The sequence below is a fragment of the Phaseolus vulgaris genome, chromosome 6 (assembly GCF_051622355.1).
Source record: "Phaseolus vulgaris cultivar YP4 chromosome 6, ASM5162235v1, whole genome shotgun sequence".
Lineage (NCBI taxonomy): Eukaryota > Viridiplantae > Streptophyta > Magnoliopsida > Fabales > Fabaceae > Phaseolus > Phaseolus vulgaris.
This window is the reverse complement of record NC_143503.1, coordinates 20,100,971-20,173,059: the sequence shown is the minus strand read 5'-3', so window position 1 is coordinate 20,173,059 and position 72,089 is coordinate 20,100,971. Positions and strand designations below refer to the sequence as shown.

Sequence of the window (72,089 nt, the reverse complement as noted above, 5' to 3'; positions counted from 1 at the left end):
ATTAAAAAATAAGATAAAAAACCTAACAATAAACCCTAGACTTACATAACCCATCAACAGAACTACATGAAAAATTTGTAAACTTACAATTGTCCCTAGCTATAAAAAACAAGAACCTGCAAAATCCATGAACACCCCAAAACAAAGTATAAAAGGATATCCTGTCACTGATAGTGCCAGCTGCTTTGTAACACTACATTAATTTCTTCCCAAAAGCAAGTTAACAACTCAAATAATCAAACAAGAAGATACAATAAGTGATCTTAATCCAACTAGTTTATTCAAAATTCAATTATTAATAGTTTTCCTTCTATGACTAATTTATGTGGGTATGTTAAAGTTAGCATATCTCTAATGATACACTAATGTTATACAGATTACATACCTTATCAAACCTGTTACTATGTGGTCGCTTTCTACAATCAACATCCCAATTTCCAATCCATTCAGGTATTGCCTTGGGGCGTCTTCCTTTTTTTGAACTTGAATTTTGAGTTGCAGATGGAGTTTCAGAGGGAGTTTCAGATGGAGTTTCAGAGGGAGTTTCAGTCTAATAATACACAAAATATGTTAGGTACAATTACTGATGAAAAAAGAAAAAAAACGATGCACTGTCCTTTTATAACTCTGCAAGTAACATACCATTGTTTCATCAGTGGAGACTTTTAGATTTTCTGTTCCATGATACAAAAAGTTTCTATATTTATGAATAGATGATAACAATACATAATTTAAGTTGTCTTAGGTATATATTCTTGCAAAGATATATATTCATGAAAATCAACAGGATTTGGTGTATGGTATGTATGTGTCACTTGTAGCACAGTACTTATAGAACACTCATATATGTTAATAAGTAACTAACAGTTTTTTTAATGAACCATATATATATAAAAGGAAAAAGAACAAAAGTGCAGCACTACACTGATATTCATAATTTTGACCTAAAATATGTCCATAAACTAGGCAAAAAATAAATTAAAGGTGACATCATTTGACATGTGAAATACACTGTTTCTTCTTGATAAAGTGTGGGAATATAGTGATTAAAAGATATATACAAGAATTTTATAACTGAAAATTTTGATTCTTTTTAAAATTTTGATTCTTTTTTCAAAAACAAAGAAAATTTAACTCAGATTAAATATACCATATTTGTTGGCCTGTCAACCGTATGATGGTATTCGATAAGATAGTGATCAGGAGGGCAAAAGGATATTGGAGTTGCAGCAATAGGTTCATCATTTATTGCTGAATCAGTAATCTCTAATGAAGGTGTTTCGAGTTCCTCCTATAATATCAAACGCAAGGAGACAGTTAAACTACTTTCTCAGTCAAAATTTAATATGGGTCAAACAGAACATTAAACAACAAAACACAAGAAAACTAGAACTTGAAAAGCAAAATTTGGATTGTAAACTTTTTTTTATCAACAGTAAAGAATTAAAAGATAGAGTATTTCAGAGATACTCATACCCTTTTACAAATCACCTGTCATCCATACACTTGCTATATCTAGTGTTACCCCAGCACACAAATATTAGTGGGTGTGTAATATAGTGAACATTAAATCCAGATAAGATAGTGGTTTCAAATTAAGCAAACAATGAACTGTATCACAGAAACTTTAATCATAGTATTTATAAATTTGATTTTTTTTTATCAGAAAAAAATTGAATGAATTAAAAAGGAGATACTTCACAGTGTTCCAGTGCATATACAAGAATCAAAAAGCAAATACCATCAATAGGCTATTGCTACTTAGGCTTACCTTTCCGTTCTTAAAAAAAAGCACACAAAATCAAACAAACCAGCACCATCCTATAACCTCAACCCATGATAGACCAGGCACACAAAATTGGCTAGACTAAAGCCACACAGATGGTCTAACCTTGGCCTGTGCTGCACAGAAACTGTCTCAGCAAGCCTAAACACCGATTCCATAAAAGGAATTTGCTGTTCTGCACAAAACAGGACTCATCTGTATAAAGAAAAAACCCATGCTGCTCCCTCTATCTAACACCAGAACAGCAGCACTTTTAACACATAAGAACCTGGGCAACTGTTTGTTAGAGTCTAGCATATATACCACCCCTTGCAAGACTACATATCAAATCCTACACCTATAGCCCCCACAACCAATTCTGGTTTTCTGCCAAATATAAGAATTGTGTGCTGACAAGCATATAGCAGTAAACTTAGGCACGTCTTCAACGATGAATCATTGGCATACTGCATCCTTACCACAACCAAGAAGAAGTTCTTGGCCTTTGGTCATATAGGTAGATGTTTGGATCATCTGATGAACCACTGCAGTTCCACCCCAAGATTACCACAGGAACTACACATGCAGCTGTGATGATTCTTATGTAAGTTCAAAGGTTATGCTGCATCTATATTTCTTTTATATTTGTCAGTAAATATATGTAACTCATAAAAGTTTAATAAAAGTTGAAAGTTTTATATTTGTCAGTGAAGGTGACAAAGTGTGGAAGTGAGAACCATGAGAAAGAACTGCAGGAAGGTTAGCTCTAGGTTGGGTTCAAAACACAGAAGATGCGGCTGAATGTGTGCAGTCCTCCGGGGTACAAAATGCTATGAACAAAACCTACTTTTGAAGAATCCCTCCAGTGCTCTGAATCTGAGATATATAGCATGTCACATGTTGGTCGAAGTTGTGCTCACACAATCTTTAGATGTTTTTGTTAGTAGGTTCTATGTTTTATAGTGGGTTTTTTGGATTACTGTGATGTTCTGGCTGTACTAGTCTGGGTGTGAGACATAGGAACAAACAACTCTTATACAATGTTGAGAAAAAAAAAGTTGTTTTTTTAAGTGATATTATATTCTTTTTGATGATAAATTTGGAATAAAATTGGGAGGCTTCAATAATGTTATGTTTGTTTTTAATCGAAGAATGATATAGAATATAAGTATTTGAGATGTTCAAACCCGAACGAATGTTATAAATAATGTTATGTGTTGGAGTAAGAATACTATTGAGTTAAAAGTTGTGAAATTATGAGGTTTGCATTATAATTTGAACTTATTAGTGTTGGAATGTTGATAGAATGAAAAACTATGCTTGTTAATATTGAATTGATGACTTCTTTATATAAAATTTTTAACATGGGTTACAAAGTAAAACATTGAATATTGTATTGAATTTCAACTATCCAAATTGAGTTGGAATTAGTTAAGTATAATGATTGAGTTGTATTTCACTATTTTAAGTTTATCTAAACTAGTGTATATGTCATAATGAAAATGGTAAACATCTGATACTTTATTTTTTATTTTACTATATAAATATTTTAATTGATATTTTTTGTTCAAGCGAGATTTTCCTCACTCAAAAGAAATTTAGGCTGAAATTTTAGGTTAGTTTTGAGTTGATTTTTGTTCGTCCAACCGAGATATGTTTTTATCTGGAATGACAAATTTTTTACTCAAACAAAAATAGAAAAAAAAATCATGTTAAAAACAGAAAAAAAAAACACTTTTTTCTCTCAAGTTTTTATTCAAGTAAAAAAAAAATGTTCTAGAAAAAATACTAAATAAAACTTCTTAACTTCACTCTATGTGTTAACTCAGATAAATTAAAATCTTAGGTATGAAAAAACTTATAAAACTTGCTTTATACAGTATTAATTTATTTAAAGGGAATTTACTAAAACAAACTAGAACAAAATCTTTTGGAACCCTAACCTAATAGAAGAAAAACAAAATCTTGATGTTCATAAATGAACAACAATTCACATAATTATTGTTATCTGTGGTAAAAATTAAACCAAACAGTATCATCGCAGATAACATTCTTTGTATCTAGAAATGAAAACTTAGGGAAATTGGAATAATGAAATTTGGCTTCACATTCATATAATCCCTGTAATAATTTTATCCCAAGAAGTCAAATCCACCAAAATTTAACTAAATAATAAATTAATTTTGGTTTCATGGAAATTACCGCAATTTTTGTTGTTGTTAATTTCAAAGTATACTAACCTACACTCATCAGGATTCAACAAAGATTTATGTTTATATTTAGATGTACAATTTTAAAATATTCCCAAATTTGAAATTCTTTAAATTTGAATTTTTAAAAATCTCATATGAACAAATCAATTCAAATTTCTATTTTGAATTGAACTATTTAATTTATTCTATAATAAAAAATCAATTTTAAATATTTGTTTCAAAAACTGAAATTTAATATTTAACCTTTTGAAGATAAATATTAGTCCTTTTGATGGAATGGAATAGGTGAAAGAGAGGAGAGAAACACAGAGAAAAGAGAGATAATTTTTTTTTTAAAAAAAAAACAGTGAAATATTTAAATTCTACTAAAAAATCATCCTTTATTCATCAATCAAACACAATTATAGGGTTTTTTTATCATACAAATATATTTGAATGATACATAAATCACATCTAAAAAATGTTATACCAAGACAAATTCACACAGCACACAGTATTGGCAGAAGAAATAGGTAGACAGAAGAAAACAAAAATGGAAGAACATGAAATCAAAGCATCTTCAAGTGTGACAAAAAGAAATGAAATGAATATTTGAAGTTGTTACCTCCTTAGGGCAAATGGGAACATTTGTTGAATTGGAGTTGGTGATGGCAGCCATTGATTCTTCTGCTACAGAAATTTGAGAATATGATGGAGAGAGGTTTTGAGTAATAGAAATGTACTTCACATGGTGGGTCTCTTTGCCTTTTAACAAGGGTTGATGTAACTCTCTTAATTAAACATATTAATTACATAAACATATTCATTACATAAACATAATTTATTGTTTATGCATTTAATGTGTTTTTCTCTTTCTAAATGGTTTGTAAAATAAAATATTATCTACAATCAATGTGTTGACTTTTAAATACATAAAATAATAAATGTGAAAATGTACTTTTGCAAAAAAAAGTTTTCTTCATATGGAGAGGATTAAATATTTAAACGCCTAAACGTTTTTATGAATATATGAAATGGTTTAAACTAGCGAGAATATTTATTTAGGATAGTATATGGAATAAAATTGTAAGTGTGACATTGAAAAAATTCAATTTAAGAAAACATAATTTTTTTAGTAAGTAATCGATTTAGCACAATACATATTGATATATTTTATATTTTATACAATAAAAAAAATTACAATTTTATTGCATAAATTTTAATTTCATTAGTTTTGTTTGAATGAAATTTATTGTTGACTAAGGTAATTGATACATATTTTATCTTTAATAATTATCACTTATATTTATTAAAGAAAAAAAATAAATATTAATATATAATTGTGAGTTTTGTGTTGCATTTACGGTAGGACTAATGTTCTGTGAAAGTTTCGTAATCGTTGGAATACTTGTCTTAATTATTGTAGAAAAATCAAGTTTAGGGTTACTCATATTTTTCGTGAAGGGAATGCATGTGTTTATAAGTTGGCTAATTTATGATTTATACATAGAGAATCATTTCATTGGTACAATAGGCTTCTATCTAGTCTGTTTTTATAATTCTTTATGAATAGGTATAATCTACCCATGTATCGTTTTTGTTAACCTATGAGTTTTGGCTTAGTCCCCATATTTTTGTATTTTTTAATAATATTTTTTCCATGTGATGACAGATAATTGTTATTACTTGATGTGTCAGCCTAGCTCAAATGTCAAGTTGCATAGTAATACCTAACATGAAAGTTTATATATATATATATATATATATATATATATATATATATATATAAAAAGTAAAGGTTCCTTCAAAGTTATTTATATTAATTTATGGATAATCAACCAAACATGTATTGAATTATCTTAATCATTAATTTAATCATTAATAGAGTGCAAACAAATTATCTAACTAAAACTTTTATACTAAAATTATAATTTTTTTATTGATTATATTAAAAATGAAATACATTAATATTTATTAAAATCGAGAGACTAAGAATAAATTGGTCACGTCATTCGACCAAAGTGATTTGGATTTGATTTATGCTTCTTGAAAATTTAGAAAATTCAAGGGGGTGAAAATATTTAATTTTCAGTGTCTGACAATTTTTTTAAAAACATTATTCAACAAGATGATACTTCATGGTAAAAAAAATATATGTTTCTAAGTCTTACTTAAATAAACGAGTTTTGATTCTACTTTAGTAATTTTTTAATTAATTTTGGTATCTCTAAATTTCGTAATTACCACCTTTGTATTATATGAAAATAAATTACCGATTTGTAAATTTAAAATAAGCTTAAATAACCATTTTAAATGACTATATTGTAATATATTGTAAAAATATGTCACTTTCAAGATCTTAAAATAAATGTTATTTATTTATCTGAAAATAAATATGGAATAAAAACATTGATTCAAATTTTGAAGAAATGAAAATATTTTTTTTATAGTTTACACATTAAAATAAATAAAAAAAGTAATTTTAAATTTTAAAAAGATGCAAAACAAATATTTGCTTTATATGACTAGCGGGAAATACGTGTATGTGTATCCACATTTTTCTCTTTTACTCAACTTTCATGATGAAAAAAATTTAATACATACATAAATAATTTTGAATTAGTCGAAAATGAAAAAAAAAAATAACATGTAAAACAAAAATATGAATTGATTAAAAAAATGTATTTTTCATGACTAGTTCAAAAGGATTTATTCTTTATTTTTATAATCATAATAAAATTTTATACAATAAAATTGAGTTTTTAAAAAATTAATGTATTTTTTTTAAAAAAAATTATGTTATAACCTTCCTAGAATTATCAGAAATCCAATCAATAATTGTTGAATTGGAAAATTCTCCAATATATATCTTACAAATATTATAGAATTCGTGTTCGTTAAGTGTCTCTTACACAACATACCTTTTAAAAGAGGTGTTTGAACCCAAATTTAAGAAAAAAAAAATACACACCTTCGTCTGTTTTTTCAATAAAGTAATTAATATCTCTATACTATATTTATAAAAAAATAAATATTTAGACATTAACATTGAATAAAATTTCCATAACTGAAATTAGTGACAGAAAATATATTGTCTGTTGTCATGACGTTCTCTGTTTTTTTCTTCAAAGCATTAAATATTTTTTAATATGCGTTTAAGTTGTATTCCGTTACTTTTAAGTGTTATTTAATATTTTTTTAAATTCAATGTAGCAACTTTCAATAAAATATTTATAATTTTTCTTTTTTTTTTCATTACAAAAAATTATTAAATAAAAATTAACTTTAAAGATAAAAATAATTAGTTATTATATTAATTAAATTATATAGTATTTTATAGACTCAAAAAATTATTGATATCTAATTAATTATCAAAATTTTAACTATCAATTATTTAGATTATAAAATTAATAGCTAAAACTTTCATAGTTAATTAGTTATCAATTTAAAAACTATTTATCAATACGACTTTAGCTACTAATTATTTAGATTTTAAAATTGATAATTAAAATCTGATAGTTAATTAGATACTAATTTAGAAATTATTTATTAATAACAGAAACTAATTTAGATACGAATAATTTTTTTATTCTATAAAATAATATCCAATTCAATTAATATAGCAACTAATTATTATTTTTTCTAAAATTGATTTTTATTTAATGATTTTTTAGTAATGTTTTTATTTCTAGATCATAATATATATATATATATATATATATATATTAATTTAAGATTATGTGAAAAATAAAATTATAAAATGATAATTACTACTGTCTTAAATTTTAAAAATAATAATTAAATATAATTTTATTTTAAAAAATGCGACATAAAACCAAAAGAGAGAAGTATTTATCTTGCTAACTGGTTTGTATAATATAATAACAATTATAATAAATACCATTACAAGAAAAATTAATTTTAACATAAATTTTATTTGGTATTACTGACGGTTTTAACTTCCGTGTGTGATTTGTAGTTTTTTTTTTTTTCTTAGAAGATTCACTTTCATTAACGAATTATCGATCGTTTTGGAGTAACTTCTGAAAAGATCAATTATTTTTTGTCAATTCTGTAAACCCCCCATTATTTTCAGGGTTTTCCAAACTCCCACTACTTCTAGGTATTTTGGTCAGTCTTAGCTAGTAGCAGAAACTCACCAGGTTGGACTTGAGGATTCCTTTATTTAGATTGTCATTCTACAGAATTTTTTTTTTTGGCGTTGTAATATTCTATGCTAAATTAGAAGTTTAATAATTTTTTAACCTCCTTTACTTAGAAAATAAATAACTTTTTTTTATTTTTTTATAAAAAAATAAATAAATTAAAATGGAACATTTGAGTGGTGTTGTAGTTTCTGGTGAAATCAAATTTAATTGAAAATTAGGAATCGATGTTGGAGTTATAAGGTTGGCTTGGTGGTAAGAAGTGAGTGAAGGGAAGGTGGGATGGGTAATGGATTTGAATTTCCCTGCTAACAAAAAAAACTTACATATTAACAACTAACATTTCCTGGTAAAAAGAAAGAAAAGAAAAAGGAATTGACGTTGAATGATTTGATTTTGGAAGACTTTAGGTTAAAAAAATTGATTTCCAATTTTGTATTTGGGAATGATATTTTAAGAGTGAGTTCAGAAGAATAGATGTTGTTAGATGAAAAAAGTATAATTGCTTTTAAAGTGTAAATATAAATATTTTTTTTTTGGCCTCACATCCAGATTCAATTACTGACAATAAAATAAGCTAAAAAAGTTCATTTATCTTTGAAAACGCTCACAATAATTTTTTTTTTTTGCCTCACAATTTTTGTAGTGTACGTTTCTTTTAGTTACTTTTAGCATAATAATTTATAAATGTGGAAACTTTTATTTATAAAGAGGGTCTCATAAAAAATATGGTCAAATATTTAAAACATTTAATTTTCAACATAAACTAATCTAAAAATTCTACCAAGATTTAAATGTATTTAATAACTATACATTAGGTATATACGTTTTTTTAGAACTATTAAAACTTATATGCTAATATTTTTATGTTTTTTTTTTTTCTGAAACAACACAATGGTTCAAAACAAGTTGTAAAGTTCATTTAGGAAAGACGTGGGGGCAAAATCCTAGTGGTATATCTAATAAGTTTTTATTTCTTAGACTTCTTTGGTAAAATTGTTATAATTGTTTATGAATTTTTTTTATATGAATAATTTAATTATTTAAATTTAATTAATAAATGTATGTTTTTTTACGAAATAGTAATAAAATGTTTTTAAAAAATTATCGAAATAAATAAATTTTTAAAATGTTACTGAGATATATGAGTCATAATTGGAGGACAACTTCACAACAAAGAAGTCATCCTTTAATGTACTAGTTTAGTTTGCAATAATTTTTTTAATTAAATGAAAAAGTATAGTTCATGAAATAAAAAATTCACTTATTTTCTTTTAAAATGTAAATAAAATCTTTCTTTTTTTATTTTATTTATTTGTAAATAGTAGTTGTACATGCAAGCAAGAGGAAGGTACTAGACAAGAACTTGATTTTGTGGTGGAGAAGAAGGATGCATTAGATTTGATGGTCTAGCTAGTGTCTCCTCCTTTGTATATGTATTCTATTTTTGTATATGTAAGTTCTATTCTATAGGTAAGAATTTGCAAGCTCTCTTCTATATGTATTCTACCTTTGCAAAGTAGGAAAGTTATAAGGGATAGTTGTTATCTTCTTCAACTCATTTTTGTTGTCACTTAAATATTTTTTATTTATTTTAGACATTGAATGTTAAAAGTGGTGCTCCATCATCTAATCAAATAATAAAATCAAGTAATGAAAGCAAGACTGATTAAGCATGTGTTTGAAATAATGTATGAATATGTTTTGTTTATTTTAAAATGTTAATTTATCATTTGGTGTAATTGAGATTGATGTAATGTTACACATGTAAACTTTGTTATACTTTTAAATACAATAAATGAATGTTTAATTATTATAAGTTTGTGAATATTTAGTTACATTACAAGTTTGTGTTGTGCTTAATTTTTTTATTATGAAAAGAAGTTTGATTAAAAGTTTGTTTAATTATTTAATTATGAAAATATGTTTAAGTAATATTACCAGATTATAAACTGGCGGGTAAATTCCATTTGTATAATATTCAAAAGTATTATATTTCATAATTTATTATAATAATGAAAATTAAAAACGTTATATTATAATGTCAATAATGATATTTATATGTGTTGAAATCGTTTCTTAATCAAATAAATTACGATAATTTTAATTAACATTAATTATATATATAATGTCATTTTATACAATGCATTAAATAGTAGGTGTTGTGACGGTTTGTATAAGACCGTCATTATTACACTTTGTGGTTCTTAGATTTATGGCGGTATGCAGAACCACCATATATATATAATGACGTTTATAAACGACAATATATACAAAAATAGTCGTCACTCCATATAGGATTTCTTGTAGTGAAAGTTTTCTACCCTATCCACATTAACATTTATAAAAATGATACAATTTCGCTGGTTCCAAATGCTCCACACTATTTCTACCCACATTGTACACCATATGAGATTATCTATCTTGCTGAGACCAAACATTATGAACTATAAGAAATGGTCCCTTGATTAAGTATGAGGTACCATGAGTACACCCATCAATAGGAAGAGATTCCAATCCAAACCATACTTGCAACCTTACATGTAAAAGATGATTTATTGTCTCTTCTACTACATTTAACAAAACACATAGATAACCCAAATTCCCCTAAGAGCTAGATTATCTTGTTGTTATTCTATTTTGCATCATTCTCAAGGAAAAGTTTGTCGCTGAGGGTAGCGCTTTGATTTTTCAAATCATGATGAACACTTCAAAACCATATCCTCTTCTAATACCTTGATTGACATCATATACATGTTTAACTATGTATCCTTTGAAGTTACTCTTCTACTGTCTCTTCTTCTAATGCCTTGCTTAACATCATATGTGGATTTAACTGTGTATCCCTTACTCCCCTTCCATATCGGTCTATCATCCCCTATCTCGTTATGCTTGATGTGAGTTATTTCCTGCATTAGCTGGTTTAAATATTATATTTCTCATTGAAACCATTCCCTTTTGCAATACAAATTCTCACTTTCAACTAATATCCTTCCATGCATCTAATATGCCAATGTTGCATATGAGTTATTATACACCTTAAGCAATATTGATCCTAGTCAACTATCTTTCCAAAATTTGATTGTGCTTTCTGTCATGGTAGTTAGAATTGCATGAATCGTAAGATTCGATACAAATTGGAAGTAGTATCTTTTTATGACTTGAATCGTTAGATGAATCAAATGAATCGTGTGATTCACGATTCAGTTTCGTTAACCACGATTCATTTAATTTCTCGAAAAATCACAAAAAGTAGAAAAAATATCACGATTCATTTAATTTCTCACAAAAACTTCCAAAAAATTGAAAAAAAAGGAAATGGAAGTGAAGCTAGTTGGAGAAGAAGAAGAAGAATAGTGGAGAACGCATAGAAAAAGAAAAGTGAGGAACACGAAAAAAAAAGTTCAGTGGAGGAGAAAAGTTCGCTAGAGAAGAAGGGTTCACTAGAGAAGAAGATCATCAGTGGAGAATTTAAACCAACGAGAGGGCTAAGGCAAGGAGATCCTCTAGCACCCTTTCTTTTCATTATTGTAGCTGAGGGCCTTGCAGGGTTAGTTAGACAAGAAGTAAAGTGTAATTTTCTTAAAGGTGTGAAAGTTGGTAGGCTCAAGGTAGAGTCTTATTTGTTGCAATTTGTAGATGATACCCTTTTTATGTGCGGGGATAGTTATCATCGTGTGGTTACAATTAAAGCAATTATGAGGTGTTATGAGCTTGCATCTGGGTTAAAAATCAACTTTCGTAAATCAAAGCTTACGGCCTTTAATGTAGAGAGAAACACATGTGAATGTTATGCAAAGACTTTACATTATGCACAAATGAAGGCATCTTTTAAATACTTGGGGTTGTTTGTGGGGGGGATACAAGGAAGAGACAATTCTAGGAGCCTGTTATGGATAAAATTAAAGGTAGATTAAATATATGGAAGGGGAGCTTTTTGTCTTTGGCAAGAAGAATATGTTTAATCAAACCAGTGTTCACAACCTTACCACTCTTCTACCTGTCTTTCTATAAAGCTCCTGAATCGGTCTATAAAAGAATAACTAACATTCAAAGAAGGTTTCTTTGTGGTTGGGGAAAGGAAAATACAACAATATTGTGGGTTAGTTGGGAGAACTTGTGCAAACCAAAGGCGGAGGGTGGTTTAGGGTTTAAAAAGGTTCGCAGGTTCAATATTGCACTCCTGACTAAATGGAAGTGGCGTCTCGAAAGTGTAAAAAATGGGAAATGGAAGGATATTCTACTGTCAAAGTATGAAACTGATTTAGGATAAACACAACCCAAAGAAAATATCAATCTTAGTGGTGGAGAGACCTTTTTAAAGTTTGTGGAGAGGGCCAAGAAGGAGCTTGGTTCCAAAAAGCACTTTTATGGAATTGGACCAGAAGACAAAGTTAGATTTTGGGAAGATGTTTGGGTTGACTGAAGTATTCTCAAATATACTTTTCCTAAGTTATACTCAATATCCTTGGATCAGGGGCGTAAGGTGGGAGAGGTTGGGATATGGAAAGATTCAGAATTGCAATGGAGGTTAAGCTGGAGACGTAATCAGTTTGTATGGAAGCATTCACAAGAAGAAGAATTGATAAGTGACCTTTTAAATGTAAAGTTGAACATGGAGGTACAAGATAGAAAGGTTTGGAAGGGAGATGAATCAAGTTGTTTTTCAGTCAAAACAACTTACAAATGCTTATCTAATTATGTCACAGGTACTTATAATGCAACATTTAAACATCTTTGGATGTCAAAGGCACTCCCAAAGGTATTAACTATGGCTTGGAGGGTTCTACTGGAAAGACTACCAACTAGAGTGAATTTGTCTAGGAGAGGGGTCACAGTTAGTACTTCCAATTGTGCTCTTTGCCATGGCTGGGAAGAATCAAACCAACACTTGTTTTTGGAGTGTAAAATATCGTATCAGGTTTGGAATTGTCACTTCAGGTGAATTGGCTTATTGTTCGTTCAACACAATGATTTGAAATACCATTTTGAGAATTTCCATTTGGCTCATATGAATTCTAAACAAAATTTGGTATGGAAAGGTGTTTAGGTTGTTTTTGTTTGGAATATTTGGGACCATAGGAATAGAGTTATTTTTAGTCAAGGGAAAGTTGACGCGGAAGAAATTTTTTAAATGGCAAAACTTAAAACCTGGTTATGCTTGAAATATAGAATTAAATATTTTAACTATTCTTTTTCGGATTGACTACCGAATCCTATTCTATGTTTCAAATGTTGTAATTAAGGGAAGGAAAAGAATAGGTGAGGGTTTAGTAGGTGAAGTAAAGGGGAAGAAGATGTAGAATGGGTAGAGAAGTGATGGGTATAGGAGTAACGCTGATTATGTGAAAGGTTGAAAATACAAATTATTTGATGGCCGCAAAAGGCTTCTCTTGTGTATGTGCATGTTTAGGTTGTAGGGTACGGTAGGACGACAGAGTTTGGTTGGCAGACAACATGCTTGAATATGTGGAACAAGTCACAAGTCTGTGGGCGGTGTTGGTTGCGTATAGAAGGTATGTGTGGGAGGAAAATAAAAGAAGTTTGTGGGCTATGTAAGAAGGTATAGGAGGATGTTGGAAGAATGAGTGATGATAGGAATCGTGATCTGATGTAGATGAGGGTTGTGGAAACTGAATGTAATTGAAACTTGTAAAAAAGGCATGGTCTGCTGCTTAGTTTTTTGCAGGATGCATTGGCCTTCAAACTTTGCTGCATAATTTTGCAGTAAGCTTAGGCATCCAAAATCTTTGGTCTTGTTAGCTTTTGTTCAAGATTTTTATGTTTTTGGTTCTTTATGTAAGATGGTTAAGATTTTGTATAAGGATTGGGATACCCCTGAAATATCTCATTGAATTAATTAATTATTTGATGATAAAAAAAATTCTAATATGAACCAATTTTAAATTTTAATATCTTTTGTTATAAAAAATAATTTTATAATCTGAATCACTCTTAAAAAGTTGAATCACTTATGAAAAAGCTAAACCATTTTGAAAAAATTGAACCAGTTTTAGAAAAGAAATTTTTCGATAAGGTGTTTCGAACTTGCATATGAGCTTAAAGTGAACTTTCACAAGACAAGGTTAGGACATGTAGGAATTGAGAGTCAACAACAGTCGGTCTTTGCCAATATGCTTAATTGTTCACATATGAGTATCCCTTTTAAGTATTTAGGTGTATAGGTTAGAGGGAATCCGAGAAAGAGGGAGTTCTGGAAAGAGGTGTTAGATTAAGTTAGAAAGAAACTTTCTAAATGGAAATGAAAGAAATTATCCTTTGTCGGAAGAGTCTGTATAATAAAATCACTCTTTACAGCTATACCGTTGTATTACATGTCCATACTCAAGGCCCCGACATCAGTGTGCAAAGAGATCACGTGAATACAGAGGAAGTTTTTGTGGGGTTGGGGCTCTAAAAAGAGGAAAATTACATAAATAAAGTGAGAATTTGTGTGTAAAGCTAAGAGAGAGGGATGCCTGAGGATAAAACGTGTTAGTTGTTTTAATAGAGCGTTACTCACCAAATGGATGCGGAAATTGAAAGTAGGTAAATCTAGATTTTGGAGAGAAGTGATCTTATATAAATATGAGGAAAAAGAAAATCATAGAAGAAAGCTAACAAACAAAGCAAAATCCTGGTGGTGGAAAGATTTGTGTTATCAACGTGAAGAAGGATGCCCAGACATTTGGTATTATAAACAATTGGGGGTAAGTAACAATATCTTGTTATGGGAGATAAATGGTTGGGAAATCAACAATTGGAGTTATATTTGAAGTTGTACCTAATTTCCAATGATAAGGGGAAATTGATACAACAAGTTGGCTTTTAGTCCAAAATGGGATGGTCCTAGAACTTGGAATGGAGAAGGAATATCTTTGAATGGGAAAAAGAATAAGTTCAACAACTACTTATAGGCCTAAACATCAAAACACAACAACATTCTCAGGATAAGGTTGTATGGCTAGCATACGAAGGTGAAACTGTTGATCAAAAATGATCAAGTGCTTTGAAGATTTCAAATTATGCTTTGAAGAATCCAAATCCTTTGTGCTTGATGCAAGGCTGTGTAGCTGTTGTGTTTTGGGAGGGATCTAGGTAGTTTTATATGTAATCTACTCCTTTGTTGAATTTAAAGCTAATGTGTTTTAAATCCTTTTTGAAATAAAGTGTTTTTCAAACTAAGTGAAAAACAACTTGTTGTTTTGTCTAATCAACCGGTTGTTTTACTCTTAGGAGTTTTTGAAAATGTTGAAAACTGTTTAAGTTTGGTTGACTTAACTGCCAAACCAAACAATCGGTTGTTTCGTGGTTTCAACCGATTGTTTCTTTGAAAATCCTAACCGAATTTTGTTTTGGTAGTTGAATGTGCTTTAAATGATTTCCAACTGAATACACTCCTTCATTAAATGCTTTGACCAATCTTTGAAAAATATAAATAGTTTGTTTATGTTTTCAAACAAGTAAGAGAAACATATTTGACCAATCTTTCATTAAGTGTTTTTAGTTTTTACTGGTATAAAGAACCGATTGTTTCGCAGAAACAACCGATTGTTTTTTTGCTGCTTTGTTGTTTTATTGATTTTGTTCTTGGCTAACCTGATTTTTGTTCTGGATTCATACAAAGATTTTTGTTTATTCTTGAAAAGTTTTCAAAAACTCCTCTTAAACAATTCACCCCCCTCTCATTTAAGGCCATATATTCTAACAGAAACGTTCTCGGTCAAGTCTACATATGAAGTGCTCCAAAATACTATCCAATCAGAATGTTGTCTGGCTTTGGAAACTTTATGGTTAAAAAATGTTACCTAATGCGTTTATGTTAGCTTAGAGAATCCTTAAGATTAAGCTCCCTACAAGAGTGAATCTATTAAGAAGAGGATCCTTTATGTAATCAAGCCCAGAAAACCACTCTTCACCTTTTTGTAGAAATGTAAAACAATGTATCAAGTATGGATAAAGGTGTCAAGGTGGGTGGGGAAAGAGGTAGTCAATCATAATAACCTCAAGTACCATTTACTCCAGTTTAACTATCACGGTTCAACTCCAAAACGAATAGATTTTGGATTTAGGGTTTCGGGTATTTGGAGTGAAAAGAAAAAGGAATAGTGTAGTGTTTAAAGAAGGGAAAGTGAATGTTGATGAGATCTTCCATTTAGCATAAATGTCCCCTGGTTCTTCATCTGTAGTTGAAATCATATTATAACTAGCTAAAGTCAAATCTGTTAAGGCATGGAGATGGTGTCATAATGCTGATTCCTAGTAATAGCCCACTGAAATATTTAAACATAACAGGTGTTGCATTTTTAAATTAATGTCAAATAAATAGCCTTTTTTTTATCAAGCATATGCATTTTTCTCTTTAATGTCAAATAAAAAAAAAATCATAATTACATGAATTTTAAATTAGAGTATGGAAAGTTAGTGATGCCTCATGAAAGTTTTTATAAAAAAAAATAGAGTATCGAAAGTAAAAATATTTTAATAATTTAAAATGAAGATAAGCAAGAGAAAAATGTGAATTTGTGTTTCTACTGATATTACTTATACCATATTTAATATTGATAATTTAGTATTTTAAATCCGTCTTCAAATTGGATTTAAAAAATCGGATAATACTTATACTGATATCCATGTTGGTCAATTCAAGTATTCTCTGCAAAAAAAATTAAAAAAAATAAACACAAATACAAGTTTATTTCTCATTATAAAAAATAATCCAAAAAAGTTAGAAGCAGACAGATATCAAATTTAATGTCTTTAAAATACATAAAAGTTTCAGATAGATAACATTTAATTTGTCTTTGAGTTGGTAGTTATAGAAATTATATAGTTATACCATTTTAAGATAATTATGAACCAGAATTTATATTCTTCCACAAAAGCTAAGTTTAGTCCTCATCTTGGTCTTAAACACTTTGGGGGATTATTTCTTTACACTCAAACTTCAAACCAAATCAAATGTATCAAATGATTGTTTGTTCTTGTACCTTCATATATTCTTTTGTGACTTCAAATATTTTTTTAACCTTTGTGTGTTATTTCTATAGAGTAGTTTCCGAATTATGTAATCTTGATACGTATATGAAAAAAAACTTTTGAATTATATGATTCGAAAGCTAAAAATGACTTCCAGATTATGTAATCCGAAAACTAATCATGCATATGAAAAAAAGACTTTTGGATTCTGAAAGTTAATTACGAATTTTTACGAATTTGAATTTTTTTTTTCAGATTACGTAATCCAAAATATTACAAAGAAATATTTTTGAAAATACAAAAATTTATAGAGGTGAAAAAAAACAATAGTAAAATTTTCTATCACCTCTTTCAGGATTATGCTCCATTAATAACAACTCATATGTCTATCTTAAATATAGAATTATATCATTTCATCATATATCGAACATTGTAATTGTGAATGTTTGAACCGCCAAACACTTACATAATTTCATATATATTCCAAAATATTATTGACAAAATAATTAATTATTATATTAATTAAATTAGATACTATTTTATAGGTTAAAAAATTATTAATATTTAAATTAATTTTTACTATTAATAAAAAATATAAATTAATTTTTAAATTAGTATCTAATTATATCAAAGTTATATCAGATTGGGTAATTCATAAGATAATTTTTTATATAACAAAAGTTTTTCAAAATTAGGTAATTTATAATGTAGTTTTTCATAGAAAAAAAAACCTTTTGAATTGGATAATCCATGAGATATTTTTCTATTAAACAAAAATCTATCTGATTGAATAATTTATAAAGTAATTTTTGATAAAACAAAAACTTTAAAGATTACATAATTTATAAGCATATTATACAAAGTCTCCGTAATCTGAAAATACACTTGTAATCCAGTCCAGAATACTCAATGCCACCGCACCTCACTATTAATGTGAATGTTTATAACTTTTTACTTGAAAGGTAATTATAAAATTTTGAAATTTATGGGAGTGTATAAAGAAGATATGGGGGTGTAGGAAGAATCAGCCCATATTCTATCACAGGAGAAGCCGAAGAGTGAACTATAATACCTAAATAATACCCAAAAACTCAAAACCAGCCCAATGATCCCCCTATACATAAACCATCTTTCCCTGATAATTTCATGAAGGGCAATTTCTTCCCCACCTCCCTATTTTTTCCTGCACCTCCTTAAATCTTTCAATTCTAAAATTATCCTTGAACTAAAGGTGTAAACTTTGATTTTTTATTTTATTTTTAAATTATATAATTCGTATTCTAAAATTTAGAATACAAAATTATATTCTTAATTCTAGAGTTTGAAAGGTTTTTATAAAAAAAATACATTTTGAACTCTAGAATTTCGAAATACAATTTTGTTTTCTAAATTCTAAAAATCAAATTTTGATTTAAAAAACATTTTAAACTCTAAAATTCAAAATATAATTTTATGAACTTTAAAGTTCAAAATAAATTCTTAGAATGCATTTTCGAATCTAGAAAATATCTTTCAAACTCTAAAATTTGAAATATAAAATTGTATTTTTGTTTTAGAATTCAAAAAAAATATTAGAATCCAAAAAATAAGAAAATATGTGTCAATGAAAAAAAAAGATAAAATTGTCATTTCACATCTTTTAGATAAGAGTAAGCATCTTCTAGATAAGAGTAAGCATGAAGATTTCACATGTTCTAGGTAATTGCATGAACATTTAACATTTTCTATGTAAGTGCATGAACATTTCACATCTTCTATATAAGTGAAGGGAAGAAATTGGCTTATTAGAGAGCTTGTAAGTATTGTGTTCATAACTTGTGTGCTAGTACTGAAAATAGGCTACAAAATAGATGCCTGAAATGCAGTGCAAGAGAGGTCCAATTTCAAATTGTGTTGGTTCAAATAAAATGTAAGCCAAGTCTGAATACTCCCAATGCAATACTGAATTCTACAAAAATATTAAGTGCAGTCAAATACAGTATATAATTATTACAACCTGTGATGCCTTTAAATACCCTGGACCAGCACATAAGCCATAATTTATGCACACTGTTTATTCTTATTTGTTAGAACATAATTATTCTCGAGTATCTTTAATTTAGAAAACTACATTTTTCTTATCTGTACAATGTGTATACCTATGCTAAGGACTAGAAAAGTTATATCTTTATGAGATTGAAACAAGTTATTAATTGTACTTTGCGAAAACAAACGACTACATAAAAATTGGGGTGATAATAATCTTAACATCTCAACAAATTTATACAACTATTTGATACTCATTTTTTTATTTTTTTATTTTTTTACAATTATAAAAATTGACATTGTCTAATGATCGCATTGACCAAAAAGCAGATTGATTGCATAGTTGTCAAAACATCATTAAATTAATTGTGATTTATTATTGTAAGTCTTAATATGAATGCATTAATGCTACTTTTTCTTCTCTTATATGGTGCCTCTATTGATTATTCTTGAATAGAAAACTGCCCAAACAAAGCTGAAACTGCTTTCTTTCATCACCATTTTGGCAGCTACCAATTCAATGATCTTGCGTCATATTTACAAAACACAAACTCTAAATAGGTGTGACAAAACAGTGAGTTTAATTCGTTTTGTTCCAATTTGCTGGTGAATTGTCAAAAACTGTTCGTATAAATTATATGGGTTGAAATTATTAATTCTTCCTATTATAAGATCCACTGACTAGTTAACTAGTTTCTTCGTCACTTTTTAATTTTTATTTATTTATTTATAATTATTGATATTATTTTTTTAATAATAAAAATGGAAGGAAGAACAATAAAATTGAATCAAATTTTTTAATAAAAAAAATTAATGTCTAATAAAATAAAATAAATATAAAAATACTCTAGTAAATAAAATAGTGCGTAAAGAAATTAATGAAAATAAAGTTTTATATAAAATATTGAGAATAATCAATTTTTTTATTTCAAGAGCATGACATTATTATTTAAAAATAAAGGAGGATGGACTACTAGGCTAGTCCACCCCTTCCGCCCGTGACCGACGGGTTGACGGGTTAGAGGGTTCATACCAATATGAACTAATAGATTGAAAAAATTGAGAGTGTTTCTTCTTACATCCTTACATTTTTTTTCATGCACCCTTATATTTTTAAAAATTTCAAAATTAGCCTTTCCATTTTTATTTGTAATGGTACAGTTGATGACTTCCATGGCTGCCCTTCTTTTTGTTGGTTGATTGGCATTGGTATATGGTGATTTAAGCTGCATGGAGGTGGAAGTGTGAATGTCGTTTTGATGTGTTAGTTGGTTTTTAGAGGTAAGATGTGTTAGTTGGTTTTTTTTTAGAGTTCCTAAAAATTGGGTTTCACGATTGTATTACGCACAAGTAATCTGCAAGTGCAAAAATAAAGTACAAAATCACTAATTCGTAAGTAAATTTTTTTTATTCCAGATGAGGAAGTGTTTTGGAAGCAAATGCACTTTTATACTTATGATAATGGTGAATCCAGAATGCATTTTTTGACTTATTATAGAATGTGTTGTCCAGGATCCTAAAAATTGTATTGTGAAAATCCAAATCCGCCAAAAAATTGAAACACCCAATCTCTAAATAATTAAAAAAAATATTACTTACCTTCTTCACCAAACGCAAAGTCGTCGCAAACACAACCTAATCACACCACTAAGTTGTTGAAAAACAAATCACTTCCATAAAACCACCAAGAACACCCAATGCACCGCGATTCCTTGCACTCTGTTTGCTTTGTGTACAACGATCACAAAGAAGGAAAGAGTCATCGCGGTATGTAGCATTAGGATTTTTAAAATGTCAGATGGATACTTTTGTAATGTAGGGGTGCAGAAAACAAATTTAAGGGTATAAGAAGAAACAACCAAAAGTTAAACCGTTTTGTTTAAATAATGACGAATTGATGGAGCGGCCCCTTATACGCAGCCCACTTTCCACTTTGCCAGTTCTAATTCCAAATATGAGCACCTATATTGATTATAAATATTAGTTATGAGCACACCTTTAAGTGCACACTTCCATCATTCATCACCACCACAAGCACCATTATTCAGTTACATGGGGTGGTCTTTCTCCATATCTGTTGTGCTGTTTCTTACCCTTCTCATTCAGATACATGGAAGTGGTAGAAGCTTTGTAGAGAGTGGTTGTAATTTGTTCCAAGGAAGCTGGGTTTATGATAATTCATACCCTCTTTATGATATCTCAATGTGTCCCTTTATAGAGCAGGAATTTGACTGTGAAAGCCATGGTAGACCAGATAAGTTCTATCTCAACTATAGATGGCAACCAACAGGGTGCAACTTAACAAGGTACTATCTTCATTCTTCTCTCTTTCTGTCACTGCTTTTTCTTTTTCTTTTTTTAACCCTGCCATTCCATTTCATTTTTTTTCTTACCACCCATTCAGGTCGACATAGATTCACCCATGCATGCTTTTTTGCTTCAGATATATGTTTCTCTTTCATGTTTTTTTCCTGTGTCCAGAATTATGTCTTTTCAGCTAAATCATTGTTGATTTTAATCTAGAAACTACACATTCAAATATATATATATATATATGTATATATATATATATATATATATGTATATATATATATATATGTATATAAGTATATATATGTATATATATGGTACTTCAAAATATATAAATTTTATTATAGACATTGAATTCAACAATAGCCTTATTATATTTGAGTAAACATTAAATATTATATTAATATAACTTATTGCACAGATAGCAGTTAATACTATTAGTTTAGTACTTCATAAATACCTATGTGTTTAATTAAATATTAATTATTGCATTGATTAAGTGCATAACTTTTCAATTAGAATCTCTATATATTAAATATATTCTTAAAAATAAATATTAATTATTTTTTAACTTTATATATATATATATATATATATATATATATATATGTTAATAATATTTTTTTTTAAAACTGAAAGATGAGAGAAAATGGTAAACACTAAATATATATTATATTAATACATATACAATAACAATAAATATTAAATTAATATTTAAATTAATTTTCATATTATTTATTAAATTATAATGCATTAACGTTGAATATTTGGGTATATTTTAAAACTAATAATATGTAATCTAATACATTACAAAAGTTTAACATTTTATTAATAATTAAGGATATATAACAAGAAATAAATTATTATATATGCATATACATAAGTTTATTTAATTATAATTTATTATTAATATATATTACAAAATAATAAAAAAAAATATATTCATATTTTTTAATGAAGGTATAGTGGATAGTGGAATAAAAGAGGAATAGAGAGTTCTACTTAATACTAATAAAAAGAATTATATATCACTAAAATAAATAATCAAATACAAAAAAAAAAATTTAAAGATAAAAACATATAATCAGAAATAAATCCCATTTATAAGTTTTCTAGATGATCTAAATTCTCTGTTTACCAAAACACTAAAACATATCAGAAAATCCAAACCAAAATCAAACAAAAACACAAAATGTTTGGAAAATGTCCTCAACAGATTCCCCCCAGATTTCTCTTTTAACTTGACTGTTCATTGTGAAACTGTCTAATTTTTCCTTAATGATTTTTGAATGAACGATCTCTTTCTTCATTACACTTCGTATTTTCTTGGTAATTTTGAACTATAACAAAGCTTTGTTGTAACTAAAGTTTTTGTATAACTATAGGTTGGCCATTTTAGAACTAGAAAACACTTCCACAGTCACAAGAAAAAAAAAGTATAGAAATATTCATTTTTTGGCATTCCCTTCGATAGTTGAATATAGAAAAATTCTGGACATTGAATTTCAAGGGAAATAAATTGGAATATTAAGAAAGTATCTTTTAATCAGTTCTCTTTCTTCAAGTAATGAAATTCCTTTTGCTTTTGGAGATATATGAAGAGTACAGATCAACAACTATAATAGATATAACTGCACCTTATATGGTAAAAGACCTTTGTCAAATAATGACTTTATGATGTAAAAATAAAAATTAAGAACACTAAAATTAACATCAGATGGTTGTTGTTGTATCCAGAAACAGTATGTGAGAACTTAAAAAGGAAAATATTTGAAACATGAAAGGACGTTTTACTTGTAATGTAGAGCTCACTAGTGATATGTGGTAGCAAACCACGTTTACAAGTAAGCTGCTTGAGTCAGTTTTGTTTGTGATTTTAGAAATCTTGAAGAAGAGTTTGATAGTGTATCTATCTTTATTTCCTTGCACTCTTTGTGCATTTTTATGTTCAAAACATTACTTCAATTTGGACAAATTTCCATTTCTTTGCTACCATTTCATAATTGATTTCAAGTTTTTCTCATTCCAAAATGAGAAGGGAAGAAAAGAAAAGATAAACAAACACTGTAAACCAATTGTTATGCATATGTCACATCCAACTTATGCTTTCTCTATAACATCCATCTCCAATTAGATCTATTAAACTCTTCACATTTCTGCAATAGAATCATTATTCATCAGATCCATTAAGGAAATAATATTATGTTTATGGTTTTAATATATTATCTTTGACAATGATTTTGGTCACATTAAGGTTTCTGAATTTTTTGTTACTACAACTGCAACTGTAGCAGCAATTTGCCACAATGATAAGAATGCAATGAAACTGTGACCTTATTGTAAAACTTTCATTATGTTTCTGATTTGTGATACTTTAACCAACAGAATACAACATGTTGCTTCTCTCTGTTTATTTTATATCATCTTTTCTTGTGAAATCTCTCTTCAAGTCATCAACTAATTAGGTAATAAGATTGTTAGGCTTAAACTACCTCATAAGTTTAGTGCATAAATCAGTAGAGACTTCCTCCATTAAGAGAATGCTGCTGTGAGGTTGCTTTCTACAATTTTGTCCTCTATATGCTACATTAGGTCCAAACAAAAACCATTTGAAAGATATGTGTTGGACCCACTTATCTTCACTTTGGATGAACCTTGTTTTGCAGATTCAATGGTGAAGATTTCTTAAATAGACTAAGAGGGAAGAGTCTGATGTTTGTGGGAGACTCTTTGAGTTTGAACCAATGGCAGTCACTCACTTGCATGCTTCACACAGCTGTGCCATTTGCCTCATACTCCATAGTGAGGAATGGTGGTTTTTCCATTTTCACCTTCACGGTTAGACCTCTTTTTATATGACTTTTATTTTTCTTCATATTCTCTCATGGTCATTGTCACATCACAAACCTATCATATCTACACAATTTCACATTCACTCCATTGCTTTAGCTATGTCAAGGTGGTTGTGCTTTATCTTGATTGCATGCATTCATGCATGGATAATATTGAAACTAGACATTGTTGTCAAAGAATGATAATTGCAATGCAATCATGGTCTCTTAGTATGTATGAGTCTCAAGATATTATAGATTTCAATAACACATGTAAGGAACACAGGGTAACCAAACAATGCCTATAGAAGGAAGGTGGTGTTGAGAAAAATTAAAAAGGAATTGATTTAAAGCTTTGGTGAAGTGTATCCATCATTGAACAGTGAGAAGATATATTGTTAATTATGCAGACACGTAACAGAAGAACCAAGATTAATAGTTGAAAACACACCGACAAAGAGGGAGAGAGAAACAAGAGTTATTCTCATAATTTTTTATATAGCATAATTGCATTAATAAGTAATACTTAGTCTTTTCTAAAAAAAATAAAATAATACCTAGTTATTGATTTAATAGGTAGTGTGAAATAATATCACACGTGTGATTTGAAATAGTTGAAGCAGTCAAATATATATCACTATACAAATCATTAAATAAAAATTAATTATTTTTTTAAAATAAATTATTAGATGAAATACTTAGAGATTAAAAAAATTATTAGTATTTAAAGTAATTTTTATTATTAACAAAGTTATAAAGTAGTTTTTAAATTGTTATGAAGTTTTAACCAATTTTAAAATTTAAATTAACTTGTAATTAAAACAGGTAATTAAATACCAATATAAAATTTAATTTATAAATTTTATTAATAAAATTTACTTTAAATACTAATATTTTTATAACTTTTAAAATAATATTTAATTTAATTAATATAATAATTAAGTATTTCTATTTTCAAACATTAATTTTTATTTAATGATTTTGTTTTAGTGTATTATAGATTTTTAATTTCTAAGATGAGAACTGAATTCTAATTTTTATACATAGTCACTCAAGGTTGAAAAAAAAAGCATTTTTAATCTTTAAAAATTAAATATAAAAGACTAAAATGATTTTGAAAGTTATTTAATAAATTCGAAGAACTAAAATTATTATTTTTTAACTTGGAAAAAGAGCTGTGGCAAAGGTGTACTACATATACATTTCCTCATAATTTTCACTTTATTTAAGCACATAAAATTTGAAGACTAACCACATAACTTAATGTATCACATAATTTGCAGAGCTATAATGTTAAGTTGATGTTCTCACGCAATGCATTTCTGGTGGACATTGTTGGTGAAAAAAATGGTCGAGTTCTGAAACTAGATTCAATTGGAGCTGCCAAAACGTGGAAAGGAGCAGATGTACTGATATTTGATTCTTGGCATTGGTGGCTTCACACAGGAAGAAAACAACCGTATGTAGAACCCCATAACCTAGTTTCACTCTTCATCACTGAACATGCAAAATCTCTAACACTCTTCTCTCTCTTTCTTCTGATAATTTCCTAGATGGGATTTCGTTCAAGATGGGAATCAAACATTCAAAGACATGGATCGTTTGGTTGCATATGAGAAAGCATTGACAACATGGGCCAAATGGGTTGACTACAATGTTAACCCTGCCAAAACAAGGGTTTTCTTCCAAGGGGTTTCTCCAGATCATGTGAAGTAAGTACCTGCTGCTATTAAAAAACCCTACCTATGTGCTTATTGTAGACATATATAAACAAAAAGAAGCAATAAATTAAGTTATAATTTTTAAAAATTGGAATTAACACATGTCTGAATCGTTTCCAGTGCAGAAAAGTGGGGTGGACATGCAGGAAACACTTGTGTGGGGGAAAGTAGGCCAGTTTTGGGATCCAAGTATCCTGGAGGACCACTTCCAGCAGAGTTGGTATTGGAGAAAGTGCTAAGATCCATGAAAAAGCCTGTGGAATTGTTGGACATTACTACACTTTCACAGCTAAGAAAAGATGGCCACCCTTCTATTTATGGTACTGGAGGGCATAGGAGCTTGGATTGCAGCCATTGGTGTCTTCCTGGTGTTCCTGATACTTGGAATGTGCTTCTCTATGCTGCTCTCACTCAAAAATGAGTTCCTATTCTTGTTGCTATTCATTCAAATAAAATGTATCCCAGGAAAATAAAAAGGCTATACGAAACAAATTAGTTCATGCCTTTTAGTTTCGAAATGGTATTATTAATTGGAATTTTAATTTGATTCATGTCACTGTAATTTGGGTTTCAAGAGCTGTAATAAGGGCAACTCATTTCTAAGCTAGGTAAAGTTTATTTAAAAAATTAGTAATTTAAGTCATATTTCAAAAATGACAAGACTTTTTTTTATAAATAATTTAAGGTGTGACCCAACAATCATACAAAAATTAAGAAATAAATTAAGAAATGAGATAAGAAAGGATCTTAAATACTAATCTATTCCAAACTCAATGACAGACTCTGAATTTAGTAAATAATCCATAAAATGTGGCTTAATTATCTGAATTTGTTTGTGGAATTCGAACAGTATATAATGGGTAAAAAAAGTTTCCTTTAACAATAAAGGGCTAGTACACCATATTTACTCTTTCCTTGTTTCATACCATACTTATCTTACATTACTCATTCCTCTTTTTATATTTATCTAAAAAAAATATTTTTACAATAATATAAAATTAATATTTTTTTGTCCTTTTCTAAAATTTACAGTACAATGTAAATTATCTGACTTGATTATATTATGGAAAATGATGGTTTGACACGCATTGCTCCACTTTATTCTCCACTAAATATTAATATTTTAATCATTTTTAATTTTTTTTAATTTTAAAAATTATTTTAACATTTTATATTTTATCTAATATTTTATTAAAAACATTTTTTTATTTTAATTTTTTTTATTATAAATATTAATATTTTAGTGTAGGTGTAAACTGGAGCTGAGTGTGAAAATATAATTTCCCTTATATTATAGCAAATGACAACATTGAGAATTAAAAACTATTATTTTACATTATAAGCCAGCTTTTGTGTTTAAATAGATGAAGAGGAATGATATATTCTCACTCTTTTTTTTACTTATATTCAATTTACAACTGATCATAACTTATTTTATATTAATTATTATTAGTATAATAGGATATTTTATTATGAAAAACAATTGTCAAGTAAATGTATATAAAAAATTGTGTGAAAGAAAAAAAAAATTCATTAAAGAAATACAACATTAAATAATATTGTATTTCTCAAATAGGGCAAGGTGGCAATATAGAAATTTGATAGAAAAGGAAAAAACATAGATTTAGATTATTTATTCATCAATGTTCAATGACATTGTTATTCACTTACATTTGACACATAGTAATAAACCCCCTTCAAGGATCTACTGATAATGGTGGTGGTGGTGAGTGAACAGCCTCATCACAGTATCCCTCCAACACATCAGTTTCTTCAGAGGTAAACCCTAGAGAACCAACAACGTTAGGCCAGCAATCATGTCCAATCACCCTAATAGCTTCACAGCAACCTTTCCCTAGGTAGGTCTCACCATTGATAAAAAACGTTATTATTTCTCCACTGCATGCTTGCATATGCCACAGTGATTCCCAACAGTTAGAGGGTTCACCCTCCAGCTTCAACCTTGAAGCAAGGCTTGGAGTGGTAGATGGGTCGGAGAGGGCTCTAGAATCAGCAACAGATGCATGTAAGACCAATGCAGTAACAACAATAACAGTCAGAATAAAGGGGACGTGAGAGAAAGCCATTAGATTTAGCAGAAAATAAGGTGAGTTTTGTGCTTTATGTTGATGGTTTTGAAGAAAAATTGTGTGGGAATTATATAGTGGGGAGAGTGTTAGTAACAGTTGGTGAGTGGCAGATGAAGAGGGTAGAAATAATTGTGCAGTGGTTACATTAGGAGAAAGATTAAGGATTTTTCATCTACTGATATTAATGTGAGATATGAAGATTTTGTGGAATTTAACTGATTCTGTCCATTTGTATTCTTCACAAGGATGGTATCTTGTTAGAGATTATTCAATTCACAAATATATCTTGTTGGTTCTTTGGCGTTAAGAAGATGTAAAGTTAAAAACAAATGAGTCTGCATATTTAACAGTGTAGAGATTAATGAATGTGAAAAATACAAATATATATATAGATATATGTGTGGGTGTTTTTAGTCATTCCAACTCTTTCATTGCGACTGTTTCAATTGTTATTCACATACAGCACAGTGTATAAGGCTTTGGAGTGCTTTGAAAAACTTGTATATGAATTATGGCATTCTGATGACTTCATTTTTTTTTTCAGTAAAATTTACATCAAAGCATAATCAAAATGAAACCTGCTGAAACTTTTTCTTTAAGGGTTTAATGTCATGTGAATTTTAGCTTTAATGGTCCAACTTTTCAATAACTTAAAATGAGTTTCATAAATTATTTCACATGCCAAGGCTGAAATATTAGTCTGTCATTGTTGTGAAAGTAAATTTATTTTAAAGTGATATAGAAGATGCAAAAAGAAAATTATAATAATAAAACATGGAGCTAGTATTAATTTAAATTAATAATAAATAAAATTCATTAATAAAATGTTTTTTTAAATATTGAGTGTTTTAGGGATAAGAGGCGTGTTCAATGCTTTGTTTAGATCAATAGATGGATTTAAGGAAGAAAAAAAAAATTTGAAAAAAAAAATGTTATTTGAATTAATGAAAAAATAGTTGAAATGAACAAAATTAAAAAAATTGGATATCATGTCATGATGTGATTGATTAAAATTCTTTTAATTGATAAAAATGTAAAACTATAATGTTATCCTTATCATAAAAAGTAATTAAAAATTAAATGTGCTCCAGGATTAAAACATTATTTCTTCTGCAGTTGAATATTTTAGTAAAAAAATACAAATTATTTAACATTGTTCATATATAAAGAATTGTTGAAATAAATTTTGATAAAAAAAAATAGTATTTAAATATTCATTATTATAAAAAAGTTAATAAAAAATAATTTTTATATTAAAATTCAAAAACAATTTATTTTTTATTATTAATATTATTATATAAATTTATTTTTTATTATAAATAACTATATTTATTTTTATTATTTTATAATTATATTATTAAATATGTTTATGACATAAATTTATTTTTTAATATTAACTATTATTATTTATTTGTATTATATTATATTATATAATCGATATATATTCGATTATATATATGTTATGAATGTAATATATATAATAAATTATATATATATTTAATGTAATTTGATGATTGATTATTTTATTTTGTGAATAGAACTTTGTCACCATGTTACAGTTACAGTATGAGGATATTTTAAATTTATGTAGTTTTTTTTTTTTTTTAAATGAGTGATTTCTTCAAATTTGTCTTGTATTTTTTCACAAATATATGAAATTAAATATAAGTATTTCTCTCCGTACTCACCTAAAAATAAACATAAATTAAAGTAATTAGTTTTACTTTCTCCAATGTTGAAAAACAAAATTATAAAGATAAAGATGGTAGCATTTTTTATTTAACAGATATTCCATCATTCATCAGTAAAAAGAAAGAACCAATGCTCATACATCGAATATTCTATACGCGAGATTTTTTCTGCAAATATTTTAAAAATAATTACAAGAAATGAGGCTACTGCTATTTTCCTGTGAATTTTAATTTGTAGATAATTTATTTGTCGATAATTAATTATTTAAAAATTCCCAAAAAAAATTACGTGTAGTAAATTTTTATGGGAAATAATCTCAAAAAAAATTCATACGAAAATTTTTTACCTAAAAAATAGAAAGTATTTTTAACTGTGAATTTTAGATAATTTTTCTACTAATAACAATTGTCTTTTACTGCTGCGGATGTTTGATCAAGGACATTGCAAAGGTTTTTCTTCTTGCACCCCATTACTACTAATGGCAGCTCCATTACTAATAGAAAATGACTAAAATAGTTTTTCTCATTGCTCCACCATTGCTTCAGCTGTTGCACTATTATCACTTCGGAAGAAGAAGAGAAGAAGAGAGATTGCGTTGTGAAAAAACTTATTATGAATAGTTTATTCTAGAAAATTCATTAAGAAAATTCATTCCAAAAGATGTTCATGTAAATTACATTTTGAAAATTCTGAGAAAATTTCTAGAACGGGTTATCCAAAGTTATTTTAAAGAAGGATAAAATGGTTAAAATTGTTGGGTTTACCAAGAAATTGTGCAGGTGCAAGAAACAGAAGCCCATTGTAAAAGGATATTTTGGGCCTAATATGGACATATCTAAAGTGGCTTTCATCATTTAAAAGTAGGCAAATTCTTCCAACACTTTCATACATTCTCCTACATCTTTATATTATTTTTCAACAATACTCTAAGCACAAACGAAAACTAACAAAAAATGTGTAATCAACATTAACTTTCTTTTAAAGTCACTAAAAATTCAGATGTCTGAAATAAAGTTTTTTATATAAAAAAATAAAGTTAGTAAAATGTCGTTTAAATATATTTATTTTTATTTTAAAAAATTTGTTTGATGTTGTTTATTTTCAAATGTTAAAAAAATACTAAATAATAAGAGTATTAAGTTATTTTAGTTAATTTGTATCATAAAAATATAAATTAATAATGATTAAATTATTTCTCTTTGAATAATGAAAAATTCGAATCTAATAAACTATATGTTTATTTTTATTATTTGTTTGAGTATATGTTTATTTTTATTATTAGTTTGAGAAAAACAACATTTTTTTTAAAAAAAAATTTAGTCATTATTTTAGAAGAGATAAAACTTAGAAAAAAAATCAACAAATAGAGTAAAAAACTCCAAAAAAAAATAAATATCTTTGTACGTTGAATATGACAAATCTTTTCGTCAACTCTCTCGTACACACTGAAATGATTAAACTTTTATCTCAAATTATAAAACTATTTTCTTAAATGATTGAAAAAAAAATAAAAATGTTACAAGTAGAAAGAAGAAATATGTGGAATTAGTAGGTGAAGTTATTTGTAAAATTATATTTTATTTATAGTTATTTTTATAAAAAAGTTAAAATAGACTTTTCACTATTAATTAGTATGGTGCACTACTTCTTCTGTAGAAAATCTCTTTGATATCTTTTGATGTAACACCACATGCACTTATCATTATTGGTACTGATCTAGTCAAGTATCCTCTGCATATGAGCATCTTGATTTTATCATAAACAACCATATGCTACATTTATTAGTTTTTCAACAAGATAGTAACTTCCTTTTTAATTTTTGTTGCACAGATCTTCAAAAGTGACAAAACATAACAATTATACACAAAATGCTACTATAATAATAATAATAAAAGTCAACAATGCTACTATAAAATGTATATATTGAGAAACTCATACAAAAAGAATCACATTATGAAGTAGTACACATGTTTATAAACCATAGTAACACCAAATAATATAAAAGATATTTAGTATCAACATATTTAATAAGATAAATAAATTGGTTGTTAAAATCTTAGTAACTAATTAGATATTAATTTAAAAAATATTTAACAATAATAGAAACTAATTTAAAAATTAATTTTTTTTAATTATTATAAATTTTTTTTAATTGACCTTATTTCTAAAGTGAAATATGTTTCATATATGATAACAATCCAGACAAATTTTACTTCACGACTTCACTTCACTTAATTTGTTGATAAAAAGAAAACTACATCACTTAACTTTAACAAGTTGTTATAATGTGATATATCTTTTTTTGTTAATGTCATATAACTTTCGTATAACGAAATTAACAAAATCGTAATGAAATACAATTTTTATTTTAAAATGTTCACATGATGTATGAGTACCATGAGTACAAGGAATAGTTGAAAAGTTAGGAGAAAATAAATAAAACGATTGAAGTGAGAGAAATCGTAAAAGAGGAATGGTGAGTACCCTAACTATTTTCAAAATGAGAAAAGACTATATAGTGTTGATTTTCGCTATAAGATATGGACTCATAAATTATTTAATTTTATTTTAGCTGGAATTTTTTTAAAACGTTTTTTTATCAAATATTAAATGATAACAAATTACAACTTAGTCTAAAATTAATTATTCATAATTACAATTTTTTTAAAGATAAGATAGATAACATTTTGTACTTGTATTGAACTAAAATTAGGTTAGAGATTAATATGTTAATTTATGTTTTAAATATAATAAATTAAAATAATATTCTATTTTATTTTTCTGCGCAAAATAATTTACAGGAAACATTGTCTAACTAGGTTTTCTTTTTCTAATTCTTACAATATTGTTTTCTACAAATTTATATTTACAAGAAAATCTTCAATAAATAATTTTTATTTTTTAATAACTTATCTGTAAAGTTTTATTTTAAAAAATGTTATATAATTCAGATAGACATAATTAAATTCACAAGTAATTACAATACCTTTTTGCAAATAATGTTAGAGTAAATACAACAATAATTCATTTTTAACACAATAAAAAAAATCTTAGTAAAAAAATCTTTATTTTATTACTTTTGTTTAAACTTTAGGATAATTGGACATATCTTTAGTCTTGGTAGGTAAAACATTGATAACTAGATACTACTAATATAGAAACTATTTATCAATAATAGAAACTAATTTAGATATCAATAATTTGTTTAGTCTAAATTAATATATAATTTAGTCAATATAATAATTAATTATTGTTTGTCTCTAAAATTGGTTTCTTATTTAATGATTTTGTAGTATAAATTTTAAAAAATGGTAAAACCTAAAAATATAAAATAAAATTGAAGTATTAAAATATCATATCACTACAAGAAAATCATGAAATAGAAACTAATTTTTAGAGACCAAAATAATTAGTTGTAATAGTAATTAAATTAGAGACCATTTTAAAAACTAAATAAAAAATTGGTTTCTAAATTAGTTTCTATTATTGTTAAATAGTTGCTAAATTGGTATTTAATTAGCAACCAAGGTCTTAATTTCCATTTATTTAGTTTCTAAATTTGGTTTCTAAAACCTTGGTTGCTAATTAGATACTAATTTAGAAACTATTTAACAATAATATAAACTACTTTAGAAACCAATTTTTTATTTAATTTCTAAAATGGTCTCTAATTTAGTTACTATTGCAACTAATTATTTTGGTCTCTAAAAATTAAATTTCTGTTTCATGATTTTCTTGTACTGTATGAAGACTTATTTAAGTTTTATGTATGTTATTATTTTTTTGAGTCGAGTTTATATTTAAAAATATCATTCTATTGAGTGGTTAAAATATTTTTTTTTGGTTATAGTTGTAAGAATATTATGTGGCACCTCACGATTATTTATCTTATTAATTGATATCTTAGTCTCCAAGTTTTTCCTTATTTAGGATAGTATATTCTTGCCTTATTAATTTTCGGGTATTATTATTATTATTACTATTTTCGAAAATAGCAGTCGTGTCAAACTTGGAAACATATCAATCTAATTAAAATTTTGAAGACCAAATCTAAAATCAAATCCTTAATATTCCGCTACTCACCTTATCGGGTTTACGAGTAACATATTTACGCGTTTCCTTTTATTTATCGAATTAAATATGGTAAATCTCTTGATACCGTAATTATGTTTTAAAAAAAAATACTTATTTTGTTAAACTCTTAAAAAAATAATATTAAGTTTGACAAAATTTAAATTAAAATGTTTGCTTAAACTTAATAACAGGAGTCTCCCTTCTGTCCAATGATGATGGGTTATGTCTTGTTATTTGAGTCTAATTAAGCACCTTCACTTACTTGTGAGTACACTTAATTATTAAATATTCACATGACATTTGCCTAAAAACACAATTATTTCTATTCTGTCCAACGATGTTTGTTGCACTTGTGTTTTGCAAACTTAATATGTGCATAAGCTTAAATGTTCACTTCTGTCCAAAGATGATGTGTCACATTCTTATTGCACATACCTTACTTATAATTGTTCATTATGCTTAAATAATTGGTAATTAACCAAAGTGAAAGCTGATTGTTTAAGTAGAACCTAATCTAGTCTATTATTTTGATGTTATAATAGATTTTATCACAGCTTCATTATCATAATGGTTCTTACTTATGCCTGCTTTAGATTTAAGTTTCCCTATGTCACTCTAACTTTTTCCTTAGCCTAAGTATCTTAATTCGTCGTCTAACCAGCCCCTAATATGGGAATTGAGACCTTGACTGGTGAAAATCGTTCTTCTTGGAAAGATTCCTTGATGCTGACTCTTGGGATGCTGGATTTTGATCATGCACTAATTGAAGTTGCTCCTCTTGCCCTCACTGATAAGAGCACTCCTGAAGATAAGATGGCTTATGAGAAATGGCAAAGGAGTAACAAGATGTGTCTTATGCTTATCAAGAATTCCATCAGCTCAATCATCAGAGGAGGCATTCCTGATTCACATAACGCTAAGGCTTATCTAGCTTCTGTGGAGGAACAATTTCAAGGAACCTCTAAGGTGCATGCTAGTACTCTTATCTTGAAGTTGGTGACTACAAAATATGACGGGCGCACCAGCATTCGCGAGCACATCCTGATGATGAGCCACATGGCCCGTAAACTTAAGGGATTAACCATGGAGATCAGTGAAGGTTTCCTAGTCCACTTCATTATGACTTCTCTTCCTTCTGTGTTTGAAGCCTTCAAAGTCAACTATAATACTCAGAAGGACAAATGGTCCATGAGTGAGTTGATTGCTATGACTGTTCAAGAAGAAGAGTGCTTGAAGCTGGAGAAACCAGATGTTGCTTACCTCGTGGCTGCTGAATCGAAGAAGCGGAAGGGCAAATTCCATAAAAAGGAATCTAATAAGGTCCCTAAAACTGATGCAAGTGCACCCTCCAGTTCTAACAAATCCACTAGCAAGTCCTACTGCAAGTTCTGCCGCAAGGTAGGACATAAGCAGTCTGAGTGTTCAAGCTTTAAGGAGTGGCTGGCTAAGAAAGGTAATCATCTAAATATGATAATTGAGTCCTTTAATTTAAATGTTCCAACTAATACTTTGTGGTTTGACTCTGGTTCTATGGTTCATGTGACCAATTCAATCCAGGGATTCCTTACAATCCGAAAGCTGGAAAGAAACCAAAGAACACTTAAGATGGGGAATGGATAAGAACTACTTGTCGAAGTTGTGGGAAACTTAGAATTACTTATGAAAACTAGAAAATGTATTAAACTTTATGATACCTTATATATTCCCGAGATTACTCGGAATCTTGTATTAGAACCAAAGTTAGACATTGATGGTTTTTATGTTTCCCATGGTCATGGCAAACTTACTATTTCTTTAAATTCTCAATTGTTTGGTACTGGTTTTCTGGATAACGGTCTCTATAAGTTAGAACTAGATGATAGCTTCTCCAAATCTATTTTATCATATAATATTAATGAGAACTTAACAAAGACCAAGAGAAAACGAGACTTAGAAACTTCATCCATATTGTGGCATCAACGTTTAGGCCACATTTCACGAGATCGCTTATCTCGACTTGTGAAGGATGAAGTCTTACCATCTCTCGATTTCACTGATTTTGGAACATGTGTCAAATGCCTCAAAGGCAAAATGACATCCACGACTAAGAAAGGTGCCACTAGGAGTTCAAAATTATTAGAACTTATTCATACTAACATTAGTGGCCCTTACGACATCGTTGGAATAACAGGACATAATTCATTTATCACTTTTATAGATGATTATTCTCGTTACATGTACTTCTATTTCATTAAGGAAAAATCTGAATCACTTACAACTTTTAAAGATTATAAAACTGAAGTTGAAAAACAACTTGATCTTCAAATAAAAGTTGTGCGATCAGATAGAGGAGGTGAATACTATGGTAGACATACTGATTTGGGACAAGCCCCTGGTTCATTTTATGAGTTTTGTAAAAGCCAGGGGATTGTGAACCAATACACCATGCCCGGTACTCCTCAACAAAACGGTGTTGCTGAAAGGAGAAACAAGACCCTAATGAACATGGTGCGTAGTATGTTAGCCAACTCCAATTTGCCCTTATTCCTCTGGACCGAGGCATTAAAAGCAGCAGTTCATATACTCAATAGAGTTCCTTCCAAATCTGTCCCTAAAACTCCTTATGAACTTTAGACTGGAAGGAAACCGAGTCTTACATATATGAAAGTATGGGGTTGCCTTGCTGAAGCTAAAGTTTATAACCCTTTCTTAAAGAAGCTTGACATGAAAACAGTAACTTGTCACTTCATCGGGTATCCGGATCACTCAAAGGGTTATAGATTTTATTGTCCTTCCCACGTCACCCGCATTGTAGAAACCAAGCATGCTCATTTCCTATAGGATTTTAAGATCAGTGGGAGCAGTGACAATCCTTACCTAGATTTACTAGAAGTACAAGAGGGGGGGGGGGGGGGGGGAGATCTACATCGACTACTAATTTGCCTCTGATCACTCCTCTTGTACCCACTCCGCGCGTCACTGCACCACCTACTCCACGCTCAGAACCTGATGCTACTCTGAATCCATCTGAGAATGAAGGCACCCTGAATGACAAACATCAGTACAATGCAGAACCCACTAATCAGCTCAGGAGGTCATCTAGAACTAAAACTGCTACTAATTTTGATGATTATGTAACCTACCTGACTGAAGCAGAAATGGATGTCGGAAGGTATACTGACCCTACCTCTTACAATGAAGCCATTACTAGTGATCAGTCTTCTGAATGGAATAATGCCATGCTCGATGAGCTTGACTCCATGAAGCAAAACAATGTTTGGGATCTAGTAGAATTACCCGACGGAGTAAAACCCGTAGGATCTAAATGGGTGTTCAAAACCAAGCTAGATCAGAATGGAAACATTGAACGCTTCAAAACAAGATTGGTTGCAAAAGGGTTCACTCAGAAAGAGGGAATTGATTATCAAGAGACCTTTTCACCTGTCTCTCGAAAAGATTCCTTAAGGATCGTAATGGCCCTCGTAGCTCACTTTGATCTAGAGCTACATCAGATGGACGTCAAAACCGCTTTCCTTAATGGCGACTTGTATGAAGACGTGTACATGCAACAACCAGAAGGTTTTAAACCTGAAGGTCAAGAACACTTAGTCTGCAAGCTGAAGAAATCCATTTACGGGCTGAAGCAAGCCTCACGGCAGTGGTACATAAAGTTTGATGAAGTCATGAAGAAACAAGGTTTCCTTAAGAATCAAGTGGATCAATGCACCTACCTCAAGATGAGTGGGAGCAACTTTACTATACTTGTCCTTTACGTAGATGACATTCTATTGACAAGTAATAATATAGACATGTTCCATGAGTCAAAGCGCATACTTTCGCATAATTTTGACATGAAGGATCTTAGAGAGGCCGCTAATGTTATTGGCATCGAAATATACCAAGATAGAGCTAAGGGGATTTTGGGATTATCCCAAAGGGCCTACCTTGACCGTGTCCTCACTCGTTAAAACATGCAACATTGCTCTCCTTCTGTGGCTCCAGTAATTAAGGGAGATGTTTTCGGTTCTTTTCAATGTCCGAAAACAGAGGCTGAAAAAGAGCAAATGGTGATGATACCTTATGCATCTGTAGTTGGAAGCATTATGTATGCTCAAGTCTGTACTCGTCCGGATATCGCGTACATTGCTGGAATGCTAGGTCGGTATCAATCTAATCCTGGTCCAGATCACTGGAAAGCAGCTAAGAAAGTACTTCGATATCTACAAGGCACAAAAGACTATAAGTTGACCTATAGGAGAAGTGACAGTTTAGAAGTGGTGGGTTATTCTGACTCTGATTTTGCAAAATGCAAAGATGACAAGAAATCCACTTCTGGGTATATCTTTATATTAGCAAGCGGGCCTATCTCATGGAAGACAGCAATTAACAACAACCTCAACAATGATGACAGAATATGTTGCAGTGTACAATGCAACTTGTCATGGAATGTTGTTGCGAAATCTTATCGCTGGACTCAAAGTCATTAACTCCATTTCCAGGCCATTGAAGCTTTATTGTGATAACTCAGCTGCCATTAGTTTTTCGAACAATAACAGTTCGAGTGGCGCTGTATTATATCTTGATACAAAGTACTTGTTCGTACGTGAGCGAGTTGAGGAAAATAAGCTTTGTGTTGAGTATATTAATACTAAAAATATGCTTGCGGATCCGATGACTAAAGGTCTCCCACCTAAAGTATTCGAAGAACATGTTTCGAAGATGGGATTATCTAAAGACCTTATTTAGCATATTTGTACTTACTTATGTTTAATAAAATTTCCTCATTTACCTTGATTTGTGTGTCCTTAAATATGTTTATGCATGCCTAAATATACATAGACACTAACTGTACAAATCAAAGTCTAAAGGGCTTACTTATCAATTGATCCTAAAATTTACTTAAGTTTTAAATTTGTATTGTAGTATGATTAATGGGGGTCTTGAGTTGAATACGGATTCAAAGACTGTATTTTTCTGCTACAATTACAGTTTAGGACTAAAATGAGTATTAAAATCAGGCCAGACTTATCTAATGCTCATAATAAATAATCCTTTGGCCAAGTGGGAGAATGTAAGAATATTATGTGACACCTTACGATTATTTATCTTATTAATTGATCAATTACCATATTTATCCTATTATATTATTACTAATTACTTGATGGACGTAATTACTCTTATCATAAATAATTAGGGTTTCCCCTTAGGTGTATTATAAATAGAGATTACCAGACAACTAAAGAGACACCCTCATATTCTAACATCACACGACCGAAACTCATTCCCTAAAGGGATTTTCGAGCCTCTCATCTCTTTGTCTCTCTACTCACATAATTTCATTCTAAGCGATACATGCTAAAGAGAAACCCGATCAAGATCATGTCTTCGTCCCTCAGCCATACGATCACGGGTCTACCAAGTATTATTTAATCATTATTCACGTTTCATTATATGATTGAGGAATCCTAATCCAACAATAGTATTTTACCATTTCATTTTATTGTTAGCGAGATCATATAATCATTACTTTTATCCTTTTATCTTTAATTTGTCAATTAATTTGTATCTTTTTTCTCTAATCTCCTCAAACTCATTAGTTAATTTTCTTTTCAATTTTTCTTGAAAAAAGGAAAGAACAATTGGTAAGTTGAAGAATAAAAGAAAACAATAATGATCATGTCGTCTTATTAAAGATAAATACAAATAACATAATATTTAAATAAAAAATTAAATACTTAATAATAATAATAAAAATATAGTTAAAAATAATCAAATTTATAAGATATCTAAAATTGAATTAATTTAATATAAAAGTAAAAAATATAATAGTTAACAACGTAAATATACCATTCATAATTTATTTTAGAATGTGTCCTTTCTTTTTTCTTAAAATTTACTAAAATAAACAAGTGTCTTTCTCATGTAATAATCTTCTTTCTCTAGAACATTACCTACAGTGAGGGGTACAATAAATTAATAATAGAGTACTTTTGGGATGAGATGATAGTACAATAATTGGTGCCTCATTAATTCTTGTCACATCGGTCGGGACGTCGCATAGAGGTTTGTAGCTTTCTCTTTTATTTCTTTTTTTTTTCTATTGTTGTATAGTTCGTGGTTAAATTTTTGTAGCTTACTCTTTCTTTCCTAGTGTTGTATAGTGTGTAGGAAACTTCTACATGTGAGTTTGTTGGCAAATGTCAGCGTTTTGTCTTTTTATACACATATGAATTATTTAGTTAGAAAAACCTTGTTTTAAATTTCATATAAATTAAAAATAATATTAATTTATAATATATGAGTGTGTATAAATTCCATCTTAGGTTAGTTTTGTAAAATTGATTTATGTTTAAAGTTAATTTTTTAACATAATATTACAGTTCACCGTGTGTGTTTGAATTTCCACATCAACTAAAGATAATGACATTTTATATTATATAATAAATAAAAATCTCTCCTTACGAGTTGATTTTGTAAGGTTGAGTTAGACTTGAAGTTCACTTTTTTGTCAATCCTAGTTTTAATTACCAACTTTAGAATCTAAACTAATTGATAATTAAAACCAAAATAACAATTAGATACTAATTTATAAATTAATTTGTAAATTTTATTAATAATAAAAACTATTTTAATCGATATAATATTAATTATTTTACTCTTTAAAATTAATTTTTATTTAATAATTGTTTTTAGTGAATGCTCAAATAATCTAAAGAATTACGTGTTACAAATCTTAATTATTAATTTGATTGACAGAGAGAAATAATATAAAATAAACTTAAATATCTTAATTACATAAATATTAATTTTATTTTTTATTAATAAAATAAATTTCTAAATTTGTAGATATTTAGTAATTCTCGAGGATGAAGATATGAAACACATTAGAAAATACTGGACTTCATATTAATTATTTATGATAGCTTATAGATTTCTTTTAATGTTATTAAATATATATATACAAATAGTATATTTTAAACTTTTTTATATTATATACCTTTATAGGAATGTTTAAAATATTTTTATATTTAATATTTATTTATTTAATAAAAAATAATCATATTAATACTTAATCAATCGGATTTATCATAATTAAAACTCTATTATCTAAGAATAGCAAACATTATTATCCAAAAAATCGTTAGAAGAACTAAATATTAAATTTAAGAACTTTGTTAAGAAGTCTACATTGAATAAAAATTTGTAAGAGATAAAAAAAAAGTATAATTAAATTCTCCATATAAGTTAAGATAGTTTTTCTAACTTTATGTTTAGCTTATATAAATTAATTTTATCATAGAAGTCATACATTTATTACGAAATTGATGTATATATGGACAAAAAATTAGAAATTTACATGTAAGGTGGAACTTTGCACACGAATTCATATCCAACACCATATGAGGAAAAGCAAAATCAACCACACTTAATCAAACAACTAATAAACAATTTTATTTTTCAATATATTATTAATTTTAAAATAAATCATTCCATGAAAATCGTTAGGCTACTATAAAATTACTAAAATCTTGTTCCAAAAATTTCTACTAATGCCCTTTATCGTTTTTCTGGTCCTTATATTATAAGAACCGAAATAAAAGTTTAACTTAATTTCTTTTTGTAAGAAGTTTGGATTTCTTTTTCATTCTTTTAAAAATAACCTGGTAATAAATACCTTTTAAATTTAACAAATAGTTAATTGAATGCATTAATATTTTAAACTCTTGAGAAATCAAACTTATCTTGTATAAAAATGTTTTTACACTATTTACGCGATGCTTAGTCAATTTTTAGAGGTAATTTTAGACAAAAAATATTAATTTTGAAAAAAAATATTACTAGCTAACTAAATTAATGAGTTTTCTTAATTCGATTTTTTTTGTACACTGAGTTAAAATTAGTTGGTATTGAATATTTCGTTTTCGAATTAAATAATTAAAAAATAATAATTAAATTTTAATAATTTATTAGTATATATATATATATTATATTTTATATAGTTCATTAAATTTTAGTTGATTGTATTTTAGTTTATATATATAAATTGAATTCTATTAAATATTTTAGTCAATTATCTAAATATAATTGTAATAATTATTTTTTAATACAAATATTATTGAAAATAATGATTTATTATTAAAAATCTAGTACCAACTTTAGAATATAAGGTACTTGATAGCTAAAAAAATCTTGGTAACTAATTATATACGAATTTAATGATTTTAATTAGGACACATATAATTGTAATTAGGACACATATATATAATTGGAAATAAACATGTGTTTCTAATTTGCAAAATTATTCTCACTCTTTTATTGTTTTATAACTTCTTCATATTATACATATCACACATTGTCATAAAGTTTGCTAATGAAGCTTAAAATTTCAAGAATTAATCATCATCTTCTTCTCTTCTTTCTCAAGTTTTTATTCTTCAAAGCCACCACTTGTTGGTCCTCTTTAGGGGAGTACTCCTTGAGTTGTCTTTGCCTTCTCCTAAAATGTTACCTAACAAAATTAATCAAAGTCTCACAAAATCAACAAACCAAGAGGTATTCCACTTCAAAAGTTCAAGAAATAAAGCAAAGAAAAGCTAATTTGGAAAGCAAACTAAAAAGATTATATATGAGACAAAACTTCAAAGATTAGTAAAAACTTTATGACAATCAAGAAATTAAAGCTAAGAAAAAAGAAAGCACTTATAACATAATCTAAGGAAATGCATTAGAATGGATTAAAAAAAAACAAAATAAGACTAAGAATGAAAATGTGTGTATTTATTTTCTTATTTTTCTTTTAGGCCAAATTAGGTCAAACTTCCATATCTTGTTCTTTTGGCCGAATTAGGTCAAATACAAATGCTATAGTCCAATGTCATTTTCAAAATACTCCAAGTCTAAATGCAAAGGTGTAGTGATGAAATTGTTCAATGATCCAATATGTTATTCCATTTGGCTTTTTCTTTTGTTCCAGATTTTCTTTTGTTGTTTGAGTTAGGAGTAGGTGCCTTTTTCTCTTGTTTTGATCTGTCAAATTTCAAAAACACCAAAGCATAAGTAGTCACACTACACAAATCTTTAACATGTATCTCAATTGAATTCAAAACATGAAATGGAAACAAGTAATAGCCTTATAGAACCCTATACGAATAAAGTGAGATTTTGAACTTAAAACAAAAACATAATGGAAACCTGAGTGTAAAGAGATTACCAATGATCCAATAGTAATCAAAAACTAAAAAATTACAACAGAAAAGACCTCAAACCTTAAAGCATACGTGAGTCTAAAACCAATGATCTAATAGTAATAAAAAACTAAAAAATTACAACAGAAAAGACCTCAGACCTCAAAGCATAAAGCAATAATTATCAAAAATTCAAAATGAAAATTCAAAAAGCATAACTAGTAGAATTTATGACAAGATAGGACTAAACATGATTCATTACAAGAAAATCTCCGAGTCCCTTGAGTGACCAAAGAAACTTTAACCACTACATCGGACAAATTCTTTTGTTATCTTATTCTTTTTATTATACTTATTATCATTATTATTAATATTATTAATGTTAATATTATTAATTTTATTAATATTATAAATATTATAAATATTATTAATAATATAAATATTATTAATAATATAAATATTATTAAAAATATCAATATTATTAATAATATCAATATTATTTAATATTACTAATATTATTTAATATTACTAATATTATTCATATTACTAATATTATAAATTTTATATATATTATAAATATTAATAATATATTTAGTTATTTTTTAAATAAATTTGAAATAAGTTACATACAAATTTTATCCGTATGTAACAGTTTTTTTTAATTTACATTACATACGGATAACACTTTTTTTATTTTTTAATTAAATTTGAAATAAATTACATATAGTTGCAATTTTTTTAATTAAATTTTTAATATATTACATACAAATATAATCCGTATTTAACATTTTTTTTATTTTTAATTAAATTTGAAATAAATTACATACGTATTATATCCGTATGTAATAATTTCTGCTTTTTGAATTAAATTTTAAATATCTTACGTATGAATTATATCCGTATGTAATAATTTCTATTTTTTGAATTAAATTTTAAATATCTTACTACGGATTAGAATTCGTATGTAACATTGATTTTACATACAAATTTTTATCCGTATCTGATAATTTGTATGTAATTCCAGATTTTCTTGTAGTGATTATAGACAAACATAAATATCTTAAAATCAAAATGACACAAATATAAACATGTTTAATTAAATAAAATTGAAAAAAGACTCATGAAAAATCAAAACACACACAAATACCACCATTTAAGTACTTAGAAGCACATACATGAATGTTCAAGAACTAAAGCATTTAAATTAACAAAAGATACAAAACCACAATCTAATCACTGAAACAACTTCAAAACAAGTGGGCATGTAAAAATTAACGAAGACAACATAACAATGAAAGAAGACACTAGAAGAAAAAGAACTAGTTATCCAATTTAAACCATGGTTATAGAAACCATATGATAGCCTCCTTCTTCTTTCATTGTTTGTGTTTTGATTTTTTTTTTATGGAGATGATCGTTTGTATGGTGCGGAATGAGTAAAAGAATAAGATAGTATTTAGTTTAGAGAGGTCGAATTAGGGAGAGGTCTTGGTCTTCTTGGTGGCCGTATAACCTGCGGTGCCTCTTTTTCTACTCTTCGAGTCTTAGTGTTCTTGGTTACCTTTGTTTTGAATTCTCTAAGTTCTTCTAGCTACATGCACTTCGCACCCCATTGTCTCAGTTCGTCCATGTTACCGGCCGATTTCTTACATGGGCTGTCAGAGAAAGGTTTTGGCTTGAGGGCTGTCACGAGATGGTGGAGTGCTACTTCTGGACTCAAGTCCCAGATACTGATAGCTACCTTGCCAAATATTTCCATGAATGATTAGAGCGTTTTGGATCTCTCTTGTCGAATGTTAACGAGGGAAAGGGAAGTTAGGTGATGAGGCCTGCTTGTGGCTGGGCTAAAATTTTTGATACTAGGGTATCCAAGTAGTCAATCGTAAGGGGTGGCAAACGAGTGAACCAATTCAAAACAACTCCCTTCAACGAGGTAAGGAAGACACGACATAGTAGGGCGTCATTAGCCGTGTAAAGGCTGATTTGAGTAACATAGGCGTCGACGTGTTCGTTTGGGTCGCCACTACCGTCATATTTATCAATCGTCGGACTCTTTCAGGTGTATGGTAGCTACCTCCATTATTGCTTCGGTGAATGGATGTCAGTGTGACGACAATCCTATGGCTCCGTCAAAAGCTGTGTGTGCCTTGTGATGGAGGTGCGAACTTTCTCTTCTTCCATTTGTGTCAGCATCTTGTTTTCGGAGTGTCTGTGATTTTTCAAGTCCTCTTGGGCTGTCGGTGTGTGCCCGAGTTCCAGCCTCTTCATTGTTTCGTTCTCGACCTTCAGGGCATCTCTCTCCTCCACGTTCTTCCATTTCATGTTTTCGAGTTCTCTCTTCATGTCCAACATCATAACTACGAATCTATTAACAGTCCTTCCTCGTTTTGTTTGTCGTTTCCCATCATGCTTCGTGCGGTTACCATGCGGTTTCTTGATAGGTTTTTCTTCCGGTCCCACGGTGGGTGCTAAAATGTTCTTACAATTTCCAAGATCGGATATCCCCTATCAAGCTACCTTCGTCTTCTCTCAATTCCAATTGTTCTCCTTGTAGGTCCATGAGGGTGAGGTACGCGCAAAAATATTCTCACGCTCAAGTTAGATATAATGTATTTAATTGTTCAATTCAGAATTTAAACAATCATTATTTTTTATCTTGAGATCTCTCCTATTTATACTTTCTGCTATGTTACAAGGAATAACGCATATCCAATGATCCTTTAATTAAGTTTTATTTCTCTTAATTAAGAATAATCTATTTAACCTATAATTTGACGTGGAAGTTGTTTTATCGAGATTCCGTGACGCTGCCAATGGTGGTCTGTTTTCGGCCACGTAGGACAATCTAAGCACAATTTATTGAGATGCGTGAAATGTTTTCAAATTTGCCTATTTATTTAATAATCAAGTAATATTACACTAATTTGGTCAAACAAAAAAAGTAGTCTTAATCCAACATATTACTGAAATTTATATTTGACTAATAACTTGACGAATTAACACGTAAAGTGTAGTAAATTTTCACATAAATAAAGTTTCTTTTGATACTCTAACCATAAAAAACAGTGATTTAAGAAGCAGTTTTTGAAACAAAATATGAGACTTAAAATCTATAAAGATGAACTAGAGAAGAGTCAAAAGTAAAATGAAGAACACAGAAAACATATTACGTAAAACACATGGCAATGCCGAAGCTGAATATAGTTCTCATGAGTTGAGTCACTTTCATATGGTCTCGTAGAAGAATTTCTTGAAAAGTTCCAAATGTTCTTCTTGGAAGGTCATGCAAACAACAATGGATCCGTCACCAAGTGGACTTTGAATAATCACTGCTCTATCTTGTGCATACACATATGCCAACCCAAAATACACAGGCTTTCCCCATCCAAAATCTGCTTCATACATTGGCATGCTCATCCAGCTTGTGATTTGAAGATTTGGGTTCCCTGCAAAAGGGACATTCCTAGGCTCTTCTTCTCCCATGAACAAACGCCTTATGCAATCTAATTGCTCCTCACCCAACACATTCTTCAGTTGTGACCTTATGTACTCATTAGTAAGCTTTTCATTCGCTTCTCTTACTTTTTGTGCAGCATAGCTCAAAGGCTTTGACACAATCTCTCCAACATAGCATTTGGGTGTCACTGTTGCTGCCAAAGCATTCCCATAGTAGTTCCTAGGAAGAGGAGGAATTACTCTGCTGCGGATATCAGCATTGAACCGAACTACCGTTGGTTGCTTCTCTTCAAGTTTACAAGCCTTAGATGCAGATCTCCATATATGACCAGCTAGAGCTTCAAATCTGCTATAAGCTCTAATCCCTTCTTGCAAGGGTTGTTCGTTGGCCTCCTTCTTCAGCTTCTCCACTTGTTGAGGCGTTAGTTTCAGTATAACAGCTCTTCTCTTCTTCTTCTCCTCAGCATTGATGTCAGAGCTTCCTAGTTTAAGTGGTAGAGGCTTCAACTCGGGGTGATCAAAGCATGGTGATGGTGATGTTGACGAGTGTTGGTGTTTGAGTACTCTTCTATCAAGATATGGCAATTCATGTGGCTCCAGTGTCTCTCCACGACCCAGTTTTGCCCATGAATTGATGAATTTTATGCCACCTAGCCCATCAGACAAAACGTGACACACAGCAAGTCCAATGACAAATCCTTTACCACCAGGGAATCTTGTGGATTGCACAAGCATCAAAGGAATCTCCTCCACGGGTTGAGTGAAATCAATCTTTGGAACAAGCTCAGCGACAACACCAGGTGAAAAGTCTCCATAATCAGCCATTGATTTTGTGGTTTCAGCTTCAATAAACGTGACTCCCTTGGCATTGCAATCCAGTTGAATTCGAGCATCTTCTGCTAAGCTCAACCTTCCAGCTACTGGATAGTAGTGCACTAAAATCTCACCAAGTGACTTCCTCAACCTCTCATTGATGTCATCATCGTGTTTTGCTTCGTATACATAGATGGTGGGTGTGTGACCTAATTGCACAACTTGGTCACTATCTGCTAACCATAAATGACCTTTGGGAGTTTCTTCACAAGGAAGAACACGGTAAGAAGCAACAATGGTTACCATCTCTATGATGTTGTGAAATTCAATGTACTTCTTGCTTATATATATACATGGAGAGGGAGAGAGAAGGAGAGAATTTCATGACGTTTCTATAGCAGCTGCCAAATAATTGAATGGCTAACATTGCCACACGTTTCTCTTCGATGCAAAAATTTATAGGTACAAAGAAAATAAAATGCGAGGAAAATAGAAGATTTAATGTGAAGAAATTAATAGCTGGAAAAAAATAATTGAATGACTCACATTGCCACACTTTTGAACTGTCTTCAAACTTCACCTTAACAACTTATTGGTTTTTTATAAGGTTGATTTATGTTTGATTATCTACTTAATATAATATAATGGTCATTTAGAACATATTTCAGTGTGAAAGTTTGAATTAGGCCTATCGTGTCATACGATATTAAACTTCTATGAGACTGTCCATAAATATGTCGTTTCACACATGAGTTGGAAGGTCTCAACTTGAGAGTGGTGTGTTAAAAACTCCACATCGAATAAAGATATGAACATTTCATAGTATGTAAGTGGGTGCAAACGTCACCTTATGAGTCATTTTTGTATGGTTGAGTTAGGCTTAAATTTCACCTCTTAAGATGGTATCCGAGTCATTTAGATTGTGTTTAGATTGAGGAGTGAATGTGTGAGAATTTGAGGGAGTGGATGTCTAATGATTTGAGAAGAAATGGTGTCTGTTTGGATTGCGGTATGTTAAACTAGATGTGTGAGGAAAATTTATTGAAGTTTGTGAGTGATGTGATGGTTATGAAAAAATCTTGAATTTTTTTAAAGGTGTAAAATGTAAGATAACAAATTTACCATTGCTTTAAAAATATTTGAATAATAGAATATGGGGTTTTTTTTATATTGATTTGAGTTAATTAAAAAAAAATATTGCTGGTACTATTGAATAATTATTTTGGATAAAATACAAGTTACTCGACGAAAAATATTCATATATAAAATTATCAATATATGTAAAATAGTAAATTTTTATATAAAAATAAATAATTTAAATATTTAAAAATTTAATAAGTATAATTAGAAAATAATTTTGTATTAAATGTAAATAGTATTATTATATTTATAATAATAAAAGTATTATACAATTTGTTTATTATAAATAACTATATGTTTGTGTTATATTAAATTTTATTAATTACTATTATTTTATTTTATTAATAATATCATTAAATATTTGTGTTAGTTAAATTTACGTAATAATTAATATTTGTATTTAGATAATTTTAATATTATTTCATTTTTATTATATTATGTTGTATAATCATGCAAAGACAAGGCTAAAATAGGATAAATACACATGTTTACTAAGCTTTCCATAAGGTTTTTTGTGTTGGGTTCAATAGTGTCAAAATTCAAGAGGGGTGAATTGAGCTTTTAAAACTTTTGCACATATTCGGTCTTTTTACAAAACAGAGGAAAAGAATCTATTTATTTAGCAATGAACAGATTTATTTTATTCTGCTTAGTGTATTAAGACAGTTATATCAGTTATGTGATTATCTGATATTAAGCAAGTTGATCAGCTAGCAACATTCACATTAATTTCTATGGAATAAAATGTGAAAGCAGAATCAATAAAATACAATGTCAACATTTTGATTGAAACTTGTCAATTAATTGAGTTAACTTTCATAGAACAATGAACTCCAATTATGTTCAACAACCAATACAGATTTTCACAGAAGTTTCAAATTGATTTTCCAGAAATCAAGAATAGTATGAACAAATAAAAAAGAATAGATTTATTCTTAATTGAACAGATTTAATTTTTGACAGATTAACAAATGAATCAGTAAAAATAGTGCAGAGATGAAGAGAGATTGAACACAATGAGATTATATTGGTTCACTCAAATGGGCTACATTCAGTCTCACCTAATCCAAGGTGAAATCCACTAAAACACAGTTCAAAACAATCACACAACCACTATTCTTGAACCCTACAAGAACAAGGCACACCTTGCTGAAAAACTCTATTCCAACACACACAACTCTTCAAGAAACTCTATCAAGAAGATGTTGATCAAGAGTGATCAAGGGCTTTGAAGAATCCAAATCCTAAGTGTTTGATGCAAGGCTGAAGTTGCTACTGTGTTTGAGGTAGGATCTGGGTAGTTTAAAAGTGTAATCCACTCTTTGTTGAATCTAAAGCTAATGTGTTTTAAAACCTTTTGAAATTAAGTGTTTTTCAAACTAAGTGAAAAACAACCGATTGTTTTACTCTTAGGTGTTTTTTTAAAAGGTTGAAAACTGTTTTGGTTGGTTGACTTGCTGTCAAACCAAAACAATTGATTGTTTCGTGGTTTCAATCGATTGTTTCTTTGAAAATCCTAACATAATTATGTTTTGGTGGTTGAATGTGCTTTAAATTATTTCCAACTGAATACGCTCCTCTATTAAATGCTTTGACCAATCTTTGAAAAGTATAAATGGTTTGTCTATGTTTTAAAACAAACAAGTGAAACAGATTTGAGTTTTCTGTTGTGAGAAAGATTGCTTTCAAGTTTTGAACATTCACATCAAGCTTTCGGTTTTCTCAAGAAAGAGTGGAATAGGATTGCATCTGTATTGATTTCAGATTGTTCTGTAAACAAGTGTAATTAGTTCTGAATCTTCTGTAATTTCTGGTGTTGTTGCCAAGGAGTGTTGTGTGCTCTTGAGGTGGTCAAGATCAACATTCTTGGTGTGTGTTGTGCCAAAGTGAGTGTGTTTCTTGAAGGGCTCAAGATCACTACTTTGGTGGTTTGTGTGTAATCTGTTTTGATTGCTTAGTGGATTGCCCAGTGACTTCTGGGGACTGGATGTAGCTCTTGATTTAAGAGTGAACCAGTATAAACTGTTTGTGTATCTCTTTCTTCCCTTGAACTCCTTTAAATTCAGTTGTTATTGCTTTACTGGTATAAATAACCGATTGTTTTTCTGGTGCTTTGTTGTTTTGTGCTTAAATTCTTGGCTAACTGAAATTCTGATTTGGATTCACAAAAATGATTTTGTTCTAGCTGAAAAAGTTTTTAAAAACCCCTCTTAAACAATTCACCCCCCTCTCGTTTAAGGCCATATATTCTAACAGAAGAGTCTTACAATCACACTTTACAAAGGAAAGAAAGATGAAAAGAATACACCTGGAAAGAGAATGCAAAAATCTGACTTAGACCAGTAGAACAAGCACAGTTTCTGATTTTGAAAAATCTTTTAAGAACACGTACTCATTCACTGAAAATACTCAATCTCTGTTGTAAAACTTGTTTTCTCAACTCCTCCTTTAAGTCAGAACCAAGTCTCTTTTTATAAGAGACATTTTATAAGCAGTTATAAAAAGAACAAATTGAAAATAAAATGAATAGATTTATTTTTGAAAGAAAAGAGAGTTTTTGAAAGGTTGCAACTTAGTTACATGAGTCTTAGCCAAGCTTCTTGTTGCAAAGATAAAGATGGGGAAACCACTCAAGAAACAGGCACCAAACTAAAAAGAATCTATTTATTTAAGAAAGAACAAATTCATTTTCAAAGGGATAACAAGAGATATTTGAACAGATGAAACTCAATCATTTTGATAGTATGAAGACTGAGTCAAGATTCTTGATGCACAAACTAACGTTATCAAAAAAATTTAACAAAACATCCAGTTTAAGAAAGAATCTATTTATTTAAGAAAGAATAGATTCATTTTCTGTGCGGCAAAACATATGAAAAACATTTTTAGAAAACATTGTGCTTGCTCTTATCACATGGTTAAGGGTTAAAAGGTGGGTCATGATGCAAAAAGCTCACTTTAAACAACCTTTAATGTAAACACAAGACAACCCCTAAATACAAACTCAAACAACAAAGCAAAATACACATTTGGCTTCATCAAACACATTGTCTTGAAGGGAGCAACATCCATCTTCAACAATCTCCCCCTGTTTGATGGAGACAAAATCCCCATAGCTTTGTTGCTTTGAAGAAAGATCAACACCTGTACTGCACCAAATACCAAAATACAAAAGCTAAAATTAATCATACCATAAACCAGATTTAGGGCCAGAGTGTAACTCCCTATACACCCTTATCACAACAGCTTATCCAGTTTGCATTACCTAGCATGGTGAGCTATTTTTCTCCCCCTTTGGATTCATCAAACAACATTTAAGCATAGATAAAGATAAAACCAGATAAAGGCCAACCATAACAGTCCAGAAAAAACAATACAAATTGTTCAACAGATTACAGAAATATAAACTAGGTGAAAGATAAGCATAGAAACAAGGCACTTCTACTCCTTGTAGTATAGTTCTGCCAACTTGATGGAGATGTGCCTTTATAGTTTTCGGATTTTGTTGGTGAATGGCAGAAGCATCATGGATTGAAGATGAAGCAAGGTCCTCCTAAGAGTGGTGGTGACCTTGAAGGTGCATGAGAGGTAGGGATTGAGAGTGGTGAGGCCAACTCTACTTGGATAGGGAAAATTTGTGAAGATTAAAAGCCTAACCTATGAGGTTTTGGGCAAGAAGTGAAATTGGCACAATTTGGCAGTAATTCACTAAGTATATTAATATTGAAAAACTAAGAGCCAAGGAACTCCTTAAATAGTATTTGGAGGCCGGTCTACAAGGTGGAAAAGAGAGGGAAATTCAAATGTTGGCACATGGGAAAGTGGCGCCTAAATTCAGCACATGTGAGGTAGGTTCTAGAATTCTTCCATGTGCTAGGAAATCTAGAACCTTACGCTCCACTTAGGCTAAATGTGGGTTGGACCTAAGTTTAATTAGGAGTTTCCTAATTAAACTTAGGTTAGCATTTTAGGTACCACTTTGCATGTTTCAACAAAAAAATACAAAAGAATTAAACTATGCTACTTTTGACAAAAATGTAAAAGCTATTCTACGCTTGAATTTGGGCATCCTGGAGCATGTAAAGATAAGTCTCTTTGCCATCAGTAGCAGTGTTCCAATCCTCTTCAAGCTTTCTAGCCATGGCCCTAGTGATTGGCCCAATATGACATGGTGGTTGGCTTTCAGTTGTAGTGATGCTTGGCCCTCTTCCAGCACAACTGCACCTGAACTCCTTCAATTTGATGATTGAGATGCTGGAACCTAGCTTGAGTTGCCTCGAAATAGGTCCTTTGCTCCTCTGACAGTGCATCAAGTCGAGACAGGACTTGCCTCTCAAACATGGACATGGGTTCACCTCTATATTTTAGAGTTTGATAGGCAACAAGAGCATTGTGGTGAGTTGCAGCAACATCTTTATTCATTGATTGTGGTGTCGGTGATCCTCCTCTGTATTCTATAGAAGGAGATCTCATTCTTTGACTGCTAGCATGGTGAGCAGGGGACTCCATCCTGTGTGATGAAGTGTGATGAACTTCATAGCAAGACTGTTTTGCAGCTTGCACAATATCATCTTCCATAGGCACTGCATCATCTCCCTCATCATTGTTGAGATTTGAACCTCCACGTTCCTCCTTGTGAGTCTTGCTTTTGAGAAACACCCAACAGTCATCTACTTTGTGAAATCCCATCTTTAGGAGAGTTGAATTATCAATCTCACTTACAGCTTTGATGGTCTCATTCCTCTCATTAGTAGTGTCAATACCAAAATGATCAATTAATTTTGACACAAGAATGGCATAAGGAAATTTGTAATCAGTTAACCTTTTTGATTTCAACATATGCTCCATGATAATGTACACCCAGTTAACTTTTGATCAGATTCATAATGCAATAAAGGAGGATTAAATCTTCTTCATGCAAGACATCATGATTAGTGCCTCTAGGAATCGGTTGTCATGGAATGATGTAGGCAATTAATCTTGGAGTTAAAGTCAGCTTACCTGCATGCCTGTTGACACTCTGAGCTGGATTTCTTACACAACTTCTTTAGTATTGGATTTTATTGAACTCTTGAATCCCATTTGTGTTCCCTTTTCCAACCTTCAAACCAGAATATTTGATTCCAGCCACTGAATTCCACACATCATTTGTGACTTTCATCTTAATGCCTTTGACATAGGACACAAGATTCTTCCCATCCAAAGTTAAATTTGTGTACAAGACTTTTTCCAGGTCAGGATATACATTACCAGTCATCTTTAGGAACTGCTTCAGTTTTTTATGCTTCAATGCAGATCTGATTTCAGCCAGTTTCTCAGTTTTCAGCCAGGAGAACTCTAAAACCTTGGGTATATTGATTTGCTTTCTACTCATCTCATGTATGTAAGTAGTTATCCCCTCTTCATCTCCAACAAACCAATTTTCTTGTACCCCTTGAGAATTGTTGTGCTTTTCCTGATTCTTCTTTTTCTATCGTGAAGAAGAAGCCATTGTTGAACTAGTTTTAAGTCTGCACATCAATTAACTTGAAGACATATTAGTGTAGAGTGAACAACATGTAACAAAAAATAACCAAAGAAAGACATTACCTTACCAGGTTTGATTCAAGTGGTGAATGGTGAGAAATAACAGTGTTTTAAAACAGATTTATATAGAAAAACAATGATATTTTGATGAAGCGGTTTAGAGCAGAGATACACGAGGATTTTATTCTCTGTATATGTGCAGAGTATCTTTGAAAAGGGGCAGAAAATATTTTGAATCACGATGCATACATATCACTCCCCAATTAAGCAGCCAATGCATCAAATCAATTACAAGACCATGACCAAAACCATCAAAGATACGGTGGTTAATACTCACTATGTCAGTCAAACAGTCAAAAAGCATATATTAATGTTTCTCTTTCCTAGTCATCAATGCACACCAATATCAGGAAAAAATAAACACATTTAATTAATAATAAAAAAAATTATTTTTTACTGCAGTGGACAATTAACATTTATAATACCCAATTCATTTAGCAGAAAATTAAACCTATCTTTGGCCAAGGGTTTTGTAAACAAATCTACAAGCTGCAAATTAGTACCAATGAATTTAATTTCACATGTTCCATTTGATATATGCTCTCTTAGAAAGTGATGCCTTATTTCAATATGTTTTGTCCTTGAATGCATAATAGGATTTTTAGTTAAGTTGATGGCACTAGTATTATCACATAGAAAAGGTATATTATTAAGCCAGATACCAAAGTCATTTAACTGCTGCCTTAGCCATAGGGTTTGAGTACAACAACTCCTACAACAATATACTCTGCTTCAACAATAGAGAGAGCAACACACGCCTGCTTTTTGCATTGCCATGAGATCAAGCTTGATCCAAGCAAGTGACATGTGCCACTGGTGCTCTTTCTATCAATCTTGCAACCTGCAAAGTCTGAATCAGAGTAACCAATCAAGCTTAATGAAATATTACCTGAAAACCACAAGCCAACTTCTTTTGTTCCTTGTAGATATTTTAGAATCCTTTTATCAACATTGAAATGTGATTCTTTTGGAGCAATTGGAAATGAGTACCCATGCACACTGCAAACATTATGTCAGGTCTGCTAGCAGTAAGATACAATAAGGACCCTATAAGCCCTCTGTACTTAGTCTCATCAACAAGATTTCTAGCAATATCATGATCTAGATGGCAGCTAGTTGAGAAGGGTGTGCTGATTGATTTGCACTTATCCATTCCAAATTTTCTTAACAGATCCTTGCAATACTTAACCTGATTTAAGAATATGCCATCCTTGAGTTGTTTGACCCGCAAGCCTAGAAAATAATTCAACTCACCCATCATAGACATTTCAAACTCACTCTTCATGATTTCCACAAAAGTTTCACACAATTCTTCATTGTTTGACCCGAATATGATATCATCCACATAAACTACAACTACCAGATTCCAAAAACAACTGAGCTGCATGGGGTGTAGTTCTTCATGAAATCATAGACGTTTGATGCAAATTATCCGGTGGGGAGTGTTGCTCATGTGGTTGTTGAGGAAAGTGTGATAAAGGATTACTGGAGTATGCTTCGGAGTTACTATCAGGTGGAGATGCAGAGCTAGAGTTGGAATAGGAATATGCCTACTCCTCATTGTGATAAGCTGCAGAACTTTGTAGTCATGGCATGAAGGTATTTTCTTGTCTATTAACTTTGTTTCGGGGGAGTTTCTTCCTACACCCTTACATTTTTCTTCCTGCACTCCTACATTTTTTTATCATACACCCTTACATTCTTTTAAATACCAAAATTATCCTTTCACATTTTTTGGTGATTCCCAAATAGGGGTTCTGTAAGAAAAAGTGTTGCTAGAATAGAGATTCCGTAAGTAAAAGATGTTTTCAAAATAGCAAATTCGGAAGAAAATAAAATCAATCCAGAATATCCTTTCTGAAACACATCTTTTTTATTTCCAGATTGGTAAATCTGGAATTAATAAAAAAAATTTCGGAAAATATGTTCCAAAAATATTCTGAAAAGAGCAATCCATAAATTATTTTAAAAAAGGGTAAAACAGTCTCTTTAAAAATAAATTACAGGGTGCAGGAGGAAACATCCTTGTTTCGGTTGAGCAATTGATCGAATTAGGTTAGTTTTTTAATGGATTTAAATGTATTTATTTATCATTGTTTTTTATCGGATTATGATTGTTTTGAACTTAAAAGCGGTTTGAATAAATTCATTCACATGGCATGTTAGTACTTGCATGATTAATTGGATTTCGAACTAGGAGAAAAGTTTTCTAAGGCTGAGATAAGAGGAAATAACTTTATTGCTTGTTGTCCAGGGTTCTTATATTTGTTTTGCATTGATTTCTGGGGTGTGAACTTTTTTGAGTGTTGATATGGCTATTTTATTGCTTTGATTATTTAAAACTCTAATTAGGTTATATATTAGTGAAGTGTCATTCAAATTAAGCTTTACATTATGGGGTTATATGCTAGTGAAGTGTCAACTGATGCTTCTCTTGTTATATAGTGCAACCCAAACCCATGGTCTCCAAGAAAGAAAGTATAGTGCAACCCAAACCCAAACCCAAACCCATGCTTCTCCCGGATACTGAGTGCGTTTTGGATCTCTCTTGCCAAATGTTAACGAGGGAAAGGGAAGTTAGGTGATAAGGTCTGCTTGTGGCTGAGCTAAAATTTTTGATACAAGGGTACCCATGTAGTCAATCGTAAGGGGTGGCAAATGAGTGAACCAATTCAAAGCAACTCCCTTCAACGAGGTAAGGAAGACGCGATAGAGTAGGGCGTCATCAGCCGTGTAATGGCTGATTTAGGTAACATAGGTGTCGACGTGTTCGTCTAGGTCACCACTACTGTCATATTTATTAATTGTCGGACTATTCCAGGTGTGTGGTAGCAACACTTGCATTATTGCTTTAGTGAATGGATGTCAGCGTGACGACAATCCTATGGCTCTATCGAAAGCTGTGTGTGTCATGTGATGGAGGTTCGAACTTTCTCTCCATCTATTTGTGTCAGTGTCCTGTTTTCAGAGTGTCTGTGATTTCTCAAGTCCTCTTGGGTTGTCGTTGTGTGCCCGAGTTCCAGCCTCCTCTTCATTGTTTTGTTCTCGGCTTTCAAGGCCCCTCTCTCCTCCATGTCCTTCCGTTTCATGTTTTCGAGTTCTCTCTTCATGTCCAACATCATAGCTACAGATCTATTAACGGTCCTTCCTTATTCTGTTTTTCGTTTCTCATCATGCTTCGTGTGGCTACCATGCGGTTTCTTGATAGGTTTTTCTTCTGGTCCCATGGTAGGCACCAAAATGTTCTTACAATTTTCAAGACCAGATATCCCCTATCAAGCTACCTTCGTCTTCTCTCAATTCCAGTTGTTCTCCTTGTAGGTCCGTGAGCGTGAGGATGAAGTACGTGCAAAGATACTATGACATTCAAATTAGATATAATGTATTTAATTGTTCAGTTCAGAGTTTAAACAACCATTACCTTTTATCATGGATCTCCTCTTATTTATACTTTTCTATTATGTTGCAAGGATTAACTCATATTCAATGATTTTTAATTAAGTCTTATTTCTCTTAATTAAAAATAATCTATTTAACCTATAATTTGACGTGGGAGTTGTTTTAGCGAGAGGTCGTGACGCTGCCAATGGTGGTCGGTTTTCGGCCTCGTGGGACAATCTAAGCACAATTTATTGAGATGCGTGAAATGTTTTCAAATTTTCCTATTTATTTAATAATCAAGTAATATTACACTAATTTAGTAAAACAAAAAAGTAGTCTTAATCCAACATATTACTAAAATTTATATTTGACTAATAACATGAATTAACACGTAAAGTGTAGTAAATTTTCACATAAATAAAGTTTCTTTTGATACTCTAACCATAAAAAAACAGTGATTTAAGAAGCAGTTTTTGAAACAAAATATGAGACTTAAAATCTATAAAGATGAACTGGAAAAGAACGAAAAGTAAAATGAAGCACACAGAAAACATATTACGTAAAGAACATGGCAATGCCAAAGCTTCTCATGAGTTGAGTCACTTTCATATGGTCTCATAGAAGAATTTCTTGAAAAGTTCCAAATGTTCTTCTTGGAAGGTCATGGAAATAACAATGGATCCATCACCATGTGGACTTAGAATAATCACTGCTCTATCTTGTGCAAACACATATGCCAACCCAAAATTCACAGGCTTTCCCCATCCAAAATCTGCTTCATACAATGGCATGCTCATCCAGCTTGTGATATGAAGATTTGGGTTCCCTGCAAAAGGGACATTCCTACGCTCTCCTTCTCCCATGAACAAACGCCTTATGCAATCTAACTGCTCCTCACCCAACACATTCTTCAGCTGTGACCTTATGTACTCATTAGTAAGCTTTTCAATCGCTTCTCTTACTTTTTGTGCAGCATAGCTCAAAGGCTTTGACACAATCTCTCCAACATAGCATTTGGGTGTCACTGTTGCTGCCAAAGCATTCCCATAGTAGTTCCTAGGAAGAGGAGGAATTACTCTGCTGCGGATATCAGCATTGAAACGAACTACGGTTGGTTGCTTCTCTTCAAGTTCACGAGCCTTGGATGCAGATCTCCATATATGACCAGCAAGAGCTTCAAATCTGCTATAAGCTCTAACCCCTTCTTGCAAGGGTTGTTCATTGGCCTCCTTCTTCAGCTTCTCCACTTGTTGTCGCGTTAGTTTCAGTAACACAGCTCTTGTCTTCTTCTTCTGCTCAGCATTGATGTCAGAGCTTCCTAGTTTAAGCGGTAGAGGCTTCAACTCGGGGTGATCAAAGCATGGTGATGGTGATGTTGACGAGTGTTGGTGTTTGAGTATTGTTCTATCAAGATATGGCAATTCATGTGGCTCCAGTGTCTCTCCACGACCCAGTTTTGCCCATGAATTGATGAATTGAATGCCACCTAGCCCATCAGACAAAACGTGACACACAGCAAGTCCAATGACAAAGCCATTACCACCAGGGAGTCTTGTGGATTGCACAAGCATCAAAGGAATCTCCTCCACGGGTTGAGTGTAATCAATCTTTGGAACAAGCTCAGCGGCAACACCAGGTGAAAAGTCTCCATAATCAGCCATTGATTTTGTGGTTTCAGCTTCAATAAACGTGACTCCCTTGGCATTGCAATCCAGCTGAATTCGAGCATCTTCTGCTAAGCTCAACCTTCCAGCAACTGGATAGTAGTGCACTAAAATCTCACCAAGTGACTTCCTCAACCTCTCATTGGTGTCATGGTTGTGTTTTGCTTGGTATACATAAAAGGTGGGTGTGTGACCTGAACGCACAACTTGGTCACTATCTGCTAACCATAAATGACCTTTGGGAGTTTCTTCACATGGAAGAACACTGTAAGAAGCAACAATGGTTACCATCTCTATGCTGTTGTGAAATTCGATGTACTTCTTGCTTATTATATATATACATGGAGAGGGAGAGAGGGAGAGAACTTCATGACGTTTCTAGAGCAGCTGCCAATTAATTGAATGGCTCACATTGCCACACGTTTGAACTCTCTTCGATGCAAAAATTTCAAAGATAGAAAGAAAATAAATGCGAGGAATAAAGAAGAATAAATGTCAGGAAAGTACAGCTGGTAAAAAAATAAAGGAAACATATTTGTTACCAAATTTAAATATAAATAGTATAATTAGTTTTAGGGAACCTTGACACCCAATTAAGTGTTGCGCCAGATTACGCCTGCTGATTTGGATTAAAATATAATAAAGTATTATGTGGAGCCAGTATTGTTGAGGTGGCAAAATTTTAAAATTTAGGGTTTTGTAGTAAAAAATTAGGTTTTAGAAAGGCAAAATCAGCCCCATTTTCTGAGTGCGATTTGGAGTGGTAGCGATTCTCATTTCGATTCCGGTGAAGTCTACGATCAGCACGATTTGTAGTGCGATATCGGTACCGCATTACATTGGAATTCGTTTTCAGCCCCATTTTCTCAGTGCGATTTGGAGTGCAATTTGGAGTGGTAGCGATTCTCATTCCGATTCCGGTGAAGTCTACGATCAACACGATTTGTAGTGCGATATCGGTACCGCATTACATTGGATTTCGTTTTTGTTTGGATATTTCTGAAATTGCGATTCCGATTCTGGTAACGTGTGCGATTTTGATTCCGGTAACGTCTGCGATTCTGATTCCGGTGAGCTCTTTGATTTGGCATCTATTTTCATATAATTTTTCGTCAAGTTTTCATTGGTTTCGTTTTGATTTTTTAGGACTTAGCGTTTTTCGATTTCGTTTATTTGTTGGATGTTGGGGTTTTGGAGTGTTGGACACTGGGGTTTATTGGTGTTTTGATTTTCTATATGTTGAATGACCTTTGTATTGGTTTGGATTTGACTTTTTAGGGTTTCCTAGCAATTGGTGAAGGAGGGAACTGCAGTGTTGGTTAACTCGTATGGGAGAGAGGGTTTTCCTTACAAATCCCGGGAGGTTAAGACTTTGGTCATAAAGGCGTTGGTGTCTGAAGCTGCAGCTGCATCTCAAGCCAATGAGTTCTTGTTGGCTAACCAGGCTTGCTTCCAAAACATAATCCTATCCTAACTTAATATTTAAAATATATGCTTCTGTATTTTTGCTTCTTTTTGTTAACTTAACTTAACATATAGCTTCTTCCATGTACAGTTTATGCAGCATGTGATGCACCTATAGAGACTGGAATTCATCAAAGCATGTTCCTGGTAATGTACACTAGTTAGTTTGTCTGTTGGTTTATTTCTACATTTTAATTCTATTAATAGTAATTAATTGTCATCCTTGTCTGTTTGGTTCCAATATGTGGTTCTGTAACAGATAGTTATTGTATTATATTGGATCCGACCAAAGATGAAGAAGAGGTTAGTAGAATCAATTTTGGTTAAAATGTTATTTTATTTTCATCTAATTTCTTGGAAGTTTAGTTAGCTGAGTAAATTTGGTCTACATTTGACTCATTTGCATTCTACATTCGTTGTGAAATTTTTTTGAAAATATCATTAAACCTTTGTTTCCCCAATTTAGTTATTGGTGTCTTGAAAAGCCTTACGTCATTGATGTTACAAGCCTTCCTGTTAGAGTGAAGATTCCACCATGTACCTTCTAAATTAGTTTTAAATTATTCTGTTCTTTGGTTCTTAAATTGTAAATGTGTTGAAATAGTTATTTAGTTTTAAAATTTGCAACTATGTTGAAATTGCTATTTGGTTCCTAAATTTGCAATGGATGGGTGTGTGAGACACTAATGTAACAAACAACTATAGGGCAGTATTCTTTTATGTTAGTTATTGATGAAATTGTGGGACAATATTGTTTTATGTTCTCTCTAAATCCCTTTGTAGTTGCTAATGATGTGGCGCCAGGTGGTGATGGAAAAGGCTTGGTTAAATGAAAATCTGATTGCTCCCATTTGTAAGTTTATGTTGCCCATTTCAAATGAAAAAACTTATTTATTAATAGAAATGCACATATATTTAAGAATTGAGGTATTAATAGAACTGCACAACAATTCATGTTGCTCTAAATTAACTGAATGTTCTATTATTGAAGCATAAGCATACTGATGTTATAAGAGTGTATGTTGGTTTCGTTCTCAACAGGAAAAATTCACAAAATTGTTTGAGGATATAATGTCAATTAGCGGATGTTCAGATGAGGAGGTTCTTACGATTGATCGTCATCCTGAGGGTCAAGCTAAGGTTTGTTTGAAATGATGTTTTTTGTTTTTAAGTAGACATGACAATTACATTTATTTATCTTTAATTTTAATTATTATACTGTATTTGTATTTGATTTTGATATACAGGTGTTTAGGCATAATTGCAGGTCAAAGCGTTTGGCTGTTGTGAACATGGTTATAACTTTGGAACAAAAGAGTATTATACAGTCCACCCCATTTGGATGGCTTTTGTTTGTTCGTGAGGACATCAAATTGAGCCGTGGACTTTTAAGTAAGTTATGTAGTTCTTGGGTGGAGAGGAAGCAATGTTTTTCAATTCAGTATCAATTTGTGTCGTTTAGTTTGGTAGATGTGTGTTTAGGTGTAGGTCTTAGAGTAGGTGGTAGAAAAATTGATTTAAGGAAAAGTAGTATTATATCTCACATAAGGAGTTTTTTTGAAGAAGGTCATGTAACTGTGGAAATGATATATTCTGTTATTTTGAAACTTGGGAATGATATTTCCTCATAGGACTTTTGTAAGTTGTATGTCTTGTTAGGTTTGTCGGAGTTTATTCTCCCTACTAGATTGGGTTTAGTTCATGATGGGTTGTTTAACCTTGTTGATGATTTAGACAAACTTGATATGTATAATTGGGGGGGTTTAGTGTATGATATTTTGGTTGATAGTTTGTGTTCAGCTTCAAAATGGATTACGCGGGGAAATATGTCGTATATCCATGTGGATGGTTGCGTTTACCTCTTGCAGGTAAAATGAAACATTTTTGTTATTGGTAAATGTTTGTAATAATTGTGCATTTGTGTTGACCTTTTAATAAATGCCTTTTTTGTATTCATTGTTCAAATATGGACGATGGAACATTTGTTCTCTTATAAGCGTCAAGTACCTACTAGTGGGAATAAATATCCCCGTATCATGCATTGGATGAATGTTAGAGTTGGTGACCATGAACTTGAACGTGGTCTACGTAAGAATAAGGTATTTTTTTTTTGTAATTTGTATTACCTTAATGTTGTTTTGAATGTAGATAATTATTTTTGGAATTATATATGTCAACAAACAGGTTGTTGTTGAGTTATGTGCTTCCAATGAAGAAGTTTGCAGTAAATTTGTTGAAGAAGCTTTTGACCAAATTGGGTGTCGAATTACGAAGAAGAAACCAACAAAGGATGAAGTCCGTGCAATGAGGGTGAAAGTTCTTCAACTGATGCGGAAATCTGAGGAGCAGGAATTATTAATCACAAGTATGGAGAAAGAGGTTAATGACATAGTTGAGTTAATTGCAAGCAGAAATTGTCTTTGCCGTGATACTCAGTCAGAAGTAGTTGAAGTTGAACCTCTTGCAATGAATTGCACATACTTGAAAAAGGCAGAAAGCAGTCATGAAGATGTAGATGAAGTAGAACCAAATGAAGAATTTAACAGTCATGAAGATGTACATGAAGATAAACAATTACATGTAGATGAAGTCCAACCTAATGAAGAAGTCAACATGTTTCCTAAAATGAACGTTGAACCGAGGAAACGTTTCAAGAGTGTTGTTTTGAAAACACCTTGGACCACATATTCAAGGAGGAAGCCAAAAAAACCCAAAAAATGATGCTTCATTAATGGATATGTTTTTAGGTGCTTTTTGTTTTTAAGTTAGTGGATGTATGCTTTACTGACATTGTTGAAACCATTGTAATTTGTAGTATTGCACCAATAATTTTGTTGAGGAGTAATTATTGTGGAAACTCTGAATGTGTAAGTGGATTAATTTTGTTATTCATTAACAGTATTGTTATTCATTAATTTTGTAGTATTGTTTTTATTAATGAACTTTGTTCTGAATGTTGAGAAACCCAATGAGGTAGTCTTTCACCAATGAACTGCCTGAACCTCCAATGAGGTCCCTGGACTCCCATCTCATCCCTATTTGCAGATGAAAAATCCAAAACTAATGACCAAGTTGCAGGATTAAATTACTGTGCAAAAACTACAACATAGGTCCCCAGTTAAAATAAAAGGGGTCCCCACTTACATCAAAACACCAGAATTTGAGGTAGACCAATGAATGGCCTGAACCTCCAATGAGGTCCCTGGACTCCCATATCAACCCTCTTTGCATCCAAAAATTCCAAAACTAATCACCCAGTTGCAGGATTAAGTGACTGTGCAAAAACTACAACATAGGTCCAGTTAAAATAAAATGGGTCCCCACTTAGATAAATACACCAGAATTTGAGGTAGACTTTCACCAATGAATGGCCTGAACCTCGAATGAGGTCCCTGGACTCCCATATCAACCCTCTTTGCATCCAAAAAATCCAAAACTAATGACCCAGTTGCCGGATTAAGTGACTGTGCAAAAACTACAACATAGGTCCCCAGTTAAAATAAAAGGGGTCCCCACTTAGATAAATACACCAGAATTTGAGGTAGACTTTCACCAATGAATGGCCTGAACCTCCAATGAGGTCCCTGGACTCCCATCTCAACCCTCTTTGCAGCCCAAAAAATCCAAAACTAATCACCCAGTTGCAGGATTAAGTGACTGTGCAAAAACTACAACATAGGTGCCCAGTTAAAATAAAAGGGGTCCCTACTTAGATAAATACACCAGAATTTGAGGTAGACTTTCACCAATGAATGGCCTGAACCTCCAATGAGGTCCCTGGACTCCCATATGAACCCTCTTTGCATCCAAAAAATCCAAAACTAATCACCCAGTTGCAGGATTAAATTACTGTTCAAAAACTACAACATAGGTGCCCAGTTAAAATAAATGGGGTCCCCACTTACATAAAAACAGCAAAAAAACTGAGATGTTAATAATCGTCATTTAACATTATTTGACGTCACATACAAGTTCGAACTACATAATATTCAAGATTGTCTAATTCCTTATTTTTTGATGGCCTTGAATAATAACTCCATCTTTTCTGCATCTGAAAATTGATGAGGAAGGCAAATGTTAGACAATATACATGGGCAACTTTCATTATAGTTTTTAAAGTGTTGTTCATTTCTTGTATTGTACCTAGAGTCGTGGGTGGAAGTCTTACTACTGGATGACAAGCACGAACTAAGTCGTCAGTGGGTGGACATATGTCAGAATTGAAAACCTACATGAATGACAATTTAATTTCAAGCATGTAATGTAATGTAAAGAAGACGATTATTATTTTAACCTGCACAGTTGTATTACATTTATGTTGTTTGACTACATACCTTGACAATGTTGTTAAGAGTGATATTAAGGTAGAAGTTCCTTCGATTTGGAGTGAAAATGCCCACCTAAAAAACACACAAAAATACTTGTATGAATGACATGACATATGGAATTGTAAAAGAAAAATTTGTTTTTCACCAGGTTAATACATTCTTTAAGACTAAGACAGAGCCAACTTCAATTAGAGAACCAAATTCTTCATTCTTTAAAACCTTCCCATGAACACTTGCACTTGCAGTCCCCGTCGGATCCTGTAAAGCAAGAAATTTAATATACAACTTCTTTTGCAAAATGTAAGAAAGACTACATAATAGGTATATTACCTTAATTGTTATTAACATGTCTCCTAGACCATTGTGCTTGCATGATTTGATTAGACAACTTAAGAGTGGGAAAACATCTAATTCTTTCAAACTTCCCAGGAATGATCTCTGTTCAGAACCACGTCCTTCAATTTCTCCTTCACAATAAAATGAAAACATCATTAGACATAAACTTTTGTTGTTCCATTCTAAAAAACGTGATTGAGTATTACCTTGGAATTGAAGGAATTTTTCTGCCCATTTCCATTGGTTGGATGTAAAATCACGATCATAAGTTTGTTGACCTATACGGTTTATAAATTCTTGAGTGTTTACTGGCTGCTCAGAGTTCCGATTAAGAATCATGGCTTGCACATTACCAGCTGGTCCCGAAATGACATTGGTAGTAGAGTTGCAACGTCGTACATAACTACCAATGTCATTGTCGTCGATATCAAGCCCTTCCCATGACTCCATTTGGAATGGATGTATAGTTCAACAAATTCATCCTATCGCATGCCCTATATATAGATGAACGTTGGGCACATGTTATTGAAGGAAGGAAAAGGGACGAAAATGGAAGAATTTGTTTTTTTAAATATTTTTTAAGGTGAGGTGCAGTTTAGGTGTGGTGCGGTTTAGGTGAGGTGCCATATAAAGATGAATGTTTGGCACATGTTCACGTTTCAAGCAAGGAAAAGGGATTTCTGTGAAAAAGTAAATGTATTGTCTAATTAATAACCCTTAATAACATATCATAAATGCAACAATAATTAGTTTTTTTAAATATTTTTTAAGATGAGGTGCAGTTTAGGTGTGGTACAGTTTAGGTGAGTGCCATATAAAGATGAACTTTGGGCAGATGTTCACGTTTCAAGCAAGGAAAAAGCAAATGTCTTGTCTAATAATAACTTAGCATAAATGCAACAATAATTTTATTTAAAATATATTTTAAAGTGAGGTGCAGTACGGTACTCTTCTTAAAATGGCAATAAATGCTAATTTGCCATGAATGTTACGTGCAAGGATAGTTTTGCTCCAACTTTAACTTTAGTTTTTTGCAGGTGGGGTTCATTCCTCAATGCCACAAATGCTGATTTTTCCATTCACACATTAAAGAGAAAGTGTGTGCCCTTCCTCAAAGTCCAACACCCCGTCCAGCACCACGTCCAACATCCCCTCCAGCACTGTCAGCATTCATTGATAGCAACAGTTCTTCTTCATTCTACTTCCTTGCATTAACTACAAATTCAAGAGCAGATAACGTCCAGCACTGTCAGCATTCATTGATAGCAACAGTTCTTCTTCATTGTTCTTCACTGCATTAACTACAAATTCAAGAGCAGATAACGTCCAGCACTGTCAGCATTCATTGATAACAACAGTTCTTCTTCATTGTTCTTCATTGCATTAAATATAAATTCAAGAGCAGTTAACGTCCACCACGGTCAACATCCATTGAAGGTTCTGTTGGTGAAGGTACTCTTGCATTCAATACATAGCTTATTTGTAACTTTGTGCAAATTGTTAAATAATGCATAAAAGTAGTCATAGTTCTTTAATAATGCAGTAGATTTATTTTGTTCATTGTTTGAAATTTTTAAGTTAAGTTATATAAAACATATGCATTCATGTTTTTTGTGAACGTCAGTTAAGCTAAGCATTGTACACACAACAGGTTTAAGGTAATGGCAGATTTGTCACTTGATGACATTCCGTTCTTAGAAGAATCTCAGCATTCGAATCATTTAGCTGGGAATGATTATGTGGAAAATATACTTCCTAATACAGATTCTCAGATCAATATTGATGAGTCTGTTCCAAATGTAGTTGATGAATCAGCTCCTACAGTTGGAATGTGTTTTGACACTGCAGATGCCGTGAAAAGTTATTACCGACAATATGGCATTAAAAAGGGTTTTGCAATTAGAACTCGAAGTTCAAAAAAAGGACCTGACAAGGAATTAAGGTACTTTATCTTGGTATGTGCTAGGGCGGGAAATTACATGTCTGCGATTCCACCAGAATTAAGCACTCACCCTACTCAGACGGTTGAATTTCCGGCTCGTATAACTGTTGGAATAAAAGAAGGCAAGTGGTATATTATGTCGGTACACGAGGAACACTCACATCAATTGAGCCCGACGAATTCTAGATTGTTTCACGGTAATAGGAAGATATCTTTGCAAACAAAAAGAGTGTTGGATATTAATGACAATGCTGGGGTTCGTATAAATAAGACTTTTAGGTCTTTTGTGTCTGCTGCTGGTGGTTACGAGAATCTCGACCTTGTTGAACGAGATGTGCGTAATTATATTGCCCAAAGTAGGAGAGCATTGGGGAAGGAAGGTGATGGAAAAGCTCTCTTAAATCATTTCTGTCGCATGAGGGAATTGAATCCACAATTTTATTTTGACATTCATTTGGGAGATGATAACCGCATACAACATGTATTTTGGGCTGATGCTAGAAGCAGGGCAGCATGGGATAGTTTTGGAGACATTTTATGTTTCGATACCACATACCTAACAAATAAGTATGATATGCCGTTTGCACCTTTTGTTGGTGTAAATCATCACGGTCAATCAATATTGTTGGGATGTGGACTCCTATCTTCTGAGGACACTGATGCTTTTGTGTGGCTTTTTCAAAGTTGGTTGCGTTGCATGTCAAACAGACCCCCTGTAGGCATTGTGACCGATCAATGCAGGGCAATGAAAATTGCAGTTGAAGTTGTGTTCCCAAATGCACGTCATAGGTGGTGTCTTTGGCACATTATGAAAAAAATACCAGAAAAACTTCAAGGATATAGTCAGTACAAGGAAATGAAACGTGGAATGAAGACAGTAGTGTATGAGTCCACAAGTGTTGATGATTTCTTGTCTTCGTGGGCAAATTTGATAAATAGGTTTAACTTAAGTACAAACGATTGGCTTAGTACATTATTTGAAGAACGACATCGTTAGGTTCCTTGTTATCTAAAATCATTTTTTTGGGCCGGAATGTCAACAACGCAAAGGAGTGAAAGCATGAATGCTTTTTTTGACGGGTACATTAATTCAAGCACAAGTCTCCAACAATTTGTGCAACAGTATGAGAACGCTCTGCAACATAAGGCCGAATTAGAGTGTGAAGCGGATTTTGCTTCTCTTAACACCATAATTCCCTGCACATCTCAATCAGGCATTGAAAGACAGTTCCAATCGGAATACACACATGCAAAATTGAATGAGGTGCAAGGGGAGTTTAGAGGAAAAATGAATTGTGTTGTTACTAATGCCTATATTGAGGGTCATGCATGTCGTTTCACTGTTGTAGAGGAGTCTTTCCAAAATGGTAAACCTGAACACCGCAATGTAGTAGTTCTTTTTGACCGTGAACAACTACATGTATGTTGCACTTGCTTGTTATTTGAATTTAGGGAAATTTTGTGTCGGCACTGCCTTGTTGTCCTTGCTCAAGAAAAAGTGACAAAAGTCCCAAAAAAGTATGTATTGGAAAGGTGGAGTAAAAATCTAAGGCGAAAGCACACGTACATAAGATCATCCTTTGGCACAAAAGACAAGGATCCACAAGTTCAAAGGTATGATGGATTGTGCAAGAAGTTTTATGACATAGCTGAACATGCCAGCGGGGAAATTAATACAACAGAAATCTTGCATAAACAACTTGACAAATTTGTGTTGGAATATGGTCAACGAAGACATGATCAACATAGGACAAAGCTTAACATTTGTGGAGGTCCTGAACAACCAACACCAAGTACTCCTACCACAACAATCAACATGAACGGTGATATCCGTAGCCCTATACTTGTGAAAAGAAAGGGTCGGCCGCGATCAACACGACAAAAATCCAGGTGTGAAAAGGCTCCGAGAAAAAAAAATACATGTACTAGACGTCAACTTCCTAGTCAGCCAACTACGGTTAGTAAAACAATTTCTTTTCATTACCTTTTCATTATTTTGTTTACTTTGATATGTCAAATGTAAATATTATATCTAATTCAAAACTAAATACCTTAGGGAATTGAGGAAGGAAGTTATGTGGGAGGTGTTCAAGCAAATCTGCCTGATCAAACTGAAGGGAACATGAATACATTCAATGGGACGACTAATGCAATTGCAGGGGTACGTGTCTATTGCATTTGTTGTTGTACTTCTTCACTATTTTTCACGTTTGGAACTTCCTGTTTTGTTTAATTACTACGAAATAAAGTGTAGGTGTCAAGTACGGGGTCTGTTGGCTTTCTTTCATTGTTGAACTCAGTCCAAAGTAATTTACCAATATCTCAAGAATCAAATGCATCAGAGTTGTTTAGGTTTGTGACCTTAAACCCAACAAATGTTCTATAGATATCAATTTGTTCATGTAAGTTAAATTCATTATTTGGTTGCAGGTTGTAATGAAGGATCCACAAAACTTTTTGCACACAAGGAAGTGTTTTATATGACATAGAAGAGAACCTTTATCATTTTTGGTGCATCACAACTCCTCACTATTTGAACATCGTACATGGGATAAATTCCTATATGTATTGATAATACTTGTTGTACTGCAATGTTAAGTTACAAATCAATTTCATGTCTTCTTTGTTTCAACAGATGGTTATATAAAAACCATTCTTGCAACATTTGGTTGTACCTTGTGTATTGAACAAAATGATAACCATGATGTCTTCAAAATACAATCATTTTAAATTTGTTGCATTGAATTTCGTTGAATTGAATGACAATTAGGTTGGTCATAAAATTATTGTAATCCCCTCCCCTGCATGCATGCAGTTGCAGTGAGATAAAGCAACATGAAAACCATAACCATGCAGAAAGTAATTCATGGGTCCCCACTTATTAACACATGGGTCCCCACTTACAGTATAAGGGTTTCTATGACCACCACATCAGGGTAAAACCCACCCAATTAACATCCATACACTGCAAGTATGTCTCACTTGCACACAACATTCAATTCCATTTACAAGAATCCAAAAAATTTTTTGAAAACAATGACCATGCACAAAGTTATTGTTGGGTCCCCACTTACAGTACAAGGGTTCCAATGACCACCACATCAGGGTAAAACCCACCCAATTAACATCCGTACACTGCAAATATGTCTCACTTGCACACAACATTCAATTCCATTTACAGGAATCCAAAAAAATTTATGAAAACAATGACCATGCACAAAGTTATTCTTGGGTCCCCACTTATTAACACATGGGTCCCCACTTACCGTACAAGGGTTTCTATGACCACCACATCATGGTAAAACCCACCCAATTAACATTCATACACTGCAAGTATGTCTCACTTGCACACAACATTCAATTCCATTTATAGGAATCCAAAAAAATTTATGAAAACAATGACCATGCACAAAGTTATTCTTGGGTCCCCACTTATTAACACATGGGTCCCCACTTACAGTACAAGGGTTCCAATGACCACCACATCACGGTAAAACCCACCCAATTAACATTTATACACTGCAACTATGTCTCAGTTACACACAACATTCAATTCCATTTACAGGAATCCAAAAAAATATTTCAAAATAATGACGATGCAGAAAGTAATTCATGGGTCCCCACTTATTAACACATGGGTCCCCATTTACAGTATAAGGGTTTGTATGACCACCACATCACGGTAAAACCCACCCAATTAACATTCATACACTGCAACTATGTCTCAGTTACACACAACATTCAATTCCATTTACAGGAGTCCAAAAAAATATTTCAAATAATGACGATGCAGAAAGTAATTCATGGGTCCCCACTTATAGTATAAGGGTTTGTATGACCACCACATCATGGTAAAACCCACCCAATTAACATCCATACACTGCAAGTATGTCTCACTTACACACAACATTCAATTCCATTTACAGGAATCCAAAAAAATATTTGAAAACAATGACCATGCACAAAGTTATTCTTGGGTCCCCACTTATTAACACATGGGTCCCCACTTACAGTACAAGGGTTCCAATGACCACCACGTCACGATACAACCCACCCAATTAACATTCATACACTGCAACTATGTCTCAGTTACACACAACATTCAATTCCATTTACAGGAATCCAAAAAAATATTTCAAAATAATGACGATGCAGAAAGTAATTCATGGGTCCCCACTTATTAACACATGGGTCCCCACTTACAGTATAAGGGTTTGTATGACCACCACATCATGGTAAAACCCACCCAATTAACATCCATACACTTTAAGTATGTCTCACTTACACACAACATTCAATTCCATTTAAAGGAATCCAAAAAAATATTTGAAAACAATGACCATGCACAAAGTTTTTCTTGGGTCCCCACTTATTAACACAAGGGTCCCTCTTACACTATAAGGGTTCCAATTAATTTATTAACAAAGACCTTCACATTCATGTGCTCCAGTGACAACTTTCTGCCCAAAATATGATATAAAAAAATTCTTAAATTAAATAACTTAAATGAAATTGAGAATGCTTCCATTCATTAAATAAAAGTATCTACATTGTTCACATAAACTCATAATAAGTAACACTTTTTTTTGTTACAATTGAAAGTGTCCAATAAAAATCAAGGGCAATCTACTTCCAAATCTGTCAATACAGCTTTTCGTTGAACGTTAGACTCATGCAGCACCCACGAAGTTAGCATCTCTTGACGAAAGCGTAGGAGCTCCTTCTAAATAATATATCATGGAATCAGTTTGCAATCACCAAACTATAAATAAATAAAATGTGTTAAGTTATCAAAATAACTCTTACCGTGGTGTAATTTGGAAAGGCATACCCTTCCAAGTGTTGTGAACCATCCCACAACTCCATATATTTCACAACTAAAATACCACAGTCATAACTGCATACAACCAAAATAAATTTAACCCTAAAGAAGAATTCAAAATATTAACTCCAAACCAAATTAGAGAAAA

At 31.1% G+C, this 72,089-nt stretch overlaps 6 protein-coding genes and 1 pseudogene across 7 annotated transcripts in view; 3 read left to right on the top strand and 4 right to left on the bottom strand.

Annotated features, from left to right (window-relative positions):
• The window catches only part of LOC150027268 (uncharacterized), a 3,830-nt gene extending 1,592 nt beyond the window's left edge, over positions 1-2,238 (bottom strand). The window contains exons 1-4 of the mRNA XM_090303911.1: positions 2,124-2,238; positions 1,846-1,961; positions 1,151-1,291; positions 386-550 (exon numbers count right to left, since the gene is read on the bottom strand). Of these exons, the coding sequence (XP_090160037.1) occupies positions 386-550; positions 1,151-1,291; positions 1,846-1,961; positions 2,124-2,238 (537 nt within the window). The remainder of the gene's footprint in view (positions 1-385; positions 551-1,150; positions 1,292-1,845; positions 1,962-2,123) is intronic.
• Positions 2,239-21,121: 18,883 nt separating this feature from the next.
• LOC137831201 (protein trichome birefringence-like 43) lies at positions 21,122-26,592 on the top strand. The gene is made up of 5 exons (XM_068638779.2): positions 21,122-21,433; positions 24,104-24,275; positions 25,552-25,727; positions 25,822-25,980; positions 26,110-26,592. The coding sequence occupies exons 1-5, from the start codon at positions 21,180-21,182 to the stop codon at positions 26,408-26,410; spliced, it is 1,062 nt and encodes a 353-aa protein (XP_068494880.2). The 5' UTR covers positions 21,122-21,179; the 3' UTR covers positions 26,411-26,592.
• A 1,094-nt stretch (positions 26,593-27,686) lies between these two features.
• LOC137833427 (egg cell-secreted protein 1.1) lies at positions 27,687-28,100 on the bottom strand. The gene has a single exon (XM_068641779.2). It carries the CDS (start codon positions 28,074-28,076, stop codon positions 27,687-27,689), a length of 390 nt encoding a protein of 129 aa, XP_068497880.1. The 5' UTR covers positions 28,077-28,100.
• A 17,905-nt stretch (positions 28,101-46,005) lies between these two features.
• Positions 46,006-47,703, bottom strand: LOC137817697 (spermidine hydroxycinnamoyl transferase pseudogene; annotated as a pseudogene). Its single transcript, XR_016521814.1, has one exon. The product of XR_016521814.1 is annotated as a spermidine hydroxycinnamoyl transferase pseudogene (transcript).
• A 10,068-nt stretch (positions 47,704-57,771) lies between these two features.
• LOC137831202 (hydroxycinnamoyl-CoA:piscidic acid hydroxycinnamoyltransferase) lies at positions 57,772-59,364 on the bottom strand. Its single transcript, XM_068638780.2, has one exon. The coding sequence runs from the start codon at positions 59,338-59,340 to the stop codon at positions 57,991-57,993; it is 1,350 nt and encodes a 449-aa protein (XP_068494881.2). The 5' UTR covers positions 59,341-59,364; the 3' UTR covers positions 57,772-57,990.
• Positions 59,365-66,838: 7,474 nt separating this feature from the next.
• LOC150027267 (protein FAR1-RELATED SEQUENCE 5-like) lies at positions 66,839-68,116 on the top strand. The gene has a single exon (XM_090303910.1). It carries the CDS (start codon positions 66,839-66,841, stop codon positions 68,114-68,116), a length of 1,278 nt encoding a protein of 425 aa, XP_090160036.1.
• A 36-nt stretch (positions 68,117-68,152) lies between these two features.
• LOC137833429 (protein FAR-RED ELONGATED HYPOCOTYL 3-like) lies at positions 68,153-69,556 on the top strand. The gene is made up of 4 exons (XM_068641781.2): positions 68,153-69,076; positions 69,176-69,280; positions 69,374-69,471; positions 69,550-69,556. The coding sequence occupies exons 1-4, from the start codon at positions 68,153-68,155 to the stop codon at positions 69,554-69,556; spliced, it is 1,134 nt and encodes a 377-aa protein (XP_068497882.2).
• Positions 69,557-72,089: the final 2,533 nt, after the last annotated feature.

Coding starts and splice junctions, on each gene's coding strand:
- LOC137831201 (XM_068638779.2), top strand. CDS start 21,180: ATGGGGTGGTCTTTCTCCATATCTGTTGTGCTGTTTCTTACCCTTCTC. Junction 21,434..24,103: donor ACAGGGTGCAACTTAACAAG/GTACTATCTTCA, acceptor CTTGTTTTGCAG/ATTCAATGGTGAAGATTTCT. Junction 25,981..26,109: donor GTTTCTCCAGATCATGTGAA/GTAAGTACCTGC, acceptor AATCGTTTCCAG/TGCAGAAAAGTGGGGTGGAC.
- LOC137833427 (XM_068641779.2), bottom strand. CDS start 28,076: ATGGCTTTCTCTCACGTCCCCTTTATTCTGACTGTTATTGTTGTTACT.
- LOC137831202 (XM_068638780.2), bottom strand. CDS start 59,340: ATGGTAACCATTGTTGCTTCTTACAGTGTTCTTCCATGTGAAGAAACT.
- LOC150027267 (XM_090303910.1), top strand. CDS start 66,839: ATGGCAGATTTGTCACTTGATGACATTCCGTTCTTAGAAGAATCTCAG.
- LOC137833429 (XM_068641781.2), top strand. CDS start 68,153: ATGTCAACAACGCAAAGGAGTGAAAGCATGAATGCTTTTTTTGACGGG. Junction 69,077..69,175: donor TTCCTAGTCAGCCAACTACG/GTTAGTAAAACA, acceptor TAAATACCTTAG/GGAATTGAGGAAGGAAGTTA. Junction 69,281..69,373: donor CGACTAATGCAATTGCAGGG/GTACGTGTCTAT, acceptor AATAAAGTGTAG/GTGTCAAGTACGGGGTCTGT.